General features: G+C 36.7%; 1 protein-coding gene across 2 annotated transcripts; it reads left to right on the top strand.

Annotated features, from left to right (window-relative positions):
• Positions 1-11842: 11842 nt before the first annotated feature.
• DCN (decorin) lies at positions 11843-54247 on the top strand. Of its 2 annotated transcripts, none has more exons than XM_049884032.1 (8): positions 11843-12207; positions 16624-16870; positions 28337-28449; positions 33158-33371; positions 34510-34623; positions 43336-43429; positions 46982-47120; positions 53636-54247. In XM_049884032.1, the coding sequence occupies exons 2-8, from the start codon at positions 16657-16659 to the stop codon at positions 53828-53830; spliced, it is 1083 nt and encodes a 360-aa protein (XP_049739989.1). In that variant the 5' UTR covers positions 11843-12207; positions 16624-16656; the 3' UTR covers positions 53831-54247. The 2 variants fall into 2 exon arrangements, with proteins under 2 accessions (XP_049739989.1, XP_049739990.1); XM_049884033.1 differs by lacking the exon at positions 11843-12207 and adding an exon at positions 15295-15460.
• Positions 54248-72089: the final 17842 nt, after the last annotated feature.

The following is a 72089-nucleotide window of genomic DNA, read 5'->3' as shown; positions in this document are numbered from 1 at the left end:
TTATCCTCCTTCCCTCTCTCCCTTGCAAGTGTTGATTCTAAGAGCTTTCCCCAATCTACCCTGTAAGAAATTTCTATCTCATTATATTTAAGTAAAAGTCTACAGTGTCAGGAAAATATTCAGAGGTCTGTCTGAGAATGAGATGAGGTATTAAATAAAGGAATCTATTAGGAAGATCTAAGGAGGGATTTATAGGGCATTAGAAAGCCCATGAGACATTGTCTGACACCATTGCTCCAGGTAACTTCAACAGTAAGAGCACTATAAGTAATCAGCCTGGGACCCATATAGAGTTGATATAACACATAGGACATAAAATTCGTGTAGCCTTTAGATTGCTGTTATTGGGAATCCTCTGTGACACCAAAAGTTTAGGTACTTGTGTCAAGCATCCTCACAAGCTCAGAAAACGAGAGATATATTTGTGGCATGACCCCTACAAACTAAAGGGGGCTTCAGATGAGAATATCCCGAGACAAATGTATGCTCATGACAGTCATTATGGGTTGTTGTTGTTTGGTGCCTTGAGTTTATTCTGACTCATAGCAACCCTACTTAAAACAGAATGAAACAAAGTCCTGATTCTGCACCATCCTCACAGTTTTTGCTATCCTTTAAGCCCATAGTTGCAGCTACTCTGTCCATTCATTTCATTGAGGGTCTTTCTCTTTTCCACTGACCCTTTACTTTACTGAGTTTGATGTCCTTCTCCAGGGACTAGTCCCTCCTGATAATATGTTTAAAGTCCTCACTTTTAAGAGACCTTTTGGCTGAACTTCTTCCAAGACAGATTTGTTTGTTCATCTGGCTGTCCGTGGTATATTCAATATTCTTCATGAACACCATAATTCAAAGGCATTAATTCTTCTTCGGACTTCCTTATTCATTGTTGAGCTTTCACATGCATATGATGTGATTGAAAATACCATGGCTTGATTCAGGTGCACCTTAGTTCTCAAAGTGACATGTGCTTTTTAACACTTTAAAGAGGTCTTTTGCAGCAGATTTGCCCAATGCAATACTTCATTTATTAAGTTAAAATCTTAATCATTATGGGTTAATCATTACCAAATTAAGTTAAAACATAAACTCTTGAAGTTCGGTTTTAAAAGCATTAGATTGCATCTTGGAGAGCCTCGGTATATGGAGACGGAAGTGGAGGTGCAATAAGAAGGTATAAAGAGAGCTTTGGAGATTACATGGGTGAATACTTGGGAATCATTTGTGGGCTTTTGAGGATGGCAGGACAGATGGAAAAGCCTGGACTCTAGAATATGAGCAGGCAAAGCTGGAAGAAGTGAGTTTTCTAAAAGTATCACTATGAAAGGACATTTAGTATGGGTTGAACCTGGACTTGATCTTAAGCCAAGCTAACGGGCCTTTTGTCAGTGAAGATAGGTTCTTCTGTGCATTGAAGTGGATGAAACATGGAAGAACTGAAGGTGTGTGCCTTTGTGTTGCAGAATGTAGGGCCTACAGAGCTCATGACCAAAAAATATTCACCAAGTTCCAGTATTTGTCATGCCTATTTTAGGAACGAGATGTACAACAGTGAACAATGGGGACAAATATCCCTGCGTTCATGGAGCTTACATTCTAGTAGCCACATATAGGATGCCATAGTATGAAGTAATCCATGGATGGCACAAACACATAACACACTCAGCTGCTTATTGAAAGCCTGGAGGTTTCAGTCCGCCTAGAGATACCTCAGAAGAAAGGCCTGATAACCTACTTTCGGAAAATCAGCCATGGAAACACTGTGAAGCACAGTTCTACTCCGACACACGTGGGGTCACCATGAGTCAGGGTCTACTGCACGGCAGCTGGTTTGATTTGAAAGTATGAATTAGGTTCAGAGTGAACTGAATTGGGATTTTTAAATTACAGATAAAAGTCACTTCTTCCAAGGCAGCTTTTGTTCTGGTATTGATTTAAATAAAGAATGTTAAGCAGTTCCAACTTACGCTTTTGACATAATCACAGCAACCTCCCAGGCCCAGTGGTTTTAGTACTAGATGAAAGGAGCCCTGGTGGTCCAGTGGTTAAGCACTCAGCTGCTAACTGAAAGGTCGATGGTTCAAACCCATCAGCTGCTCTGTGGGAGAAAAGATCTGGTGATCTCCTGTAAAGATTTCAGTCTAAGAAACCATGTGGAGCAGTTCTACTCTGTCTCCTATAGGGTCTCTACGAGTTAGAATCTACTCAATGTCACACAGCAGTCCTAGAAGAAGCTCTTCCCTTGCAACACAGAGCTGGCCTATTCATTGACTCTGAGAGTTTCTTCTCACTCCATTACCCTCCCATTTAAAGTCTGAAAGAAACTAGCTCACCAAAAGCTCCCAAAACTGTAGGATATGTAACAGCATCATTAAATACTTGCTAAAGTAATGTTGGTGCCTCCATGTTTTAGTTGCCAGCTGGCAACCATAAATGTTTGCAACTACATGGAATTAAAAACAAAAAATATTTGCAGTATTTCCTGTAATCTCTCAGCAGCTTTTACCACATGGGATCACTCTCCACAGACAGGCGCATAATGTTTTTATCATTCAGAAAGTTAACAAATCACCTATTTAGAGGGCTGTTTTAAAGCACAAATTTCCATGGTTGTTGGCCCCTGGGAAGAATTACATACTCTGTTTCTAGTTGGATTTTGTATTGTCTCAGTCCATGAGTAATGCTAGGGAAGTTATTGAAACTTTAGTTTTCAAAACGCCTGCAGGAATGAAGATGGTTCAGGAGAAGCCAACCTTTTGATGAAGAAAGTTCCAGAAATTTAAACCTGAAACCTCAAATGTGATCATGCCTCAATTTTCATTTGTTATCCTCATAAGCTCGTAATTATAAAGCAAGCCACATATTGATGATTTAATACTTTTATAAATGATATCCTTAGACAGCATTCTAGAAAGAATGGACACGTTGATTATTCCTAAACAGTAATGTTTCATCAGGTATTAGAAGTGGATTTATTCAAGATACAGATTTGCTTCCAAAAATAAAAAAAAGCTCATATGCTTCAAACATTAATACACGTTGCCATAAAAAAATCATCTCATGAATTATTAGAGAAATGACTCTTGTTAAAGATTAACAAGGCAAATTACAGGGGATGAATTATTGTCATTAAAGGGATAACTTGAATCAAATAATTCCCAAGGGGCTGTAACTATCTCAGAAAAAGTTCTGAAACTAACTCGTTATTTTACTGTGCAGTTTTGAAGACATTAGAATAAAATTTTTCATTCACTTGCCTAATTAAATTCTGGAGGGCTGTACTCTGCAATGGAACATTTATTTTTCCTAGGATACAGGGTATATTGAAAGGAGAGTATTTACAGACCAAATAGGTGTCATGCAGTAAATACACACTACACAGACATGATCAGCATTTAGAACTCCAAAATAAACAGGACATAACTTTCAGGCTAGAATATGAATAAAATGCAGGAAGAGAAAACAAATGCCTCAAAATCCTCAGCCCATTTGAAATTTTCTTTACCTGACATAAACTTATGTGGCATGTCCTAAGTTCTAAACCCGTTACAAAAATCAACTCATGTTATCCTCATATGAAGTAGGTACTATCATTAATGGGGAAACTGCCCAAGGCCACACAGACAGTCAGTGAAAGAGTCAAAAATCAGACTTGGGCAATCAGGCTCCAGGGTCTGTGTGCTCAACCAAAAAGCTATTGAAGAAAAATTATCTCTGTTGAAGGAAATTACAAACTCAAGGTCTTCTTTGCTTCCAACAATTCGGGCATTGTACATTATCCTATTCAATCGCATCTTATAGTTGGCCTGAACTTTCACCTTCACATGGATGTTTTTCTTTGTTTGAAGAGAAAGTATAGCATTGCCGAAGAAGTCTGCTTTGCAGGCTTATAGTACCAGGTCCTACTTCGTGCAGGACTAGTTAACTAACAGGCAAATCACCAGAAGCACTGGCCAAGAAGGTTGTCTTCCAGGTGGTGCCTGGCTTTTGTCTTTCTCTTTTGTAGTTTTCATTCACTTCCAATACGTACAGCTTCCAAGCTGGTCTTATCTGTAAACTGTCAACATTTCTGCAGTCAATCACTGTGGGAAGCCTTCATTCAACACATGTGAGAATTCAGCCAATCCGGGAAAGAGTCCATATTAAACCTTCTTTCTTTCATTCCTTAATTCAGATGGCGTGATTTCTCCATTATTCCTCACTCTAGGTTCACTATCAAGACTAAACGTTTTTTAATACCCTAGAACTTGAACTCACATAAAATGATAAGTTCTTACGATTTTTGCATGTATGAAAAGCTTCAGTTAATGTAATCATTTCTATAGGTTGCTCGTTCCCACGTAAAGAAGGTTCTCCTTGGAGATGAAGATGGAAACAAAACAGGAGCTCCAACAGTCAGGTCTTTCCCTGTCACTGCTCATGTGACAGAAGCAGCTGGTGGGAGTGGGGAAGAAAAGTGTCTGGAGACCATGGCTGCCTTGCTCATTAGCTCTGATTTTAAAGCAGTTTTTTCAATGTCCTTTCTGCTCAGTTTCTGCCTCAAAGAAGCGATTATGATAGTGTCCAACTGATAGAGTTATTATGAGCCTTAGCTGAGATAATGAATGCAAAGTACATACCACAATACCTAGCACGGAATAAGCGCTCCAAACATTTCCTACTGACATATCACAGCAGCTTCCCAAGTAGTAGCTCTATTTTTGCCTTGTTTACCTTCTTGTTGCTAAAATATTAGCACGCCAAGACTAGCAGTAACCTACTACTTGGTTTCCTTGACTCTAGTTTCACTGCCTTGCACATACTTGCCGGATTTGACTTACCAAAACAGAGTTTTAACCGTGTTATTCTCTCATCAAAGAGCTTCAATAACATCCAGCTTCTAGCACAGTGATTGGCACATTTTAAGTACTAAATACGCATTTGCTGAGAAAATGAAAGAATAAGAGCTTTTTGGAAGACTTTCACCCTTTTTCAGTCAGACTCTATCTCATTTCTCTCATCTCTCTTTAGTTATTTTCACAAACATTGAGTATTTATTGAATGACTTCAGTAGGTCACACGCCATTGCAGTCATTAGATACACAAGGATGATGAAGATACAGACTCACTTGAAGGATTTGGCAGCTTCTTTGAAACAAAGCCCTCCAGTGAAGCACATTAATTTAATTATTGTCTCCTGATATCCCACAGCTGAGTTTTTACTAGTGCCATTCTACCCGCCTAGATAGCCTCCTCTCTTCACACCATGCACGTTCCTTTTATCCCTTAGGATTCAGCTCAAATTCTACCTGTTCTCCATAAATGCTTACGTAATCACCCATGTGTAAAGTGATCTCTTCCCCATTGCTCCTCTAAATTGCTAAAACAATTATATTCTCTAGATCATACTTCCCTTTTTGGCCAGGGATTACATAATGCATTGTGTATTATAAGCTTTCTGGTATTTATTAAAACATATATACATAAATATTATAACATGTAATATAGTATTTTATATATATAATATTATATATGTGTATATGTGTGTACATTCTTAATTTGCTTATGCTTTATCTCCTTACTCTAGCGTAAGTACTTTGAGTTTATGTGCTTTGTACTTTGTGCTTTTTTGTATCTTCCACAAAACCTGACATTATGCTTTTCCCATAATAATTTCTCAGTCAATATTTACTAATTCATTTATTGATTACTGGCAATTTGCTTGTATTTAATAGAGAGGTTTGTGCCTTGCATACCCTAATAGATATTCAACAAAAGTTAGCTTATTGTCTAAGTATAAACTGACTGATCAATAGAATAGAAAGAATAATAAATCCTCTGACTGCCAATGACAAAGGAGATGCTGCTGAGGATGCTTGAGTCAGGGAATTAAGGCATTAAAAATCTTGCAGTGAAAGAGAGCTACAGCTCCCCGCACCTGTTCTCTCTCATTTCATTACTCATCCTGTCCCTGTCGTTATCTCACCTCTGCTTTCATCTTCAGAGCGGAGATTTTTATTTTGGGGTCACTGGATCCTTAAAAAGTCCATGAATAGATTTCAGGGTGACTTGGAATCCAGTTAAATTTTATGCATAAAAAAGAACAGACATTGTTTAATGAGTGCAATGTGAGATCTAAAACTCAAGCTTATCTCCCTGCAACATCTTGCTCTTCCACCTACACCGTGGTTTAGGTGATTTCCTGGACTGCTAGAAAACACCTTCGGCTAGAAAAAGAATGTAGTCTGGTTATTGAACTGCAGTATCCAAGGGGAGGTTTGGTAGCAACCACCACCACAGCAGCAGCAGAAGGCACAACGAGCACTTATCTACTGTTGGCGATGTGTCAGGCATGCTTCTACATATTAACGTTTGTTAAACCTCACACCTTAATACTATGGAGCAGGTAGTGCTGCTGTTGTGCTCATTCTATAAATTAAAAACAAACAAACAAACAAACAAACAAAACTGAGGGGAGGAGAGTTTAAATCACTTGTGCCAGGTCATGAAGCTCCCGAGTAGTAAGTCAGGTTTTGAAACCAGGCAGCCAGTCTCCAGAATCTGTATAAATTTGTGCTAATGGCATTTTCCTACTTGTTTATAGTAGATTCCAAGACAGATCCCCATTACAGTCAGATAGCTCTTTTTTTTTTTTTTTTTTTAAACTCTAAGGCCAATACTGAGCTTCCGTACTGTGCTGCTATTCCACAGATATTAGAAAGAAGGTGAAAGAAAATGTTACAGTCTTGAGGCTTGAGATGCCAAGGGAGAACTCTAATAATTTCTGTATCAAATGGTTGCAATGGAATAACAGAGACTCATTGACCCTGCCATTTTACCATACCTCCACCTTGCCCAACATATTTCGATGACATCTATATTTCCATTTAAAATCTTATTTAAAATTAAAAAAAAAAAAATTCTGAGTTCGGAAAAACTTGCGAGAGCACTGGTAGTTCCGTTTTTACATGGCCCTGCTTCTACCCTCTGTAAATATCCCTAGGAAGAGATTTCATTAGGTGACTGATGACTTTGGATGCTTTTAACTGCCATTGACAGCAAGCTCTTCCACAAACTGACTTAAACCAGAAGTTGGCAAACTACCATCCATTGGCTAAATAATTAAGCCTAACACAACTTTTCATAAATAAAATGTTATAGGAATACCACCATGCCCATTTATGTATGTTTTGTCTATGACTCTTTCCATGAGACAATGGCAGAGTTGAGTAATTGCTAAGAGACCTTATGACTTTCAGAGCCTAAAATATTTACTATTCAACTCTTTACAGGAAAAAAAAGAAAATTGTTGAACTCTAAACTTTTGAAAAATATCTCATCTCATGTAATGTGAAGCCCAGTAGGGGCTCTTTGTTGTCGTTGTTAGGTGCCGTTGAGTCAGTTCAAACTCATAGCAGCCTATGTACAACATAATAAAATACTGCCTGATCCTGCACCAACCTTACAATCATTGCTATGTTTGAGCCCATTGTTGCAGCCACTGTATCAATCCATGTTGTACTTTACCAAGCAGGATGTCCTTCTCCAAGGAATGGTCCTTCCTGATAACATGTCCAAAGTACATAAGTTGAAGTCTCCCCATCCTCACTCTAAGGAGCTTTCAGGTTGTACTTCAGCCTGACACTTTTTTTTTTTTTTTTGAGTTGCTAAATTGGCTCTGGAGTTCCAGGGCCAATTTAGCAACTAAAAAAATACCATCTCATTTTTCCTCTATTCTCAGTGGGTGAACCTTTCTCTCAGGTCTGTGACTCCTCATTATTACTCATTAGTTGCAGAAGTTCCAGACATCACATCGAGTTATAAAAATATCTAGAGGGAAAAAAAGGAGCCATCTCTTCTTTATATCACACCTTAATGAAGCATCATCAGCTGACTCCCTCTCATGACACCAGTGATCAGAATTGAGTGACATGCCCTTCCTAAAGTAATTCTTGAAAGGAAACAGGGTAAAGATAATTGGCTAGGCCAATTGTTCAAAGTGGAATGTATGTTGGGTGGTCAATCATCTTGACCAGTACTGTCTTCTATATTCTTCTCTCAGTCGACATATTCAGTCTCTTAAAGTATGATATTTCATCATATTTATTAAGACCTGAGTGATTAAAATTCAAAATAGTGCATTTTTACATTAAATTTGGAAGAGATTTTCAGTTGGACTGTACCCATCAGAGTGGTTGGGTAACAACAACAAAAACAACCACACTGTGTCAGGCGTGGTTTTGAGGTAGATGTGCAGAGCAGAGGGCCAATACAAGAACGCTGAACACAGTGGTGATGGCCTGGGGTAGGCAGAGGCATGTGGGAAGAAAGAATATTATTGCCAAGATAGAAAAAATTTTACTACCAAATTGTATTTCAGGCCATCCTGCAATCAAAGTTGCCCTGAATTCCACACTACTCTTCTTTTGTGGCTATGGAAGAAATCTGTTTATGGCAGCGAAATACAGAGCCAGACAATCCATTCCAGCCTCTGACCTGAATATGAAGAGTCAATCTAAGAATAAACCAGTCACATCAGGTTTGTAAAGATAACCAATGCATCCAGACCTCTTAGAAAATAAAAGGGTGTCAGAAGGAGACCTTTCTAAGCTCTGGCATTCTTCGTATCTTTAATATGCAGGTACAATTTAAATCACTTGTCTTTGATGATGATGAGAAAGAGTGAATACCCCTGAAATAAATTTTGACAAGATGTAGAATAGAGTTACCCCGTTAGCTAGTGGGTTGTCAGTAGAAATCACAGTTTAAGTGGTTTTAACAGCAGATGTGGTATGTGCTTTGAATCTGAATATTTCAAATATCTATATGGCTGCCAAGGTTTCAGTGAACCCTAACCAAACATTCCAGACCAGGATGAGCTTAGGCAATCTCTGCATAAGCACTGATTCTACCCTCAAAATTGCCCCATTTCATGTTAGATTGCAAGAGACCTAGAGTCTGTGATAGTGCCATGACCTCTTTGTGACTTATCTGAATATGACTTTGTTATGACTTAGTTTCTTCCATCTAAAAATAGGTGTGCCAATATATGTAACTTAACATCTGATTAAAGGTAAAAATTTTAAGATCATGTTTGTGAAGATGCTTGGAATTTTAGAAATGAGGTGAAACAAAAAGGAATCTCTAGAAATAAAAAGGAATATTTATTTTTGTTCCTGCACAAATGTAAAAATTCTAAAAAGGATTGTCACTTGGTCACAGTTTTTTAAAAAAGAAGGGTCTGTTGATCTATTATGAAAATCAGCCATCGAAAACCCTTTGGAATACAATTCTACTCTGATACACTTGGGGTCACCATGAGCCGAAGCGGATGAGACAGCAACAGGTTGGTTGGTTAAAAAGGATTGTCGCTTGGTCACAATTTTTAAAATAGTCTGCAAAGACATGTTACCCTAAATTTTTATGATTAATTCTCTTTATACTAAGACTTTGATCTTCCTTAAAACACAGTATAGTAATGGAAGGATCACTGAATTCGTTGTGAGACAACCTGAGTATTAGTTGCTGCTTTGCTTTTTACCAGCTCTGTGAACTTGGGCAGGTCATTGGGGTTAATTTTTCTCACCTGTGAAATGGAAAGAGTAAATAGTATTTCCCTTGCCCAACCTCAATTCCCTTGTCCAAATTTTAATTGCTACAAAATATGTCAGGGAAAAAATAAAAGCGTATAAAAAGCTTAATTTCGAAGGGCGGTGCTAGGAGTTAAGTGCTTCATATACTGTCTCTCTACCCCAGCACTAGAAAACCAAAAACTAAACCCATTGCCATCAAGCAGATTCCGAATCACACAACCATATAGGACAGAGTAGAACTGCCCCGTAGTGTTTCCCAGGAGTGACTGAGTGGATTTGAACTGTCAACCTTTCGGTTAGCAGCCATAGCTCTTAACCACTATGCCACCAGGGCTCAACAATATAAAGTAGGTACTAATTTTTACCCATTTTACAGATAAGAAAACTGAAACTCAGAGAGGTTAAGTAAGTTGCCTGAGTTATTGCATGTACTATGGGGGAGGAGGGAAATCAGGATGTAAACCTTAATCAAAATGATTCTTTTTTTTAAAAGTAAAATGATATCCGTATCAAAACTAACATGTCTTTTCTCCCCTTCTACGCCTTCTTTAATTCCCCTCTGCCTCCTGTCTTTTTTTCAGATAATAATCATTGCCTTAATTTATCATATATACTTTTAGAGCTGGATTTTAATAAGAAACAATTCAGGGGCTGAGCAAAACAATAATCATGATATGGTCCACAGCCAATGCTTTGACTACTTTTGTCTACTCATTCATTAGACGTTTATTGAGAATGGGCTATACACCATGCACTACGCTGAGTGAGGAGCTCTGGTGGCGCTGTGGGTAAGAGCTCAGCTGCCAACCCAAAGGTGGGCAGTTTGAATCCATCAGCCACTCCTTAGAAATCCTATGGAGCAGTTCTTCTCTGTTCTATAGGGTCACTGGTACGAGTCTGAACGGACTCGAGGGCAATGGGATGCGAGTGAAGGGATTCTACCAATATGAATACAATGTACTTCCTGCCTTGGCGTGAGGCATGTACATAAATAATTATAATATGAAGTAGGATTGCACGTCATAAAAGAAGAGATAAATGCTATGCAATGGGAGTTCAGAGGAGAACATTAATGAATTTCAGGTGAGAGGATCATGGACTTGCACCAATACCCAGGGAAAACAGTGTTTTCATTTTTGGAAACCACCGGAATAACTGGGTATCTGGTCATTAAATGTCAAGGAGAAGGGAAAAAAGGTGAGGTGTTAAAATTGGGAAGGATGGGCTTGGGAAATCAAGGGGACTAATTTGTTCAGCTCCTGAGTGCTGGGAAGTATGAGTTTACTCAGGAATAGAGAAAGAAGGCAAAATATAATTTGGTAACACCTCCCGCCCTCCTTTAAATACCCACTCAAGGATTTAATTCCTTCGAGTTTCATCAAGGCAGAAGATTTTTTACTGTAAAAGTGTAGACTTAGGTGGTGACAGGAGAGGAAGGAGAGAGGGTGAAGGATCAGAGAGAAGGTAACCTCTCATGTTTCACACATGTTGATTTCAAGTTTCCACCTGGTAACAGCCTAGGGGCCAGAGCATAAAAGATACAAGTCAAAACACAGAGACTTACACAGAGAGAACTAACAGCATCCAGCAAGGGAATTACAAAAACACAAAAAAGCTTTCCAGTGGCTAAATAAATATCTTTCCTTTTATTTGTACTGTTTTTTTTTTTTTTTTCTTTCCCCTTTACTGAAATTTGGAAACGGCCATAGAATCTACTGCTTTTTCAAAGTTCTAGATTACATAAAAGAATAGTCTATTAAAATCAAATGTTTCAAATACGGGCTAAATTTAATTGTGACCAATTTCTAGTTATCTGTGTGTTTTCTTAAAAAAAACAAAAACGAAAACAAACAAAAACTGGTGGCAACAAAAGAGATTTTAAACTATGAGTAATGAAAATAATATGTGAGGTGTGTTTTATATAAAACCATGGCTTTGTTCCAGAACTCTTTAGAAATATGTTAAAAATATATGGAAAAACTCGAATTTGCGCAAAAATGCCAAAGCAAGTGAGAATCCGAAAGAGTATTTTCACATAAGGCTACTCATTTATTTTTGCAGACCACATTTAAAATAACTACAAGATCAATTTCATTCCATTTGCTGGACGTCTACATGCTGGAAGAAAGATTATTTGTTATTTGGAAAGTATGATAAATGTGACTTAGGAACAAGGCTAGAAAGAGTGGAGAGTGGAGTGAATTGGGGGTGGGGAAACAAACCCTTTCCTGACAATATTTTTAGGGAAATGAATCAACAAAATAGGACAAATTTCAAGGCAAGTTGCTCTGCAGCACTACATAAGCTTTTTAGAATCTTAAACAGATGCAAAAGGAATAAAGCAAAAGGGAGAGGGAAAAAAGGCCGATAAAGTTTCTGGCTTCAATACAGGAGACATATCATTACCATATGATCTAATGTGGGTGTCAGCCGGATTGTGTTCATTGAGGGAAACCTTATTTTTTAACTGTGCTATGGAGTAGAAGCAGGAGGTTTTCAACCTAGTGACAGTCACAGAGCAGCACCTAACCCCCTCCTCCTTACCACACCTGCAAACTCTTTTCCTTGGGCTGAATATTTAGTGTAATTACATCTCAGCTTTGAGGGCTCCTGTGGCAAATCCCCGGATTAAAAGGTATGGTTTTCAATAATTGTCCTGAACTCTGCTACAGACTAATAAAACTGCGGTCAAGTTGAGAGCAAAAAGAATTATTTGGTGAGAAAAAAGAAAAAAAAATGTACTAAACTTTTGATAATCTTTAGGCAGCATTTCAAGAAAAAGTATTGCTTGAAAACTAGTTAATTACTTGGTAAAATGATTGAATGCGTTGTTTTAATTTTTTTTTCTTTTCTCTTCTTGCAAGGGTGTTTATTAAAAAACCTAACACCATAACTCTCTACATTGATATATTCTGTATTTGTACTAATGAAATGTTTAGCTATTGAGAAGGTGTTAACAGAATAGCCTTCTAGGCTAGCATGCTATTTGTAGTAAAATTATTTATCTACTGATATCTTTCCTTCCTGAGTTCTTGTATGCTTTGAGATCGTTTAAAACAGCCGAGAAGTGAATTCTGGTGATTAGCTATATAGGTCCAATGTGTATTTCTGCATCCCAAGAAAACAATAGAAATTATCATCAGGGAAGTAAAAATAAATACTGAAAATATGTATGCTGGATATTAAAGATCTACCTAAACTCTTCTCATGGTTAGCAGCATAATTCCTTAACCGTAAGGAAAAGCAACCATGTTGATATTTTCAATTCAAATGAAATTTTATTATAAGATACATTCACGATGAAATGAGGAAGTGGGTTATTTTTCTTTCTAATTTCAAGGCAGGGTTACAGGGTGACCAGTCAGTAAGTGGGCTCCCAGTGATGTAAATACCTGTGGCTTTTTCTTCCTCTTGCTGTTTTGATCAGAAAAAAGAGCCAAATGCCCCTATAGCAGTCCCTATGTATGGGTAAATGCTGCTTTTATTCCTAATATTTTCATTTTTTCTGTTATTTTTTAGATTTCTAATACATCCTGTGAAGGGGGATTGTAACTTTTCTTTGCAATTATAGCTTTATTTTGTCTCCTGAGGGTTAAATTTTGACTTTGAAATTCACACCAAAAGCATATGACATCGTATAAATAGTGAGCTCAATGATACAGTTAATTTAAAGGGCCGAAGTACTTTAAAAAAAAAAATTTTTTTTTGAAAGTACTTTAGGAGCTAGAAATTAATCTATTTGATAAAAATTATTAAACTGTGGCAACTAATTTTAGAAGTGTAGCAACATTATACTAGCAATTAGCATTTGGAAAGAGTCATACATTTTGAGAACGTTTAAAGCCATTTCAGTAAAACTTGGAAAAAGTATATATTTCAAAATTAGCTGCCTTGCTTTTTACATGAACAGCTGCTGTGGGCTGGTAATTTTTCTGACATATTAAGGAAAGAAAGAAAGGATTCAAGAAATTATTATTATGCGAAGCACACATTAATTGCTTTAAGATTCTGAGATTTCACGACACTAATTGCAAAGAAGTTATTTCATGAAGGAATTTATATAAAGTTTCTAGACAAGCTACTTTTCTTTTTCTTCCCCAGGGCATTAGAGTTAAAATGCACACACGCACACACACACACACACACAGAGTAAATGAAGGTGGTATATAATAAGTTAATTGAAGCTACTAACTCTTTGCATTCAGCGTCAATCAAAAAGCATATTGTGCAGAGAATCTGCAATATTTTAATAAGAGTAAACAAATATAAATGATAATATTCCTCTGAGCTAATACTTAAAGTTTCTTTTTTGAGGGGGGAGGGAGGTGGTGGGGGAGTTGTTACAGAGACAACCAGGCATTTCCTGCTCTGGAGAAAAGATCAAAAAGCGACATCTGTATTAATTCTTGTTGCTATTTATTAAATCTGCAACTGCTTGCTATTTATTAAATCTGCAATTGCTTTGCTTCATTTTTCTTCTAAAATTGTTTAGGACATTAAACATGCAAGGCCCGAAAACTTGTGGTAAACCATAAACATTGCATTTTAATATGAAACAGACAGAAAATCACTCCCTTAGATCCAACCTAAGTAAACCCTGCCAGGCCAAAACAATAGGCTCGCCTCTTAAAGGGCAATGTAATCACTGGGTGGGGGAAGGGGCTCCTACAGCAAACTTGATGCTGAATTTAAAATGCTAGTGTGAACCATGATCTGTATGGCGCTTTATAAATGAAAAGCCATCAATGCATATTACGTATGCGCTGCCTTAGACAGAGTTTGGTAATAAATATAAACTAAGAACAAAAATGTAAGAAAATTGAAAAATATTTATTCCATCTGTAGTGGATCTAGGCAAAACTTTCCAGAAGACACATTAAGGTTAGGGCATACAAGTTTGTTTGTTTGTTTGTTTTGGCATATATTTTGATTGGATGATGACCTGAAACAACGTATTTAATTATAGTTACAAATGTGCAGTTTTAGTGTAGATCATGCAAGTATACAGTCCAAAATAGAGAGAATCAGGCTAAAGGCAAGTCTTGTCTACAATATGCTTTGGGAACACTTGGAACAGTTTGAATAGAATTTAAAAATATATCGTCTTAAAAATAAGCCACCTCTTCTTTACATGACCAACTCAGTTTTGTTATTCAGATTTATTAAGAAAATAAAACGTTCGCTTCAGCTAATGAAATCAACTCAACAACAAAGAATTATAGATCATAAGTGCTTGTTGAATGAAGTAATACATATTATGTGGATCCATGGAAACTTAACTTTTAGTGATTTTGTTTTGTTTTTGTTTTCTTTATACAAAATAGCCCAGTTGGTAAAGCCTGATAAGTCATATAAAAGTCAATTAGGATTTCCCCATGTATGTTTATCTCTTTATTTCAAAAGATCAGTTTGGGAAACCAACCAATAGATTCACTTTAAAAAGTGACTTTTGCTTTATATCAGGTTGAGGTTTCCAATTCAATAACTTTCCTGTACCAGGAATTAGATTTTGAAAAAAGGACAATTTTATTTTGTTTTGGGGGGGAAAAAAAAAAAAGGAATTGGTTGGTTGCTTGGAACAAATTGAATAAATTGTATTGTTAATAATTTGATAGTCAATTGAGTTATGTGCAAAATATTATGTAAGGTCCGGATACAGAACAAAAAAATAATAAGACACGCCCTGGATGAGTACATTGCCTAGTGGGGGAATAGACCAAGCACGCAAAACAAATTACAATATAATGTGATAAGTTCTTTAAAAGAGGTAAGAGCAACGTGCTTTGGGAGCTCAGAAGAAGGAGAAAGCAACCTCTTCCCCTGGATATACGGGGAAATACAGAAGGGAAGCCCATTATCTTACTTGCTTTTTACAACACTGTTACAAGGTAGGTAATTTGATGGCTATTAGTTTTGAATGTCAGGATACAGGTGGAGACTGGGAGTGGTAAGAAAATGGAGGGAAACGTGGCTAGAAATATACATTGGCAACGAACTGTGAATGATCTTATAAGTAACACTATGGACTTACTAGCAAGCCATGGGAAGTCAACCAATGGTTTTCAGTAGAAGATTAAACAAAAAACCAAACCAAATCAAGTCGATTCCGACTGATAGTGGCCCTATAGGACAGAACAGGACTGCCCCATAGAATTTCCAAGGAGTGCCTGGTGGATTCGAACTGCCAACCTTTTGGTTAGCAGCCATAGCACTTAACCACTACACCACCAGAGTTTCCGGTAGAAGATCGGTAAGATGAAATTTATTTTTTGAAAGGCCATTCCTGCAACAGAGTGGAAGGTGGCATGGAAAAGAGGGAATGTTCAAGACAGAGATTAGTTGGAAGCTTTTGCAATAGCTCAGGGAGTGATGAGAAGGGCCTGCATCAAGATAATTATAGTGGGTTGGAGAGATGAGATAGGAGCCCTGGTGGTACAGTGGTTAGCACTTGGCTGCTAACCAAAAGGTCAGCCACTGGAACCCACCAGCCTCTCCTGGGAGAAAGATGTGGCAGTCTGCTTCTGTGAAGATTTATAGCCTTGGAAACCCTATGGGGCAGCTCTACTTCGTCCTATAGGGTCACTTGGAGTTACAATCAGCAGTGGGCTTGGTTTTTCATTTTTGGAGAGTTGAGATTGGCTTCCAGAGATATTTCTTGAAGCAGAAATTTGAGATCTCTCATGTGTATGAACAAAACATTATTTCACTGTGGCATGGCTCATGTTGAATGAGCATTGGAAAGTCCACCATGATATACTATCATGACAATTTTGCAAATGATGTAAAAATATAGTGTATCATTTTAATTCAGACCCACGATGAAAGCAAGTAGATCTGAATAACATATTTAAATAAATGTTGCTTCTTAAGTAAATAGCTGCCAATTAAGTCTATAATGTACCTTATCACCTTTCAAATATATTTTAAATGCTCTGTTTCCTAATAACAAATGAAAATGTGATTTTTGTTTTTTTTAAATATTTTTCTCTATGCTCACTCTACCATGGGGCAGGTAACACTACTCTTCCTAAACCTTTCATTTCTTTTCTAGGTTCCCTAGTTGTGAAAATAGATGAGATAAATCATGAAGGCAACTATCGTCTTTCTCCTGCTTGCACAAGTTTCCTGGGCAGGACCCTTTCAACAGAGAGGCTTATTTGACTTTATGCTAGAAGATGAAGCTTCTGGGATAGGCCCAGACGAGAGCTTTCCTGAGCTTCCTGAACTGGAGCCCCTGGGGCCAGTGTGCCCCTTCCGCTGCCAATGCCATCTTCGAGTTGTCCAGTGTTCTGATTTGGGTGAGTGGGCCAGAGGCTGTTTACCGACCTTGTTTGTTTCATTCTTGCAAAAGGGTACTCTTAAGAGTTTAGCCTTTTCAGTTTGAATCTCTGCAATTCAAATGCAAAAGACAGTGCCACCTAATGAGAAGTAATGGAAACAGAGAGGGTAGAAACTCAAGTAGCTTTGAAGTTAGGAGACTTTTTTTCTTTTTTGAGTCAGGGCTCCAACACTTCGCAATCTTGGACAAATCACTTTTTATTTTTCTGGGCTTCATAGCTCCCCGTCTATAAAATAAAATGTTGAATGACACAATGTATTATGTTCTATGATTCCAGGATGATAGCTTATTTTATTTCTATGATTTCCGTTCACGAAACAGTAGGTATTAACAAAACCTGAACAGTCTCTCTACTCTTGACTTAGCCTAGATAACAGAGCTTAGTCTGACCATGACTAAATTGTAAAGTATGCAGTTATCAGAAGCAAATGAGTAAAATTTTACAACAGAAACTTATCTCTGGAGTACCAAAATACGCCCTTAATCTCTGGGTCTTAGTTTCGCCTTTTACCATTGGCATTTTGTAATCCAGCTGTTTACATTTTTCAGGAAATTTCAAAGGAAATCTTTATAATAAGGCATCATTTAAATATTCATTACCATCACCGAGCATGTATCTATGTGTCCTGAGCTTAACATCCCAAATTCAGTTTGATTTATCACCGTTTAGAAGAATTTGGCCTGGGAATTCCAAGGGCAATACACTCAGAAGATAAATCTTCAGAAATTTGAAGCCCCAGTGGATGGGCCAAGAGGAGATGAACTTAGTTTACATGGCAGCTGATCCACATTCCTGTTTTTTTTTTTTCTTCCCCCCCCCCTTTTTTTTTTTTGGTTCATTTGTTTACTGGAAAGAAAGAAAGGAAAAACAAACCCTCACAGTGTGATTCTGCCACTATGTATCTCTTTAATGAAACAGTCTCGTAAGATAGTAGGGCACTTGTTCCCGAAGACCTAGGTTTACTCAGAACATGCTTTCTAGCAGTATTTTGCAGAAAAAAATTGCAAAAATTGCCAATAACTTCTGCAGTTGGAGTAATAAACACAGATGACTCAGAACAACTAACTTAAAAACATGTTAAGTAGCAAGAACTGAAAAACAAAAGCTTGAGATAGTTTCTTCAATGCCAGTGTATATCATAGAGACTTTGAAACCTAAATAAAATGTCATAAAGGTTTTCAAAAGGTGATGGAATCATTTCAATGGATTCATTCATTCATTCAGCAAATATTTTGAGAGCCCACAATGGGTTTGACTCTGTTCTATGCCATGGGGAGGAAAGGATGAGAGAGTCAAATATGGTCTCCATTCTTGTGGTGAAAATTTTGTCAGTGGTCACCACTTGGGAAGTATTGTGTTGCAGCTTGTTGCTTGCCTGTAGAAACTGGTTTTCCAGAAGCAAACTTTATACATGAGATAAATGAAACATTAGACTTCTTCCATGAAATCAGCCTAGCAGAAGAAGTCAGGGCTATTTTGTAGGGAAGCAGACAGAATGCTAGAAGCTCAGTTGCCTTCATTGTTTATGTCTGGCTCTGCAGCAGCAAGGGTGTGGGGTGATCCTCACTGGGAATTTCAGATATATCAAAAAACGTGTCTGCAAGACATGATACAGAAAGGAGGTTGGGCCTAGAGAAAGCCCCAGTGGGTTGCCTAAATTAGCATTTGTTAGGGGTAGGACATGGCAGGTCCTAAGATGAAGAGAGACTGACACTCAATGTGACCCATATATCCAAGGGCCTGACTCAAGGGGTTAAAGATGGGGAGAAGGAACAGAGGAGTCAGAGAAGGCCAAAGGAAGCATCTGTCTTCTTGACCTGACTGGGAATTGACATATCCCTGCTTTCCTTCTGGGTCCCAGGAGGGAGAGAGAGCCAGCTGTTTGGGATCAAGGCATTTTTTGTGTTAGGCTACAGCTGTGATGCATTTTCTTTTGGAAAATCATCCCTGGCTCCAGGGGACTGGATGGAAATAGGTTAGTTAGAATACCCACTCCCTGGGTAAGAGAGGAACAGGGACCTTCTAATCTTAATTTCTCTCCTTCGAAAGAGCAGCAAGGAGATTTTATGGTTTTTTGAAAATAAGGGTAAAGAAGAATTACACAAGTTTGCAAATCCAGGCTTAATGAAAGAAAAAAAAAAAAAAAGTCTTGTAGCAACTAAACTGTAACACTCAAGATTCAAAGAACCCTTGACTTAGTTTGCAGATCGCTTTCAGGAAAAATCTGCAGTTTGTCTACTTCTGTGCTTTCACTCTAATCTGCATTTGTCTTGATTATTCTGTTTATCGAACATCGTTTAATTACCTATTTATACACCTGCCTTTTCTTCTAAAAGGGAGAGGTGGGGATAATTTATCTTTGTAGATCCTCTGCCCAACACAGTGCCTTAGACTTGGTAGACTTTCAAGCGTCAATAGATGAATGAATGAATGAACATATGCATAGCTTGGTGCTCGGGTGAGTGAATAATTCTACAATATTCTTGATTCTACCAAGCTGGAAATGGGAGAGAACATGGCTGAGTGGGAATTAAAACTCATGGAGCTGTGTTACACCCTTCTTCTTCCCTTTCAAGGTGACTGTGGAACCAGGGAACTTAAACCTTCATTGAGTTTGTTTGTAAATGGGATGAAATTAAAGGCAGACTCTTTTATTTCTAAAGTCCAGCCTAACTGCCATTGCCAAGTTGCCACTTTTAAGAGGGAAAAAGAGAAACATGCCTCTTGAGCAGAAAGGTTTTTGGCAGGGTTGGGTCTCCCAAATATTTTTTTTACTCGTGTGCCAAAAACTGAAGTGGATCACCTTTGTCTTAATTGTTAAGCTGAAGACAGAATTATAGAAAATATTGTTAGACATTAACAATAATAAATCTTGGAGCTTGGACCCATGCCAGAGGGTAGATGAAGGGATGGTGTTTTAGGACACCCTGGCCTTTTACCGATGTGATATTTACCAGATTGCTGACATTTGCTAGTGGAATAATGCTATTCATCACTGGGACAACCAGAAGAAAAAGTACACTTCTTATTGGCCTTTAGTTCAGAAATAGTTTTTCTGGTAACATCTTAAATAAACTTTTATTTACTTTAATAAACAATCCTGTTTTAAAGAAAATAAAGCTCCTTTTACTGAATTTGGGAGAGCAAAGAAATAGTTCAGGCCAGCCTTAGGAATATTGCATTTTAATGGACTATTTAGAATATATATTAAAGGTTGCTCATTAAAAAGTAATTAAATTTAAGAAACCATTCTGTTCCTGTTACTACTGCTGCATCAATATCACCCCAAAACATGATGACTTAAAACAATTTTATTTTGCTCACAATTTAACTGTCAGAAAATTTGGAAGGACTGAGAAGAGCTGTTTTCACTTGAGGTCTCTCTCTCATGCATTTGGGACCGTAGTAATGAATAGGCTAGCCTGGACTAGACGTATTAGTTGCTTAGGATTGTCTTAACAAATGAACTACAGTACTAGAGGCTAGAAGTCCAAAATCAAGATGTCAGCAAGCCTTTGCTTGCCGTGAGAACTCTAGGGAAAAACATTTCCTTGCCTCCTTGTAACCCCTGGCTGTTGCCAGCAATCCTTGGCATTCCTTGGCTTGCAGCTGCATCACTCCAGTCTATGTCTCTGTCATTACCTGACCTTCTTCCCTGTGTCTCTGTGTCTAAATTCCCATTTTTTTTTTTATAAGGACACCAGTCATGTCGAATTTAGAGCCTACTTAATCTAGTATTAACTCATCTTAATTTGATTACGTTTTCCAAGAAATGACTTCCCAATAATGTCACGTTTATTTTTTATTTATTTTTTGCTACATAAATGTATAGCATTCTTATTTTTATTTTTAACACATGCATGTGGATCATAGCTACTTCTGAAGCTGGCCTACTTATAAATGAATTAGATGGCAGCAAATTAATAGAATTGGTCGTACCCTAGACCCTGAAAATATCTCAGTATTCCAGACTTAAAAGACAATTGATTCTTTTTTTGTAAAGCAGGATCTCATTGTGTTAAAAATAGTGTGCTTAAAAGCAATTTGGTTTAAAAAAAAAAAGTTTCACTATTTTTGTCTCATTGAAAGCCCTTCTCTAAATTTCATTTGTGAAATTATTGCCTGTTAATTGAACTCTTTTTTTTTTCTCAGTAAGTGTTTTTGTTTCTCTTAAAAAATAATAACCTTTACCCTCCCTGTTTGTCTGTTTAAACTTCTATTTTGGGGACTGGCCCACCCCTGTAAGCTGACATTTATAAATGCGCTTGTCTGGGCCCATTTCATACATGATGAACAGAGTCCATTTCCTCCACAATAAAGGTCGAAATCCTGTTGGTTCACAATGGTATTGTGTTTATCCTGTTCTAGTCAATCTTCCTGTGTAATTGTCATGGCAACCCAATGCAGTTTGTACTGCTGTTGTCCCCACTTTACAGATGAAAAAACTGAGTTATAGACAGATGAAGTGGCCTGCCCAGGCCATGCAGCCAGTAAATGGCAGAGTTGGGATTTGAATCCTGGCAGTCTGGTGCCAGAGTCTGTGCTTCCTCTTTGCCATCTAGCACTCTTGGAAAGCCATTTTGCCTTTCTCACCACTCTTAACCAACAATCATGAAGATGGCTCAGGAATAATGTCATACTTATAAGGTCCTAGTGGACATGAACTTTTTGGAGACCCTATTCAACCCAACACAACACCCAAGCCAGTTTACTCACATGGCTGGCGATTGGTGCTGCTGTTGCCTGCGAGCTAAGCTGTGCTGTCATCTGGAACATTGCATGTGACTTCTCTACTATGGTGGTCCCAGGGTAGAGAAATTTCTTACATGGCCCCTGGCTGCCCCTGGAGAATATGTCCCAAAATAACATGGAAGCAGATGAATAACCTTTTCTGATCTAGTCTCAAAAGACATCTGTGTCATTTTCACCACTTCTGTTGGTTTATTGAGGCATTGCAAGGCCAGTCCAGATTGGAGGGGAGGGAAATTAGATTCTACCTAGATGTACATTTTAGAAGAACATGTGGGGTGGGAAATATAATTAATGCCATCTATGAAAAATTTAATTATCTACATACTTATTTGTTGCTGTTGTTGTTAGACGCCATTGAGTCTGTTTTTCCTCATAGCAACCCCATGTGACAGAGTAGAACTGCCTCATAGTGTTGTCTAAGCTGTAATCTTTACAGAAGGAGATTGCCAGGCCTTTCTCCTGTGGAGCTGTGGGTGAGTTGGAACTGACAGTCTTTCATTTAGCAGCCACACACTTAACCATTTGTGCCGCCATAACACTCCTTACACACTTATATAAACATATGCATTTCTAATGAGAAGCGTATGCAGAATTTTTGAATTATATGTAGAAGCTCCACAGATATTACATGTCCCTAATAAGGTCATTTTTTAACAAACTACTTAAGCATTAAAATCAATTAATTTAAATTACCTTACAAATTAACTTCATATTTAATCAAACTTTCTATTGTTTGTAAAACCTAGTTTGATTGTAAGAAAGGCATTGAGTCATATATCTGTAACTTTGTTTCTACCATAACTTCTTTGAAGTAAATTTTACATGGCTAATTGATTCCTCCTTTAAAATACTTAATATGTTACTTCCTGTTTTATTTTATGAGTAGCCATAAAACTAAATCATCAATAAGAATGATTTAGTTATAAAATCATATATGTATAGTTAATAAAAGCATATGTCGTTAAAAAATAGAATTTAAGTGAGTTTACTTGAAAACTTTAGGTCAAAAATAAATAAATAAGGTTGACTGTTTCCATAGAATTATGCCTGCTTTGATACTCCTTGAAGATTACTTTTTGTCCAAACAAATAATTGTTAGTAGAAACAAAAGTTTTTTTTTTTTTTTTTAACCACAGAAAATCCTTAGCTCTAGTGTATATCTACCTTAGTTTGCTCCACATTCAGCATTTTCAGGTAACGAAAGAGAGGGTGAGGGATGCTAAGCTACAGGTCTGAGTCATCTCCAGTTAGTGGCTGAATTGGTTTTGACTTAGGCCATTCTCACTCTCAAGATAATAATGTTGATTAGAAAGAAAAAAAAAGAGAGAGAGTGAGGGAGAATAACACAATATAGACAAAGACTGATATTTTATAGATTTACAAAAGTGTGTCGCCTTTGTCACCATTAAGATAGGGTTAAATTTACCAGGAACAACTTTTGGAGAATGCAATTACTTGTCAAGGTGGTTACTAAACAGAATATCTACCATCCAAAGTGGAGCTTGGCAGGCAAAGCTCTCCAAAGGCCATGGACCTAATGGAAGCAATAAGGAATACAACAAGACCAGGAAATGACTGGCAAGAAAAATCAACTGAGGACCAAGAGCTTTACATGAAAAATCCATGTGTGAAATGCCTGCAGAACAGATTCACTCCCCAGCATAATGTGCACTATAAGTATATTGAACATACGCACATACAAAAACACAGTCGCTTCTCCCAGACTTATGGTCTAATAATAATCAGCTAGACAATTACAGCCAATCCTCTCTTTTCCTTATTGATAATAATTGTAGCTATTGGTGATTGAAGCCCTACTATGCACAATGCTAGGAGTTTATTACATTTTGGAGGTTATTGAATTCTTACACATCTGTGAAAGATATAAGGAAACTGAGGTGCAAAGAATTTAAGCAGCTTGCACAGTGAGCGCAAGGATCACGTAGAGGAACTAGGATTAAAACTGAAATTACACTTATAAAAAGAAGTTACTATGGAAAGAAAACTTGAAGTATACAAAATCTATAGAATAAGATAAGTGATCCTTGTGTACCTACCATCCAGCTTCAATGATTATCAACTAATTCCAATATATTATCTATTCTCCCCACCTACTTCCCCTTTCATATTATGTTTGAGCAAATTCCAGACATCATATCATTTCATCTAACAGTATGTCAGTATGTTTCTCTGAAAACTAATGACTCTTAAAAACATAATGATAATAACTATCATTACACTTAAGGACAACAATGTCAATATCATCAAATATTCACTCAATGTACATTTACAGTCATCTCATGAGTGTCTTTTTATATATATACATATATAGTTTATGTGAATTGGTATCAAAATGTATGCACATGGCAATTGGTTCAATATCTCCAAAGACTTATAAACTATCTTTTCACCTACCTTCTTCATTTATTTTTGTAATTTATTTGTTGAAAAAATGGAGATTTTCCTGATTGCATTTTCTTGATTGCATTTCTGTTCCTTTAACCTCTCTACGCGTTACCCGTTGCTGTCCAGTCAATTCCGACTCATAGCGACCCTATAGGCCAGAGTAGAACTGCCCCATAGAGTTTCCAAGGAGCGTCTGGTGGATGTGAACTGCTGACCTTTTGGTTAGCAGGTGTAGCACTTAACCACTACGTCACCAGGGTTTCCTTAACCTCTTTATAGCCCATAAATTGGAAGAGAGATCTAGTAAGTTAATCAGAATCAAAATAAATTCTTTATTTCTTTGTTTTCGAGAATGCTAATCCATGGTAGGGATTTATTTTGTTTTTCTACCCAGAGGCATATAATCGATTCTTCCCCAGGAGAAATATATGTCATGAAAAGGAATTGTTATCACTGGATGAGGTTCCATGTGGAACAGAAAAGACAGTCAGTCTTCTTCAGACAGAAATCAGACAACAGGTGCCTCACAAATATATCAAAGATATATGAGTGAGAACAATTTTCAGAATCAGATAAGACAGGTGACATATTTGATAGAAACATTCATTTCTAAAATGTTCCTGGTCAACCAAGAATCAGAAAATTGTGATCATTACATCCAGTTGCATCCCAATACTTCTGAGGAAAAATAAGAACATGAAACATGGTCAAAAGTTCTCAAAGCCATGTCATGAGCTTTTCACCATAGGATAGCAAGATAGAGCTGTGATTATAAAATTAATCAATTCATATGGAACCTCCTGTGTGCAAAGCACTAAGAGCAAAGCTCTGATTGAAAAAAAAAGGAAAAAAAAGGTAATTTGTTCCTGTCTACTCAGAAATTACATAAAATAACAAAAACTAAAATACAAGATAATATGGCATACGCATGTATAGCCCATAAGGAGCTTGGAGAGGTAGGAGGAGCTCACTGTTATCTGGGGTCATCAAGACCAGTATTACAGAGAAGGGGGGATTATGGATAAACTTTAAAGGGTGGTGAGAATGAAAGCAAAAGGATATGAGTGGATAGAGCATTCCAGAAAACATAAATTGTGTAAACAAAAATGACTAGCTAGACATGAGCACGGTATGTTCAAGGGACAATGCAGATCAGCATGATGTTTATTTAAATGCATAAATGGCACATCGGGTAGTTCTGGAGTGAAGTGTCAAACTGTTTTGATCCTTGGTCCAGTTTAACCATGCGGTACCTTGGATAAACCATTTAATTTCTTTGGTTTTCAGTTTATTTACCTATGAAAAGAGAGAATTTTACTAGCTTAGAAATTCATAGATTTTTGGGACAAGTAAAATTTTTTTGAATGTTGAGCATGTTCATTTTTTATTAAGGTAAAGCCTATACCTAATAAAATAGCAACAACTGTTATCCATTACCATAATCATCTTTTAAAGAAAGATATTTGTAATTGGAAGAGGAAATAGAAGCAGGGCATAGTCTCATAAATATGTATGCATGTGTGTGTGCTTTATAGTAAAACTAAATGCATTGCCCTAGTTGTTTCTTATTTTGATATGGACCAATTAAAACGTCATCATAGACCTACCTGATCAGTATCTGGGAGCCATATTTAAGGACTTCTTTTTTTTAAAGACTGATATTTAAGACTTCTCCCTTTCTGACATTCTAAAAGCTCATAACTGGGGCAATTTCCCCATTTTTCTTTGCCTGTGGGTCACTGAGTAAACTGGTTAACATCCCAATGCCTGTCTAGCCTTTAAATGGACAACATATTATTGTGTCTTATGTAGAAATAATTCTTGTTGAGGATGCAGATAGGGATGGCAGAAAAAGTGTTATGTTAGAAGCCATGTAAGTTGTCTTCTGGTCTCCATTTTGTCACTCCTAATGACATGACCTTGTTCATGATATTAAACCATTTCTAAAAATCATCTGAGAAATAATGAACTTACCATAATTCCTCATTTACCTCACTAGATTGATGTGAACTTTAAATAAGAAAAGATATTTTCAAAATTTTACAAATGCTAGAGCTCCATAAAGTGTTAATAATAAAATGCCAGTATGTGAAATCTCCCGAATGAATGTGAATTTCATAGAAAGTTACGTGGTTATGATTTTAATCATTAAAATGACCCTCCAAAAATTAACCTACAAAAGACACAAGCTGAAAATGGTATTCTTTTATTTGCCAAATCCTTGGAAACACAATACATGTAATTCATCTTGTCATTTTCTGTTGCTGTAAAATCCTGGGATAACACCATAATCAAAGTTATCAGGCATAGAGATACCTAATCTTTTCCCTCTACACAGAAATTTTATCTGCCTTTGATATTAATAAAATGTTAAGAGAGTTGCTAGAATTTAGGTTCAACAATGTATAAAAAGTAAGTGTTCTTGAAAATTGAGACTTTGAAAAAGAAGCCCAAGAATTAATGATGAAATGTAGGCAGTAACTATGTTTGAAATGAAAGGAAATGAGTCTTTTTTTGGTTGGAGAACACTAATTATGAACAATTTGGCAGAAATCTGCCACTCCTAATTGCATGCAATTAGCAAATTGACATTTCCAAAAATGGCAGTGATCACAACTGCGTGGTGCAGTTAAATATCCTCCTACATGATAGCTGTTCTGGTGGTTTGGTGTTCATCGCTGAAAACACATCACTCTATTTCTCCATAAATTGCTTCTCCAGTGAGTTCTTGGACTGTACTCAGGTGTGGTCAGAACCATCTGCATTTTGATATCTAAATTTATATAGTACTTGGATTCCTGAATTGGGAACAAGATGGCTTTCCACTATCAACAGAGCAGTGAGATCATGAACAAAACTCAGGAATAGGTGATTCTAGATATAATATGTTCTGTAATTTTCCTGGGAGAAATGAAGGTAGACAATGTGATTACTGTGATGGTTTACTAGCTTATGCTTGCAGAAGATTCAAAATCAGAAAGTTATCTTCCCAACATGACAGTTATTGTAACTGTTATAATATTCCATTTAATTGAAAACTGTACATTGGATTATATTTTCCATGAGCATGTGAGCAATTTCTCTGTTGTTCCTTGCTGTCTTCCCAGAACCTAATACGCTGATGGTGCCTAGAAGGCACACAGTAAAGCTTTGTTGAATGAATAAAAGACTTATCTTCAGTACTTTTGTTTTTCAGGTACGATGGAGAGGTTGCTTCTATCATAGGTTGAAAAACATTTCTTATTTATGCTATGCAATCTAAAACTATGGAAATAATAACATTACTTTGAGTTAACAGAATATCAAGTTTTTGCTTAATATCCTGAATCAACACAAAACAAAATCAATGGAAGAAAGGCAAAAGGCTATATCATTTAGTATTTCTTCCACTGACATTTATAATGATGATCTATTCAAAATGTCATACTTTTGAATAAAAAAGGTTGATTCTTATACACTAGTTGAATGACTATATTGAAATATTTTTATTACCATGAAGCAGTTGAAATATTTTTGTTACCATGTACATATTCAATATTTAATATGTTTATTTATAAAGTAAAAGCAAATCTGAACTCCAAAAATAGTGCTTCATTATGATTGATTTTAGAGAAGTCACAGGAACAAATTTAGTTTGTTTTATTCTAATTAGTCACATATCTATTGCTCCTAAAATTATCAACTAAAATTGATATTATTTTGGCATTCTGATTAAAACTGAAAGAACTAGCTGGATAAATTTTTGAGTTGTTGACAAACCAACTTGGCCATATTTTCATTAATTTTAATTGTAAAATTGTGACAGTGTCAGGTTTAATGAAAGGCTCTTTAACTGATGACTCAGCTAGAGCTTTTCTAAGTACAAGGTACTTAGAAGAGGAATATACAGATTTACCAATCACTCGTACTGAACATTTTTCAAAGGAAACACTTTTTCATATAAGAAAAACTGAGGAAAAAAAATACTGAGAGATTTTTTGAGCTACATCCTAAAGAAATACAAATTCTACCCTTATGGAGAAGAGTAATTACAAGGGAGAAGACATTGTGCTCAGTTTATGATTAAAGAAAAAAAAAATCCTTTGACTTGATTGGAAAAGATAAATATTTTAAACTACAACTGATGTAATTCTTAGGAGAGGAAAAATATGTTACTGGTAAAGTTATCATTGCAATATTAATTACTTTATGAACACATCATTTGTGATTCTGTAGATGTCTTTCTGTTTTTTCACTGCCTGTGCATTCCTGCTAATATATTGCTAGGCCTGGACAAAGTGCCAAAGGATCTTCCCCCTGACACAACGCTGCTGGACCTGCAAAACAACAAGATAACCGAAATCAAAGATGGTGACTTTAAGAACCTGAAGAACCTTCACGTAAGAACTTTTTCTTTTTTTTTTTTAAAGGTATAGTAAGGTATAACTCAAAGTATTTTCAAACGAAAAAGTATTTATATGGCAATAAATAAGCACAAAGGTACATATTAATTAAATTCTTTCCTGAGGGGTTATATGGAGAGCAAAGCAGCATGTGCATTGTTGCTAAAAACTCATCCACATATATGCCATATGTCTTTAGTATTTACTTCATAAAGATATTTTATATCTTCATTGTCATGTTTTTGTGAATATAAATCTTATTCTTCCCAATTTGATTGTACTTAATAGAGGAACAAAAAGCAAAATGGATTAATCTTAGTGTTACCTCATTTTACTCTCTTTTTTTTTTTTTTCTTTTCTTTCATTCATTTTCTAAGAGTGGTACAAATGACCTCCTAAATGCTCAAAGATTGCCATCAAGAGAAAAGGCATATTTTTTCCTTTTTTATTTGTTAAATATAATTCTACCTTCAAATATACGTATAACCCAGTCCCATATACGTATATGTATATACATATGTATATGTCGGAGCCAACTAGCTGGCAACTAACAATAATGTATTGTAAATGGAAAATGCTCAACTTGGTGAAATAGAGTAAAGCTTGTTAAGGCAGCCTACTGTATGAGTGAACACATTGTCTGTTCTTCTAGGGCATCAGAATCCACAACAAATGTGTTATTTAATCCAGCTTTTTACTTGTGGGATGAGTATGATGAGCCTGATCTCATCCCCCAAATATCAATGCATATTTAATAGAAATACTCTATACTTCAATGTCCAAAAGAAAGAATATAAAATTCTCTCTGTATTCCACCCTGGCTAGGCCATTCTTGAAATATGGTAAGACATTTTAAAAGTATATTAACCTTTTGAAAGGGCCACATGAACCAGAGACCTACATCACCCTGAGACCAGAAGAACTAGTTGGTGCGCGGCCACAATCGATGACTGCCCTGACAGGGAGCACAGCAGAGGACCCCTGAGGGAGCAGGAGATCAGTGGGATACAGACCCCAAATTCTCATAAAAAGACCAAACTTAATGGTCTGACTGAGACTAGAGGAATCCCGGCGGCCATGGTCCCCAGGCCTTCTGTTGGCACAGGACAGGAACCATCCCCGAAGACAACTCATCAGACATGAAAGGGACTGGTCAGCGGGTGGGAGAGAGACGCTGATGAAGAGTGAGCTAATTATATCAGGTGGACACTTGAGATTGTGTTGGCAACTCTTGTCTGGAGGGGGGATGGGAGGATAGAGAGAGAGAGAAGCCGGCAAAATTGTCACGAAAGGAGAGACTGAAAGGGCTGACTCAAGAAGGGGAGAGCAAGTGGGAGTAGGGAGTGAGATATATATAAACTTATATGTGACAGACTGATTGGATTTGTAAACGTTCACTTGAAGCTTAATAAAAGTTAATTAAAAAAATAAATAAATAAAATAAAAAAGTATATTAACCTTTGAGCATCCAGAGAAGGATGATCATGGGGAAAAAGGACCAGGAAACCATGTATTCTAGGCACAGTGGAGGGAGATGTGAGTATCTAAACTGAATGGGAAAGAGTCACTAGTGACATATTTGAATGGCTGTGATGGAGAAAAGGAATTATATTTATTTGCTTCAACTTCAAGATGCTAGAGTTGTCCTAGCAAATAGAACCTTAGGAATGCATATTTATGTTCAACATTAAAAAATAACTCTTAAAGAGTTAGAGCTTTCATAAAATGCAAAAGATTGGCTAGTAATGAGTGGCCTATCTGTGGCAATAAGCATTCACAGTTTCTTACAAGAATGTATGTCACAGAAATACATTCTTAATGTTAGGAGTCTAAACATGTTGTTTTTGTTAGGTGCCGTTGAGTCAGTTCCAACTCACAGCAATCCTATAGGACAGAGTAGAACTGCCCTGTAGAGTTTCCAAGGAGCAGCTAGTGGATTTGAACTGTTGACCTTTTGGTTAGCAGCCAAGCTCTTAACCACTATGCCACCAGGGTTCCCAAGTGTGAACATTATAAACTCTAAATTCATATCCATGTATTTCTTCTAGTCATTTTAGAAAATAAATGAGGGGATATACAGTAAGGTAGAGAATAAAATAGTAAAAAAGAAATATAAAAATATATCATCTACCTACTATATATTACAATAAGAAATATAATCATGAGGAGACTCAGTGTAGTAAAACATAAACTGGTCATAATATACTACAGAGTTAATATAATCAAGAAAAGATTTAGCTATGAGATTTTTCAAAGGCAAGATGAGAAAAGGAATAAACATATTTTAATTAGAAGAAAATATACCAGGTTTTTTCTAGGTTGCAAAGATTTTCCCAGATGATTTTAAGTTTCTACATGGAACAGCCAATAAAAATAATAACATATAATAAAATCCCAGAGTCAATTTATCAAGGTTCCCAACAATATATGTACAAAGTAGTATAAGTAGTGTTAAGAGCACCAAGTAAGGGAAAAATCAAATATTATTGTACATTAGATGAGGAAGACCCTCCACAAGATGGATCGACACAGTGGCTGGATCAAAGGGCTCAAGCATAACAAGGATTGTGAGGATAACGTGGGACCAGACAGTGTTTCGTTCTGTTGGACATAGGGTCCCTATGAGTCGGAGCTAACTCGTCGGTACCTAACAACAACGACAAGGTTACTAGTTAGTGTTTTGGGCAAATATAGGACCAAGGTTTCTTACAGGATTAGCCGAGTTTTCAAAGTCAGAGTGAATAAAAGAAGGATTTCTCTGAAAGAGAAAAGCAAAGGCAGAGTAAACAATAAACAGGCAAGTAAGAAAAAGCTGGCTAGATAAAGTTTCAGAAAGAGTAGAGGATAGCCTTAAGCTAGAGTTCCTGAAACTTGGACCAATGGATCCAATGATGGAATACTGAGCCTCGACATCAATTCACTTCCTCTCCACTTTCTTACTAAGGTTTCACTGTGAGTGAGCTGATGGTGATACCAACAAGGATTGTCAATAGGTATTTAAATTATCATTGGAGTTAAAGAAAGTAATGAATAACATTACTTTCAATAAAATATTTAAAGGGCTTCCTTTTATCTTCATAAACATACATTGAAGCAATTTTTTAAGGAAGGAAATTTCTCTTACTGTAATTCCAAATACCTTTATATTTAATTATAATCTGAATAATTTGTTTGGATGTTTTATGTCCTTAAATAAGAGATACCTAGTTTTCTGATGTTTTCATTAAATCTGTAATAATATGTTTGTTCTTTTTCCAAGTCTCCTTCTAAGTATGTTTTTAGGCAATCATCAGCTCAGTAATCTCTTTGTACTTCAAAGTGTATGTCAGAAGACGGAGAGAGTTTATTAGAGCTTCCAACTGTTGAGAGCATGTTAAACAGATATTTTTTTCTCTTACCCTTTCATTCATGATAATTTCTATCCTGATATTATGCAAACAAACATTATAATTTCAGCTTGGAAAACCGCATTTGAAAGAGAAGGAAAAGGAGAAATGAAAATTTTGCAAGGTTTAAAATAGAAAGAATTTGACATAAAAATGATCTTTTTCTCCAATAATTTTATCAATTTATAACTGTGCAGCTAATTATAAATGATACATTATATCTGTTGTGTATGTATGTATATACATATATGTGGCAAGAAAACTATACCTGTTGCTGTCGAGCCAATTATGATTCATAGCGACCCTACAGGACAGAGTAGCACTGCCCCAGGGGTTTCCAAGGAGTGGCTGGTGGATTCCAAAGGCCGACCATTTGGTTAGCGGCTGAGCTCAAAATAATGGAAAATAAAATGAGGTACTGTCAACATTCAATAACTTTCTGTTGAATAATAACTTCATAAACTAAGAAAGTTCTTTCAATTAAAATTTAAAAAAATGCCAAAGATTAAGTAATGGTAAACACTTATTTAGCAATTACTTTATATTAGGCACTGTTTTTAGTGCTTTATACCCGTGAACTTATTTAATCTTCATAACTTCTCTTATGAGGCAGATACTCTTAGTATCCCTTTGGTACAGATGAAAGTAAGGCATAGAGTGGTTAAATTACTTGCTCTTAGTCACATAGCAAATAAGAAGCAGAGCTGAGCTCAAACTCTGAACCAGAATGGTTTAAGACTGCTCCCTAATTATTACCTATAAAAGCAGTAGTAATTGTAAAAGCCATTAGAACAATATATGACACAGTATATGTCCTAAATAAATGGCTTCAGTAAAAAATGTACATAGTATAAAAATAGCTGCATTTCAACATTTAACATAAAGCAGATTTTTAGGTCATACTATATCAGCAAGCTTTTGAATTTTCCTTCATGAATGGCAGTTGAGGACATAATTTGCATTCATTATTAGGATCCACTATTTGGGATATTTTGTAATGATACAAGTAGTCCCACTCTTCTCTACTCTGGCTAAGGATTTTAATGATTTCCTTGACTTTTTGCTTGTTAATGTCAATTCCCTATGACCTTAATCCCCATAAGTTTTTGTACTTTCTTTAATATTCATTGGAATCTCTTCGGGTTTTGTGTTAATCAACCAACACATCTAGGATTAGCTAAAAGATTATGTTACTTGTAATAAGTTTTAATTAGTCATACAATGTGGACCACACGAGAATGTACATGGGTTAATTTGCCAACTGTTACCCTCAGAGAACATGTTTGCTTTTTTTTGATATTTTTATTCAACGTCTACAGGCATTGATCCTTGTCAACAACAATATTAACAAAATCAGCCCTGGAGCCTTTGCACCTTTAGTGAAATTGGAACGACTTTATCTGTCCAAGAACAAGCTCAAGGAATTGCCAGAAAAAATGCCTAAAACTCTTCAGGAGCTGCGTGCCCATGAGAATGAAATCACCAAAGTTCGAAAAACTGTGTTCAATGGATTGAACCAGATGATCGTCGTAGGTACAGATATTCTTATAACTCTAAGACCAGGATTCAATTTTCTCCTTAAGAAACTTCAAGTAAGCTTTAGCTCCAGAAAGGTAAACTAGCTATAGCCTACAGGCCTTAATGGAAAATCTGATGGCATAGTGGTTAAGTGCTATAGCGGCTAACCAAAAGGTCAGCAGTTCAGATTCACCAGGTGCTCCTTGGAAACCTCTGTGGGACAGTTCTACTCTATCCTATCGGGTCGCTGTGATTCAGAATTGACTCGATGGCAATGGGTTTTTGATTTTTACAGGCCTTAAGCCTATATGAATTGCAGCAGCAGGCCCAGGAGAAATGGGATTTTGATTCCATGACTTCCAGTAATATTTTTGTTCTTTCTCCTTGAGGATCAGAGAACATGGAGAAATATCTAGGGCTGAAGTCATTCCACAGCATGCTAAACGTCCAGAATGGAGTCATGCTTAGAGATATTGGGGATACCTATCCATTGTGGGAGTACCGGTGGCACAGTGGTTAAGAGTTCAGGCTGCTAACCAAAATGTTGGCAGTTTAAATCCACCAGCTGCTCCCTGGAAACCTTATGCAGCAGTTGTACCCTGTCTTATAGGGTGCTATGAGTTGGAATCAATTCAATGGCAATTGGTTTGGTTTTGGTTTTTATCCATTGTGGGTATTTGTTTTGTTCCGAACAGCTATAAATCATTTGTTTTTAAAATGCTATAATGTTTTGCTATATATGTACTAAAAAAAAAAAGTAATTTTATAACTGGCTTAAAAAATCCTAGACACAAATTCTTTAACAACATTTTAAAGCAACACAGGAAAATAATAGCCCCCCAAAAGTTACAATTTGGGAACTCTTGCTTTTGTTAATTCCTGGGAAAACCTATGTATGCACTTCACATTTTTTTGTTTTATTTATTTTTTTTTGTACTACTATTTTCATTTTCATTTCTTTGTTTTAACATGAGAAATTTTACCTTATTTTTCCATTTCTCTGAGGGCCATACCCCTTAATTTTTCTTTTGCTTTTCAGTCAAGTTGTTATTGACCCAAATTTTGTTTGGATTTGTTATTGAAACTGACATTATCCTGACTTGTATTATCCTAATATTATCTTCTAAAATCCTCACACTTATTGTATTTGTAGAACTGGGCACCAACCCACTGAAGAGCTCAGGAATTGAAAATGGAGCCTTCCAAGGAATGAAGAAGCTCTCCTATATCCGCATTGCTGACACCAATATAACCACCATCCCTCCAGGTGACCGAATATTCTCCAAAGCATTTTTTGAAAATCTAAATCCAAAGGCCTTGATGTTTGAAAAATTGTTTTGGGAATTTGAATTGTGGACCAAGCGTCAACTAAATTTTCAGTAAATTCTTTATGCCTGAAAGTTGTTCTATCAAGCTTGAGCGACCTCCAGAACACCCAGGCTCCCTGTAGAGGTGGCTGGATTTCTTTACTATAAAGTTCCTTCTAAGATGCAACTGGTGCTGCAGTGCTTAAGAGCTTAGCTGCTAACAAAACGGTCAGCAGTTCAAATCCACCAGCTGCTCCTTGGAAACCCTGTGGGGCATTTCTACGCTGTCCTGTAAGGTCGCTGTGAGTTAGAATTGAGTCAATGGCAATGGGTTTTTGTTTTTTTTTTTTTAAGATGCAACTTCATACACAATGATTTTTATGTTCTTGAATTGTGATATCACAAAGAAGAAAAGTATAATTGTTTAAAATATAAAGTGCCTTAGTGGAAATTAAAAAAAAAAAAAAAAGATACATGAAAGTGTCTGCAATTGAGCCAATTTTTACTTAAGGTCTCCCATACTTTAGTGAATTCTGTTCCATCTTAGGACATTTCAGTTATTACCACCTGAATAAGAGACTCCACAGTGGCTATCAGTCTTATTTGATGGTGGCGGTTATATAAGGTAGTTAGAGTGTGGATTTTGGAATCAGTTTTCTTGAGCTCAAATTAAAACTAATTGGCTCTAGGACATTGGGCAAGTTACTTAACTTCTATGCCTAAATTTCTTTATCTGTAGAGTGGAAATGATATTAATATCCATGTCATTGTTTTTTAATAAAATAATTAATAGAGAAGTATCTGTCATGTAGGTAGGTAGTAGATTAATTGATCTATTATTCATTAGGAAACCCTGGTGGCGTAGTGGTTAAGTGCTACAGCTGCTAACCAGAGGGTTGGCAGTTTGAATCTGCCAGGCGCTCCTTGGAAACTCTATGGGGCAGTTCTACTCTGTCCTATAGGGTCGCTATGAGTCGGAATTGACTTGAGGGCACTGGGTTTGGTTTGGTTTATTATTCATTAAAACTGTTTTGAACACTCTCTGCTTAGGCAATGAACCAAACACTATGGATAGGCCAGTGAATGGGATATAGGAGCTGCCTTTAAGGAGCTTATGCTCTACAGCAAAGCCAGACAGGTAAACAGCAGTCACCACACAGTGTAAGTGCTGTCATAGGGGCAAGATCACAGTGCTAAGGGATACCCAGAAGAGGCATATGAAACAGCCTTTGCGAATCAGAAAAAAAATCAAACCACCAATAAAAAATTCCTCTAATTTGCACGTTTTCTTTGCCCCTACGTTTTTCAGTCTCACAAAAGCCTTGTTAAATTGTCTAGTTTACTCCTCAATCAGTCTTTTTCCCAATTTAGACGGCTTGTTCTTGGTCTGTGTACAAAATGTAGGTAATTGGTACTTGCCCACAGAAAACATTAATTATCCTGCATTGTGTTTCCATGAAAACTTCCACTCCTGAGAGGCAGTCCCCAGATTACGAAGCAGTTCCATTCCTAAGTCTGTCTTTAAGCAGAATTTGTGTGTAAGTCAGAACAGTTAGGTATGTTTCATATCTAATGTCAGTTAGTCAAATGTTTGTCTTAGTATATAGTAGATAACAGCAACAATACACATGGACCTCACTGGGTGGAATCCACTGGAATTAAATTAACTACATATGTTGAGAGAGACAATGAAGAAGGTCAACATCAGTCGGAGCAAGGCCAGTGGCCGTTTGCAGAATAGACCATCAATTCCTCATATGCAAGTTCAAGTTGAAGATGAAGAAAATTAAAACAAGTCCATGAGAGCCAAAGTATAACTTTGAATACACCCCACCTGAATTTAGAGACAAACTCAAGAATAAATTTGATGCATTGAACACTAATGACCGAAAAACAGACGAATTGTGAGATGGCATCAAGGACATCATACATGAAAAAAGTAAAAGGTTACTGAAAAAACAGGAAAAAAAAAAAAGATGGAAATGGATGTCAGAAGAGACTCTGAAACTTGCTCTGGAAGTAGAGTAGCTAAAATGAGTGAAAGAAATCATGAAGTAAAAGGGTTGAACAGAAGATTTTAAAGGGTAGTTCAGGAAGACAAAGTAAAGTATTATAATGAAATGTGCAAAGATCTGGAGTTAGAAAACTAAAAAGGGAGAACACGCTCAGTATTTCTCTAGCTCCAAGAACTGAAAGGAATAGTCTAGCCTCGGGCTGCAATACTGAAGGATTCTATAAGGAAAATATTGAGCGACACAGGAAGCATCCAAAGAATATGGAAGGAATACACAGAGTGACTATACCAAAAAGAATTTATTGACATCTGACCATTTCAGTAGGTAGCATATGATCAAGAACTGATGGTGCTAAAGGAAGAAGTCCAAGGCTCCAGGAATTGACGGAATACCAATTGAGAAGCTTCAACAAACAGATGAAATGCTGGAATCGCTCAGTTGTCTATGCCAAGAAATTTGGAAGACAGCTACCTGGCCTACAGACTGGAAGAGATCCATGTTCTTGCCCATTCCAAAGACAGGTGATACAAGAGAATGTGGAAATTATCAAACAATATTATTAATAGCACACACAAGTAAAATTTTGCTGAAGATCATTCAAAAGTGGTTGCAGCAGTACATCTACAGGGAACTGCTAGAAATTCAAGCTGAATTCAGAAGAGGATATGGAATGAGGGATATCATTGCTGTTGTTAGACGGATCTTGGCTGAAGGCAGACAATACCAGGAACATGTTTACCTGTCTTTTATTGACTATGCAAAGACATTTGACTTTGTGAATCATAACAAACTATGGATAACATTTCAAAGAATGGGGATTTCAGAACACTTAATTATGCTCGTGAGGAACCTGTACATAGACCAAGAGGCAGAAGTTTGAACAGATCAAGGGATACAGAGTGGTTTAAAGTAAAGACAGGTATGTGTCAGCATTGTGTCCTTTCACCATACTTATTCAAACTGTATGCTGAGCAAATATTCCTAGAAGTGGACTGTATGAAGAAGAATGCAGCATCAGGATTGGAGGAAGACTCATTATCATGCAGATGACACAACATTGCTTGCTGAAAGTGAAGAGGACTTGAAGCATGTACTGATGAAGATCAAAGACCACAGCCTCAGTATGGATTAGACCTCAACAAAAAGAAAACAAAAATCCTCATAACTGAACCAAAAAGCAGTATCATGAAAAGTGGAAAAAAAGACTGAAGTTGTCAAGAATTTAATTTTACTTGAATCCACAACCCCCACCCATTGAAGCAGCAGTGAAGAAATCAAACTGGCCCATTGCATTGGGCAAGTCTGCTGCAAAAGACCCCTTTGAAGTGTTAAAAATTAAAGATATTACCTTGAGACTAATGTTTTTATGTCCAAAATCATAATAGCATCTATGAGTATACACAGAGATTAATTATAGTTTATAAAGCACTTTTATATACAGTTATTGCATATAACAAGTGATTTTTATTTATCCCTAGTGCAGTGATTTTACAAATAAATATGTGGTCCATCCTCGTTATTCACAGTTTCCATATTTGTGATTTTGCCTATTTGCTAAAAATTACCTGAGAACTTCGGCCGTTATTCACTGATACGCATTTCACAGAGTGGTAAAATATTTCCATCTGAGGTTGAAGAAGGCTGATTCGGTTTTCACTAATTCAGTATTTGCAGGAAATTTCCAGTGAATAATGATAATATACATTTCATATATATTTATCCATATATATGTACACTTTATATATATACATATGTATGAAATGGGTATATAAATATATGTGAAAAAATGAATAAAGGGCAAGAAGTACTTTCTGCATTTCACAGATGATGGTACATGATCAGGTATTAAATCTCTTGTCTAAAGACATATTGCTGTAGGAGGGAAGGACTGTGTCTTTTCCACTACTGTATACTGCAAGAAGACTTGCATTACGTACATCCTACAAAATACCCTTCAGTGATACATGTTATCAATTAATGATTTGTTTTCCTTTAGTTTCTTACAACAGTGCTCTGCTGCTATTCATAAGGTTTTCACTGGCTAATACTTTTCAGAAGTAGACTGCTGGGTCCTTCTTCCTAGTCTGTCTTAGTCTGGAAGCTCAGCTGAAACCTGTCCTCCATGGGTGACCCTGCTGGTATCTGAATACCAGTGGCATAGCTTCCAGCATCACAGCAACATGCAAGCCACCACAGTACGGCAAACTGACAGACAGTCCGGTTTCAGAAAGAGGACGTGGAACCAGGGATATCATTGCTGATATCAGATGGATCCTGGCTGAAAACAGAGAATACCAGAAAGATGTTTACCTGTGTTTTATTGACTATGAAAAGGCATTCGACTGTGTGGATCATAACAAACTATGGATAACACTGTGAAGAATGGGAATTCCAGAACACTTAATTGTGCTCATGAGGAACCTTTACATAGATCAAGAGGCAGTTTTTTGGACAGAACAAGGGGATACTCATTGGCTTAAAGTCAGGAAAGGTGTGTGTCAGGGTTGTATTCTTTCGCCATACCTATTCGATTTGTATGCTGAGCAAATAATCTGAGAAGCTGGACTGTATGAAGAAGAACGGGGCATCAGGATTGGAGGAAGACTCATTAACAACCTGCCTTATGCAGATGACACAACCTTGCTTGCTGAAAGTGAAGAGGATTTGAAGCACTTACTGATGAAGATCAAAGGTCACAGCCTTCAGTATGGATTTCACCTCAGCATAAGGAAAACAAAAATCCTCACAACTGGACCAATGTGCAGCATATCATGATAAATGGAGAAAAGATTGAAGTTGTCAAGGATTTCATTTTACTTGGATCCACAATCAACACCCATGAAAGCAGCAGTCAAGAAATCAAATGATGCATTGCATTGGGTAAATCTGCTGCAAAGGTCCTCTTTAAAGCGTTGAAGAGCAAAGATGTCACCCTGAAGACTAAGGTGCGCCTGACCCAAACTGTGGTATTTTCAATCGCATCACATGCATGTGAAAGCTGGACAATGAATAAGGGAGACCGAAGAAGAATTGACGCCTTTGAATTGTGGTGTTGGTGAAGAGTATTGAACATACCATGGACTGCCAAAAGAACGAACAAACCTGTCTTAGAAGAAGTACAACCAGAATGCTCCTTAGAAGCAAGGATGGCGAGACTGTGTCTTACATACTTTGGTCATGTTGCTAGGAGGGATCAGTCCCTGGAGAGGTACATCATGCATGGCAAAATACAGGGTCAGTGGAAAAGAGGAAGACCCTCAACGAGGTGGATTGACACAGTGGCTGCAACAATAAGCTCAAGCATAATAAGGATTGTAGGGATTGCACAGGACCGGGCTAGTGTTTCCTTCTGTTGTGCATAGGGTTACTGTGAGTCGGAGCTGACTCAATAGCATCTAACAACAACAACAACTACAACAACAACAGTTTCTTACATATCATCATCTCTAGTTCACTTACTAGTGTAAAATTATAATAAGTACAATTTATTACCCTTTAAAGAGGTCTTAGCACTGAACAGCAAAGATGTCACTTTGAAAAGTAAGGTGCACCTGACCCAAGCTGTGATATTATCAATCACCTCACATGCACGTGAAAGCTGGGCAATGAATAAGGAAGTCCAAAGAAGAACTGATGCCTTTGAATTATGGTGTTGGCGAAGAATATTGAATGGACTGCTAGAAGAAGAACAAATCTATCTGGGAAGTACAACCAGAGTGTTCCTTGGAAGCGAAGATGGTGAGACTTCATCTCACATACTTTGGACATGTTATCAGGAGGGACCAGTCACTGGAGAGGGACATCATAGTTGGTAGAGGATCAGCGAAAAAGAGGAAGACCCTCAATGAGATGGGTTGATACAGTGGCTGCAGCTCAAACATAGCAACAATTGTGAGGATGGTGCAGGACTGGGCAGTGTTTTGTTCTGTTATGCATAGGGTCGCTATGAGTCAGAACCGAGTGGAGTGAACCTAACGACAACAATAATTTATTAAGCACTTGCTGAGTACCAGGCATTGTGCCAAATGATATTCATGGATTCTTTTATATTATTCCTAATACATTCCTGAGTAATAAGTATTACCACCTTTGTTTTATGAATGAGGAAAATAAGGCTTGAAGACATTAAATAAATTATGCCCAAGGTTTAGGAGCCAGGAAGTGGTAGAGCTGGGATGGTGGCAGACTGATATCAAAGCTCATGTGTTAAACCATCTCACTTTGCTTCCTTTTATGTCTTCTCTCCTCTGCGTATTTATGCCTATTTAACTGACAAGCCTACCTTTCCTAGGATGGAAGCGTTATTGCCTGCACATTCCCTACCTCCTAGGGAGTTGATTTCTAAATACTCTCTTTCATCACTCATGAAAATAGAAAGAGCGTAGTGTAGGGATTGTAACATCACACTCTGGAGTTAAACCAGTCTGGATGCAAGGCCTGACTCAGCTGTCTAGTTGCCATGTGACTTTTGGCTAAATTATTTACTTCTGTGAAAGCTCAGTTTTGTTATCTGTAAATGGAGGTATTAATAAATATCTTTTAGAGATTATTATGATAAAAGAGAGATTATTAGAGATAAAAGTCTTGTAATGTACACATGCAGTACCTGGCCAAAAATAAGCTCTCCATATATTTTATCTTAAAAAGGAAAAAAAAAAGAAAAAGAACTGAAGTATAGGCTCTTTAACTAAATGCCTCACGGCAAAGGCTGATGGTGCTCTTTATAAATTTGCCTCTGTCTGTCCTATTTGAAAAGTTTTCTTTCATAGTCACACTTGGGCATTACTGCGACTTTTTTAGGGGAAAAGGGAGGAACTGACACCCCTAAAGGGGAGGCACAAAAACTAGGTAAGGCTGATTGATGTGATGCTAATTGCCATGTTATAGGCAGTATGTTTGTTTGTTTGTTTTGACCTTTCCTTGGTGATAGGGATGCAAAAATGCATATTCAGCTTACTTTGTTATATACTCAAGTGCGTTACTTGTGAGAATATTTAAAAATTTACTGTAAAGCGGGTCAAATGTTTGAAATCCCTTACTTCCAGAGTGATTGTGATTTCTTAATATTTATTCATAAGGGTAATGCAATTATTTTTTCATTTCCTCCAGTTAAGTGTATACTATTTCGACTTCCTTTGGCCATCTGGGAGCATATCACATTTCCTACTCAGCATCTGGATAATCTATAAAATTTGTGACTTCTTTGAGTCTTGCTTCCTCATCTACGAAACGGGCTTAAAAACAATTTATACATTGAGAAAATTAAATGAGCTAAGTTATGAAAGGTGCCAAGCTCAGTGTCTGGCACAAAACAGACGTATAATAAATAGAAGTTTCTATTTCTTAGCATCTCCTAAACAAAACATACAACCGTAGGGAAACTAATAATCATTTTCAAATAAAAAGTAAACTAAACTTTAAATTAAATTGACTGAATTCAGTGAGATTTAATGAAAATTTCAGACCAAACGTAACCTGTGATTTTGCAATTATGTATCCTTAGGGACAATAACCAAGATCTGGAGCCAATCAGAAGTCAGTTCTACATGTAACCAATTTGCTACATTGTTTATTGTTGTTGCTATTATTGTAAGTGGAACAATATGCTGTTTAAAATGTTGTAAAAAACATGATACATCCTCAGGTGGTAAAAGGAAATAAACAAAATATTTAAACTTGGAGCTCCTGGTGGATCCGAACTGCCGACCATTTGGTTAGCAGCTGTAGCGCTTAGCTACCCAGTATATGGAAAATAACCAAGATCTTGAACCAATCAGAAGTTGGTTCTACATGTAACCAATTTTCTATGCTATTTTTGTTGTTGTTGTTGCTATCTATTATTGTAAGTGGAACAATATGCTGTTTAAAATGTTGTATAAAAACATAGTACATCCTCAGGTGGGAAAAGAAAATAAATATTTAAACTTTCGTATTGACATTACAAAATCTTTGAAAATCACAATCATTCAGGAAGCACCATTCAGGGGTTTAGTGGGTACTTTGGATCTAAAATCATCTCCCCAGATGCTCTGCATATGGCAGGTCACGGCACTCTTCTTTCAGAAAAGAACAGTTTGATTTAAAAGTCATAAGTAAGCCAGCTCTTTTGACACATACATTGAAGAGACATTTATATTTTCATGGAAAGTTGATTAAGGCCAGCACAATGTAACAGTGTTAGTTATTAATGATGTTCATTAATTAATTTTCTTACTTTCCATACATATATAGAATGTACAAAGGCTTAACTTATAAGTAACCTCTTTATTATAGCTCAAGTGCTTATTTCCCCATTTCAGAGTTTGTGTATTTTACTCGTGCCAGTGTTAGTCATTAACAAATCTGGAGGAGAATAATGAAATTTAGTGTTTGAGCTTCACTTCTATCGAATCCTAACAATTGCCAGGACAATAATTTGCTTCACAATAAACATCCACAAAAACCCATATTTTTTGTTAGTCAATCTACGAGAAAAGTAGAAAAGGACTTTCACTACTTCAAAAAGCATATATTATCAAAGGAAAAAAAATAGAGGAAAAAGATGAAAGGCCAAACCAATTCTTTAAGAAAACTGATGATGTCCTCATTAAGTCTTTCTACATTCTGTAATTAAAATGTTTATCTGCTATCTTAGCATCTTGTATTTCCATTTTCCAGGTCTTCCTGCTTCTCTTACTGAATTACATCTCGATGGTAACAAAATCGCCAAAGTTGATGCAGCTAGCCTGAAAGGACTGGATAATTTGGCTAAGTAAATAATATTCTTTCATGACATTCTCTCAGTACAATGGCTGCGTGTATTATTATCTACATGCTCAGAATTCAAAACATGACAACTGATTTTTTTTTTTAATAATATTTTATTGTGCTTTCTGTGGAGGCTTACACAGCGTTTTAGGTTCTGTTCAACAATTGCTATACAAGTCGTCCGGTTATGTTGATTATATTCTTCACAATGCGTGAACATTCTTATCATTCCCATTCTAGTTGTTCCATTTATGACCGATGATATTTAACTGTATCATTTAATGTGTTGTTGTCTTTAACAACCTCTAACTGCAACCTTGTCCAATTATTTTTGAAAAAACTATGAAATAGGATAGCTATTTAAAGCCACTGAGATTAGCCTCCTATTTTATGAATACCACATTGTTTTTAGATTAATTGGAATATATTTTCTATACAAGGTATTTGAGTAAATCCATATGTTCATTCAATATATTCTAATTTTGTTCCATAAAATAGATGGCTAAATAAACAACATACAATGCAATGTCCAGAATTTGAAAATGCATTAAAATTAAAGCTACCAGGACATGGAATATTGGATATCCTACAGTATAGTTTTAGAATGGTTATGATGAAATACTCTAACTCCGTATTCTCTGTAGAGTTTAAAATAAAATGTCTCTGGACATTTAATGTAGACCAATAAAAGAAATAGTATATTTTTGGCCCTTCTTAACGTTTTTTTTTTTTTTTTTTAATTGATCACCAGTGCTTGTCTTGCTCTCTAACATATCTTTAGTCTTTCTATGGTTGCAATCTGGTTAAGTAATAAGAAGAGGAGAGTGCTGTCAAAACTTTTTCAGTTGTTTTAAAGGAACACCCTGTTCTTGATCCACGTATATTGCTGAATGTTCCTAAAGGGAAATCAAGTTTATACCAAATTGACTCACTCTTCTTTCAGTATATAAATTTCCTGGTGGATAAATAAATGCAAAGTATATGTATATATCTTTGAGACATAACTAAGCCCAGATTAATATATAACACAGCTTTTTCCTTTTGTGTGAATATTTCCCCATAACCCAATGGATGGTGAAAGTCGAAGGTGAGACTGAGCCTGTGACTATAGCTATAACGTACTACCCTGATGTCTCAAATAATAAGAAACCCTTCATCTCTAGCTGTTAATTATGTTTTCTAACATAGATAACATTTTCCAAGACCAGTAATGTGTATGACCTAACTTTCTTTCTTGATTAGGCCCTTTAAGCTATACAAAAACGTAGGCAGATAAGTTGTGCTGTGTCTTGCTTACAACTGTCTTTAAGGTAGTTGTTATTATTATTACTACTACTACTATGACTTTTTTTTTTTTTTTTTTACTATGACTAGTAGTAGTAGCAGCAATGGGATGAATAATGTTCTAAAATTCTGAGTAAATGGTTCCTGCCACATGTGCCTTTCTAGAAGAAATGTGCATTTTATTCTGAAAGTGGTATGGAGGTTTTGGACATTCTGTACTTTAGTACTGGTGCCATATGCTCTGGACCTAATAGAAGCATAAACAGCTATTAGACTTAAAAAAAAAAATCGGCTAGAAATTCAGATTTATCTACAAAGGGATGTTTAATCCCACTGATTACATTAGACTAGAATGCCTTATTGGCCAGACAAACTTTCCCTTCTTAAGAATTTATCTAGTATATTTCTTTTTGGAATCAAATCCGAAGAAATCTGTCTGTTAAATCATCAAATCCTTATGTTGTTTGCTCCTCATTACTGTTGGAACCTGGCAAGCATTTTGGTCCTGAAAATCAAAACTGTGAGAAGAAGACAGAAACTGCCTCTTATGTCAGAGCACTGTTGCAGGGCGGATATTCAATTGCTCATTAGGGACGATTGGGGAGAACATAGTGTATACGTCTCTACAGAAATATAAAATGGTTTTCAGGCAAATTTCCCTTATTCTTCTTAAGTATATAAACCCTCATTTCCCCAAGTAAAATGTTCTTCGGTGGAAATACCATCATTTTTGTTCCACATATCCACTACCTCTCAAAATGTCTACGGTAATACCATGCATACAGTAGACTCTCAAAAACATTCGTTTATTGAATATGTAAACAACTGGTTAAATAAATGAAGTGTTTCCTTGACTATGTTATTAGGACTATTCTATTTTAATAAGTACATTAGACCAAAACTAATGGCAAGACTTGGAGTATTATCAAAAAGAGGAGACACATTCTGAAATTGTAAAGGAAAAGATCAGAAATAAGAGATGAATGTTTAAGTCAAAGGGAAAAACAAAATGTTTCAGAGCCAAGGTGCTAGGCTGATAATCAATAGCTAAGAGAAACCAACTATGTTATTGACAGCTTAGAATCAGTAAACTGTAACCTCAATTATTTCAAATACCAAGCCATGGTTAAAAATGCGAACCAGATAAATTCCAAAACGGTGTGAAAGACTAGAACTGATTTAAGGTAGGTAGAAACCTTATCTTACAAAAAATGTCCAAGGCTCCTCCATTGCAGTTGAATGAACCCAAAACTTCCTCCTTCTTTTTCCTGTTGGAGCTTTCAGGCTCTCTTCCATTACCTTTTTGCCTCATGCCTGGAATCTCCTCTCTGTTATTTTGGATTTATGTCACCTTGCTTCTGATGCAGTTTCATTCCTATAGAGTTGAATAGATCAGTCTTGTCTCCAAGTCATTTTTTTTCTGGCCCTGAAATCTTACTGTTAATGCTATATTACAGCAGTAGAATTATCAAATGTTTTTGCATTTATTAAAAAAAATATGAACCAAAACTTTGAGTGAACTAAACTTGAAGCGAAGAAAATTATGAGACTATATGAGAAATGTCAAAGGAACCAAGAGGCAGAGTTCTAAGTAACCAGACTGGGTCGGAATCCAGGAATACTGGCATCCGGCAAATTCTGAAAATGATAGATGGTCACTGATGAATTGTTCCAAATGCATGCAAAATGCTGTTTCTGCTAACTTTTCTCACAGGGACATTTATTGACTTATTAGAATACTGGGCCTTTTATTTCCAATGAATAAACTTATATGATAACTACACTGTTGCTTGATTTACAAAGTGACCAAAGTGATAATTTCTTTTAGTCCTCTCTCAACTGAATTTATTAATTACCCATAGAAATAAATCCCACGATTATTCATTGAGTATGTTATGTCAAGCACTGAGATAGTACTGGATGTACCAGAAGACAGCCACTATTTTCAAGGAACTTACATTCACTATAGGGAGACATACAAGTCCACAGGCATTTAAAACATATTCCTTTAAGCTTTATTAGAGGTGATAACAAGATACTGTATGATCATTCAGGAGGGGTATCTCTCTAGTCTTGTAATGACAGGGGAGGAGAAGGTGACTCTGAGCTGAGATCTTAGGAACAAATGGCTCATAGAAGTTGGAAAAAGCAGAGGGAGTAGTACGTGCAAACACAAAAACCAGGCTTTCGTGTTGGCTTGGTTAATCACACAGCACTTGTAAGAAAGGAATCCAAGTGTGGTGTATGCATTCAATGCCATTTTCTGTTGCAGATTGGGACTGAGTTTCAACAGCATCTCTGCTGTGGACAATGGCTCTCTGGCCAACACACCTCATTTGAGGGAGCTTCACTTGGACAACAACAAGCTTATCAAAGTGCCTGGTGGGCTCGCAGAACATAAGTATATCCAGGTAATTCAATACCACTAAACTTGGAGTCCCTGGGTAGTACAAATGATTAATATGCTTGGCTGCTAACCAAAAGTTGGGAGGTTCAAATCCACACTGGGGCCTCAGGAGAAAGGCACGATGATCTACTTCTGAAAAATTAGCCACTGAAAGCCCTATGGAGCACAGTTCTACTCTGACACACATGGGGCTGTAGTGAGTCGTAATTGCCTCCTCAGTAACTGGGGAGAAACAGAAAACACACATTTAAACCTCCCTATTTTTTTTTTTTTTTTATTGGAGCGCTAGAGCCCTGGTGACACAGTGGTTAGAGCTCAGGCTGCTAACCAAAAGGTCAACAGTTTGAATCCACCAGGCGCTCCCTGGAAACCATATGGGCCAGTTCTACTCTGTCCTATAAGGTCACTACGAGTCTGAATCAACTCGGCGGCTATGGGTTTGTTTTTTCGGTTTATTGGAGCTCTGGGGGTGCAATGGTTAAGGCACAGCTGCAAAACTAAAGGTCTACTGTTCGAACTCACCGTCTTCTCTGAGGAAGAAAAGATCTGGCAATCTGCTCACATGAAAATTTCAGAGTAGGAAACCCTATGGTGCGTTTCTACTCTGTCCTATAGGGTCGAAGAATCAGAATCTACTCAAGGGCACACAACAACTAGGATGCTAGAAGACAGGAAGCTCTGCTTAAAAATCTTTTTTGAGAGAGCTATTTTTGATGTGTCTACATAAGTATTGGAGCCATGGTGGCGCAGTGTTAAGAGCTCAGGATGCTAACCAAAAGGCTGACAGTTCAAATCCACCAGCCGTTCCTTGGAAATTCTATGGGGCAGTTTTACTCTGTCCTATAGGGTCACTGGTATAGGGTCACTATGAGTCAGAATTGACTGGACGGCAGTGGGTTTGATCGGTTTGGGGTATGTAAGTATTAATTCCGATTTTGTGAAACAATGTGTTTAAATTATTAATTTTTTTTAAATGATAACTATTGGTTTGAAATTGCATGCTAAAATTCTTGCAGTCAAAATGCAATATCTTTTTGAATAGCAGGGTAGTTTCCAGTCACAGATCAGTGTACCAAGTACATAGTGATTGGGCAAGATGACTTCTACACTATATGACACACTGATACGGAATAACATAGTAGTTTAAGTTTTTAGCTTCAGCAGATGTCATCTAACTCAAAAGGGAAAGTTTAGCCTGGTAGTGTGGTTGAATCGACTACATAAATTGTCAACTTATAGTGCCTTAGTAAGAATAATAAGATATGGTTCAGCTTTGAAATTCATAAATCTATAAATGAAGGTATGTTTATTTAAATAGTTATAATAATTTTATTAATAACAATAAGAATTCCTTTGTTACTTTGAGGAAATAAAACAAATACGTTATTCGAATTATTCAATTTTTAAAATTGAACAAATATGATCTTCCATGGATTTTATGTATTTATTTTTATCTAATTTTTTTTAAGGTTATATTTAGATTTTATTTCTTTTGGGAATTTACACAGGCAATTGTCTCTATCATGATGACTCAGAATATCTTGACTTTCTCTTATAAGTAAAATCATTTTAAAAAGTTGCCTTTTGGGGAATCCAGTATCTAAGCTGCTCTGAATGGGTTTCAAACATCTTTTGCTCTACTATCAACAATGTTGATAAATTACTGGTAACTTTTCTGTGGAACTTTGATTAAAGCTCCAAAATTAACACATACATCAAAGTTTACATTAGCTAGATTTTTATTTTAAGTTTCTGAATTATATGAATGAAGGTGAAACTTAAGGGCATTTTATTTCCTGCTGATTCTTTTTTGGTGTTGGTAGTAGAGTGGTGAGTAGGCAGAATTCGAAGATGCAAGTAAAATCAAGATGCTTTAAAGACCTAATAACACTAGCTATTGTTGTTACTGGAGCCCTGGTGGCACAGTGGTTAAGAGCTCAGCTGCTAACCAAAAGGTCGGCAGTTTGAATCCACCAGCCACTCATTGGAAATCCTATGAGGCAGTTCTGCTATTAGGTGGTGGTGGTTGTAGGTTGTTGTTTCTGTCTTAGCATTAACTGTTCCGCTCACCTTGATAGATGATTTTCAAATGTCGGTCTGTACATATCATAAAAAAATAGGGTTCATAAAATCAGTTTAATTGATCCATTAGCAACATTTAAAAAATGAAATGAAAAAAAATAGAATGGAAGCAGAAAGAAAGGAAAAGGGAAAGGAAAGGAAAAGAAAGCAAAGCAGAAAAAAGAAAATATCAGAACAAAGGTGAATAGATCAAAAAGGAGGAGCCCTGGTGGTACAGTTGTTAAGTGCTCAGCTGCTCACCTAAAGGTCAGCGGTTTAAACTCACCAGCCGCTTCGTGGATAAAGTTGCGGTAGTCTGCTCCCATAAAAATTAAAAAAAAAAAAACTTGGAAACCCTATGGGGCAGTTCTACTCTGTCCTATAGGGTCGCTGTGAGTCGGAATCAGCTCCATGGCAACAGGTTATTTCGTAAAGATGTAGCTTCATATGCACAAATGCATGCCTCATTGTATAGTAAGTTTCTGACTGTAGTCACAGAGCAAAAAATATGAAACCTGATTTTCTGGAATCTATGCTGAATGTCAGCAAATCTCATGGGCTTTTGCATAGTGTCAAGTGTTCAAAAGGACCTCTCACTGGGCTTAATGCTCCGCAGTCATTGCTTTCAAATTCTTAGCTTTTGACCAAAAGGTCTCACATTTTCATTTTGCCCTGGGCCGCACAAATCCTGTAGCCAGTCCTGCTCCAAAGGTCACTTTTCCATCTGTAGTTGACTACACATGTATCCATTTTATCTTTCTTCCCCTAAGTTCCAAGATATTCTACCTACTCTTTTTTTTTTTTTAAGTATGCAATTCAATGGCTTTTAATAAAATGATATAGTTGTGAAAACTTCACTATAGTTTTGAACACTTCTGTTGGCCATCAAAAAATCCCTGTTGCCTATCTGAAGTAAATTCTCACTCATCCCCAGCCACAAAGGATCACTAATCTGTTCTCTCTGTATATTTGCCTTTCTGGATATTTCATATAAATGGAAGCATATAACATGAGACTAACTTCTTTTACTTAGTTTGAGGATTTTGAAGTTCATTCCTATCGTAGCATGCATCAGCTGTGTTCCTGTATATTGGTGGGTAGTCTTCCAGTGTGTGGATATACCACATTTTGGTTTATCTTTTAAGCAATTGATAGGCATTTGGTTGTTTCCACTTTTTGTCTATTATAAATAATGTTGTTATGAACATTCACATGAGTCTTTCTGTAAACATTTTCATTTGTCTTGGTTAGATAACCAGGAGTGGAATTGCAGAGTCATATGGCAAGTTTATGTTTAATTTTTAAGAAACTGCCAAATTAAATGTGTTGTTTTACGTTCTCACCTGCAGTTCATGAGAGTTCTGATTTCTTCACATCCTCACCAAAACTTGTTTCATGTTTTGTTTTTTAGCCATTCTTACAGGTGTAGAGTGATATCTCATCCTGGTTTTAATTTGCATTTCCTTAATGTACTGGTAGCACAGTGGTTAAGAGCTACAGCTACTAACCAAAAGGTTGGCAGTTTGAATCCACCAGGCGCTCCTTGGAAACTCTACGGGGCAGTTCCACTCTGTCCTATAGCGTCGCTCTGAATCGGAAACGACTTGACGGCAATGAGTAATGACTAACGATTCTGAATATTTATTCACGTGCTTATTATTCTACACCTTCCTGAGGAAGCATCTTCTCAAATATTCTGGTCGTTTTTAATCATTTTTTAATTGGGTTATTTGTCTTCATGATACTGATTTGTAAGGGTTCTTTCTATGCGCTAGATACAAATCTTTTATCAAATATATAAATTGCAAATATGTCTCTCCTAAGCAGTGATTTGTATTTTCACATTCTTAATGATATTGTTTAAGGCTCAAAATTTTTAATTTTGATGAAGTCTGAATTATTTTTTTAATCAATCATACATCGAGAGTTGTATATAAGAATTCTTTCCTTAATTTCTTCCAGAAATTTTGTACTTTTAGCTTCTACACTTAGGTCAATTATCCATATTTGAGTTAATCATAGTATATAGTGTAAGGTAAGAGTCTAATTCACCTTTTTGCCTGTGTATATCCAATTTTTCCACCACTATTTGTTGAAAAGACTATCTTTCTACAGTGAATTGCCTTACGATTTTGTTGAAAATCATTTGGCCATAAATATGAGGATATATATCTGTATTTTAAAATCTGCGTGTTTATCTAATCTGTCCTTATGCTGCACATTTGATTATTGTAGTTTTTTATTACAGGAATAAAATCATCAGGGAATTTTATTAACAGGAAATGTAGGTCCTCTAACTTTTTTTTTAAAAAAGTTTTTTTTCCAATTATGAGACCTTTGCATTTCCACATAAATTTAGGATCAACTTGTCCATTTCTGCAAAAAGAAATAGCCTGCTGGAATTTTTAAGGGGATTGTGTTGCATTTATAGATCACTATTGTTAATAATCTTGAATATTTCAATTAAAAAACATGGAATATTTCTCTATTTAGGTCTTTAAATTCTTTCCATAACACTTTGTAATGTTCAGTGTACAAGTCTTACAATTATTTTGAGTTTAGTTCTAATTATTTCATCCTTTTTGATGTTGTCATGAGTGAATTGATTTCTAAATTTCATTTTTGGATTGTTTGTTGCTAGTATATTTTTTTTAGTATATAGAAATGCAATGGACCTTTGTATATTGGTCATCTATTTTGAAACCTTATTGAACTTGGTTTAATCCCAGTAGTTTTTGTGAATTCTTTAGGATTGTCTATTTTCAGGATCATGTAAACTTCAAATAGAATTAGTTTTACTTGTTCTTTTCCAATCTTGACTCCTTTATTTTTCTTGCCTTATTGCACTGGCAAAAATCTCCAGCACGTTGCTGAACAAGATTGGTGAGATTGGGCATCCATTCCTTATTCTCTATTTTAGAAGCAGGGGGTGGTCAATCTTTTACCACCAAGTATGATGTTAGTTGAAGGTTTTTGTAGATGCCCTTTACTAAGTTGAGGAAATTCCCTTTGAGTTCTATTTATTGAGATTTTTAAAATCATGAATATATGTTGGAGTTTTTCCAAATACTTTTTCTGTGTATATAATTAAGATTGCATAATTTTGATCTTTTATTCTGTTAATGTGGTGTATTACATTGATTGATTTTCATGTGTTAAACTAACCTTTCATCCCTGGAAGAAATCCTGCTTAGTCATGGTGCATAATCCTTTTATATGTTGTGGAATTCTGTTTGCTAATATATTGCTGAGGATTGTGTGTGTGTGTGTGTGTGTGTGTGTGTGTTCATGAGAGATATTGGTCTATAGTTTTGTGTTTTTTTTGCTCGCGATGATTATTATCGGGCTTTGGTATTAGGGCAATATTGACCTTGCAGATGAAGTTGGAAATCTACTTTCCTTTTTCACACCTATGAATACTTGCTTTATATCTTGAAATTTTCTTCTATCATCTTCAATATTGGTCATAAACTCTCACCAATCTCTACACACTTTATTAGTAATCTTTGTTGGGAAATACCAAACAAGAAATGTTCAATGTTTAAGAATCATAAAAAAATATGCATAGGTATTTTCTTGACTCTATTACCCCTCATGTCTGATTGTAAGTGACGTCTATTGTTCTCCTTCTATACACTTTCTTCAAAAAATGCACTTTTCACCAACATGTATTTATGAATGTTCTGTTAGATGGAGAGCATTTAAAGTCAGTTAACTTAAGGAAGTGCCTCATAAGTTTTACTAACTCACTTAAGAAAATGCTGCCTCAGCATTATATTCTGGCCTTGGCTGTACGATTTTGGACAAGTCATTTCTTGGTATATTATAATTTATACAAATAGCAAGTAGGCCAGGATGGGAGATTAGATCAGAACAGAAGGATATCAGGTCATGTTGGATTTGAAAACCTTGGATTTTATTCTGAGTGACATGGGAAGAAGCTGGAGTGCTGATGCAAAAAAAAAGTAACTTGACTTACTTTATAAAAGAATGGCTCTGGTGGTTAAAACAGGAGTAGACTTCAAGAAAGCAAAGGAGGAAACAGGAAGAACAATTAGTTCTTGCACTAATCTAAGCAAGAAACTATAGCAACATGGACAAGCTTGTAGAAGTGGACCTGGGGAGAAGAGACTGAATTCTGTAAGCATTTTGAAGGTTTAGCCAGCAGAATTTGTTGATGGTTAGATATGGAGTGTGAAAGAAGGGTGGAGGGAAATGATAATTATCAGGTTTTTAGCCTGAGCAGCTGGAATGATTTTGATGCCTCTTATTGAGATGGGGAAGACTAATGAAGGGAAAGGCAAGTTTGGAAAGGAAAAGAGAAGTCGAGAGTTTTGCTTGAGAAGTGTTCAGTTATTCAAACTGTGGAATACATAAATACATATATGTATATATTTACATGAAAAGTTTCAATGTATTGAGAGGAAAATACTCATTCTCCATTATTCCACGTTGCAGGTTGTCTACCTTCATAACAACAATATCACTGCAATTGGATCTAATGACTTCTGCCCACCTGGATACAACACCAAAAAGGCTTCTTACACAGGTGTGAGTCTTTTTAGCAACCCGGTCCAGTACTGGGAGATCCAGCCATCCACTTTCCGATGTGTCTATGTGCGCTCTGCCATTCAGCTCGGAAACTACAAGTAACTCCTAAGAAAGCCCTCATTTTAATAACCTGGCAAAATCCAGTTAATGGTATTGCTGAAAAAAAATTAAAGCTAGATACTGGAAACCTAACTGCAATGTGGATGTTTTTCCCACATGACTTATTATGCATAAAGCCAAGTATGCAGTTTAAATAATTGCCTACAATAAAAAAAAAAAAAAAAAATGCCTGCCATTTTCAGAATTCTTTTTTGAAGTTTTTTTTGTTAACTGAGCTACTATAAACATACTTGTTTCACTAAATGTAAAAATTTGGAGTAAATAAATATGTCAACAATTTGATAAAGCTTTTTCTTTTTTCAGAAGGAATCAAATAAAAAAGAATATCAATCTTCTGTAATTCATAGGGTAGTTAGTTCCTTTGACATGAAGTCAAAGTTCAGGTGTATTAATCCCCATTATTGCTGGTAAAGCCTCATTTGAATGTGTGAATTCAATACAGGCTATGTAAACTTTTTGCTAATATCATTATTTTGGAAAAAAATAAACTCAAAAATACATTCAAAATTACTATTGTATGAAAGCTTAATTATAAGTCTTCTCTATACTCACTACTCAGTTTTTTGAAGAGTAGGCATTACTTTGTTCACCAAAAAAGAAAAAAACATTTTTAAAGTTCTTGGCCATTTCTTCTACCTGTGTCCTTTGACATTTAACTATGGAAAATCACATTATCTACATTCAGTGTTAAGCTTATAAGGCACAAAGCAGACCGTTAAAATTTTTTTTTTTCCTGATTGGTCTAGATAACTGATGTTTTTAGTTACTAAATTACTAAATCAATTTTAAAACTGCCATGTATATGCCTGATATTTATTGCCTTTAATTAAATCAACAATACCAGAATTATTTTTCTGTAGGATTTAGAAACGTCTATATAAAAAACAAACCATTCAACAAGCCTAGGGATAGGCTGACATAGGGAGACTAAATATCAAATAGTACATTTATCCTATCAGTATCTGGTAAGAAAATATGTTAAAATAGTTTGTTTCTTCAATAAATTTGGGTATTTTATATGTTTACTAATTCCTTTTTTTTTTTTTTTTAATACAAAAGGAATTCAAAACAGTGAAAACTATAAAAGGAATACAATATTATATGAGACTTCAGGTACAGTTGGATCAGACCTCTAACTTTGTGGCTTTTTCAGTTTTGCCTTCCCTACTTTCATTTTCAGGCTAGCTTTTCTTGTGGTTACAAAATATGAATCTCATTTTTTATTCACTCTACTCAGAACATAAAAGCACATTACCTCAGAATTTCCAGGAAGAACTGTGTTGATCTTTAATTATCACACACCAACTTCATAAATCTATAGAGTAAATATTATTATTATTCCCATTTTGCAGGAAAAAAAAAAAAAACTGACGTTAGGAAAATTTAAGTAACTTTCTCATAGTAAGATACCTGGTAAGTATCTGGCACCAGCACTTTCTCCTTTAATGTTTGTACAAGTTAGAGTCTGGAAGAAAACAACTTACCACAGGGGTTCGGATGAAGATAATTTAAGGAAGGTACTATCACAGAGTGTGGGTTAAAATGAGGGAAGATGAGACACTCAGCAATGGGCACTGGTGGGAAGCCATTCCCACCCACAGGGCTGGATGGACAGAGGAAGAAACTGAGTTTCTGGAACTTAGTGTGAGAGGCCAATTATGGAGGCTGTCCACCCTCAGGTGTCTTGTTCTTGTAGTAATATGTCTTCTAGAGGTGAGGTACTGAAGTAGAGAATCCACCTTAGTCTCCTTTTACTTCAGATCACCTGCTGGTGACTCCTGCCAATCAAACACAATTGGAAGACAATTAGCAATGAAGCCGTGGAGATGAGGCCTCTCCTGGCACAGGGTAAAGAAGGGAGGAACATGGATCTGGACAGGGTAAATAGGGAATAGCTAGCGCAGCCTCTGTAGGATCACCGAAGAAATTCACCAGCCACAGACAAGACCTGTGCTTACATCGTATGTGTTCCCATACACTCCATTTCTGAACTCTAACTACAGGTTGTTTTAGACTTTTTTTTTTTTTTGCATTGATCAGAGGTGCTAATAAATAAAACTATTTGATGAAACTTTGTTAAGTGGTTAGCTGAATCTGGTTTTCCTTTCTGTAATATCCCATTTATTTTTATAATGGCTATGACTAAAGGAGTGGTTAGTATTAAATATCAGAGTGTAAATAAATATATATATATATATGATGTGAATATTAACAGGAAGTCAATTATGTATCATATATAAACTTGACAGAGAACAAAATAATATCTGGATAATCATGATAATCACAAGAACCATGCAAATTAGAACATAGGACACTCTAAGCTATTGCAGTCAAAGTCATACTTTCTTACACCAGTTACTTCCTGAAATGTACAAAGCCTTCATATGAGCTATTTACTTCATGCTAGACTTTCATAAAGAGACCATTTTAGTGATATTTACTCATAGTCTAGTGTCAGGTAATAAGTAGGCAAAGATATTGATTTAGGATACTCCATTCATTCATTCATTTATTCAATTAATGTGTAGATATGAGATAATACATAGTAGAAATTTAGAAATAACAGCAACAACAGAAACTTATTTTAGATTTTATTAAGTCCTTTAAATTTTCAGTCCTGTGCTAGGCTGGTAGTGCAGTGGTTAAGAACTCAGCTGCTAACTGAAAGGTTGGTGGTTTGAACCCACCAGTTCTATGTGGGAGAAAGATGTGGCAGTCTGCTTCTGTAAAGATTTACAGCCTTGGGACCCCAAAAGAAAGTCATGAAGGCATAGCATAATCACGCTCACCAAAGACAAAGAATCCTGAGAGCAGCTCAAAAAACAAAAAACAAAAAGACAAGTCACATACAAAGGGGAAATAATAAGACTAAGCTCTGGTTACTGAGTAGAAACCAGGCAGGCAAGAAGGCAATGGGGCGACATATAAGACATTGAAAGAAAAAACAAAAATTGCCAACCAAGAATAATATTTTCTACAAAACTCTCACTTAAATATGATGGTGAAATTAGGACATTTCCAGATAAACACAAATTAGAGAATATGTAAAAACCAAACTAAACTTACAAGAATTATTAAAGGGAGTTCTTCAGTTAGAGAACAAACAACATCAGACAACAACCTGAATCTAGAACCCAGGACAGGATCAGCCAGACACCAACCTTAGTAACGAACTCTCATGGATAAAATAAAACTAAAAGATTTATAACAGGGAACATAACGTTGTAAATAACAACGTCAGAACTACAAGAGGGAACAAACTGTATAGGTGTAGAACTTTCAAATGGAAAGGAAGTCAAGGTGATATCAAGTAATAAAAGACTAATTTAAACCTAGGAAGATAGGGTTAAATTCCAAAGTAACCACAAAGAAACTTAACAAACCTACTCATCAAAATAAAGAAGAAAAACATAAAGTCTCAGTAAACACAAAATCTACGAAAAAGAAACAAACAAAAAAGAAGTTCATAATCAAAAGGAATTCAATACAGGAGAGTAAAAGGAACAACGAAAATGTCAGCACCACAACAAAAAGCACTCCAAAATGAAAGCAACAAACATACCTATCGATAATCTCACTGAATGTAAATAGCCTAAATGTACCCATAAAGAGACCGAGAGTAAAAGGATGGATAAAAAATCGGAACCCTTCAATATGCTGTCTACAAGAGACAAAGCTTAGAAACAAAGACATAAATATATCAAAAATCAAAGGGTGGAAAAAAATATATCAAGCAAACAGCTACCGAAAAAGAACAGGAGTAGCAATACTAATCTCAGATAAAATAGACTTTAAAACAAAATCCACCATAAAAGACAAATAGGACATTATATAATGATTAAAAAGACAATTCACCATTAGGACATAACCATAATAAACACGCAATGAAAGGGCTCAAAAATACATAAACTCTAAAAGCATTGAAAAAATAGTTCCACAATAATGGTAGGAGACTTCAACACACCACTCTTGGTAAAAGACAGAACATCTATAAAGAAACTCAACAAAGATACAGAAGATCGAAAGACCACAATCAACCAACTTGACCTCATAGACATATATAGAACACTCCCCAATAGGAGCAAAGTATATATTCTTTACCAATGCACATGGAATGTTCTCCAGAATAGACCACGTCTTAGACCAAAAAGTAACCCTCAACAAAATCCTAAACATAGAGGTAATACAAAGCATCTTCTCTTATCACAATGCCATCAAAGTAGAAATTAACAACAGGAATAGCAAGGAAAAAAAAAAATCAAATACACGGAAACTGAATAACACCTAGGTTAAAAACCACTGGGAAATAGAAGAAATCAAAGAGGTAATCAATGTAATCAAAAAATTCTTAGAATAAAATGAGAATGAAAACACATCATACCAAAACCCTAGGGACACAGCAAAGGCAGTGCTGAGGTCCACTTATAGCAATAGATGCACACGTCAAAAAAGAAGAAAGGGACAAAAGCAAAACATTAGCTATACAACTAAAACAGGAAAAAATGGGCACACCAGCCCAGAGGCAAGGATGAGAAGGCAGGAGGGGACAAGAAAGCTGGAAGAATGGAAATGGAAACCCAAAGTCGAAAAGAGGAAAGTGTTACCACACCATGGGGTTGGCTATCAAGACCACAAAATAATATGTGTATTAATTTTTTAATGAGAAACTCATTTGATCTGTAAAGCTTCATCTAAAACACAATTTAAAAGAAAGAAAAAAATGGATTTACAGCTTTGGAAACCCTATGTGGCTGTTCTACTCTGTCCCATAGGGTCACTATGAGTCAGAATTAACTCGAAGGCAATAGGTGCTAGGCTGTTTCGAAGTGTGTCTTTACTTTCCCCCAAAATCCCATAAAAATGTGTTTTTAATCCTGTTCCGCCTAAGAGGAAATTGAGATACAGAAAATGCAGAATTGGAATTATAATCCTTATGTGTGCTGATCCAGTTAGGGACAGCCTTTGTTCTCTCAGTAGTTGATATAATTCATGCTATGTAGAGATTAAAAAAGGTAGTAGTCTTAAAAAAACTAAAGCAATCTATTTATCATTCCTAGCAGTTTCTCTGAATTGCTTTAATACATGAGATCTTAAAGTGCATAAAGATAGTAACTATCATTTATTAAGTTTTTTTTTTTATATCTCATGTGGAACTCTGATGGTGCAGTGGTAAGAGCTTGGCTGCTAACCAAAAAGAGATCAGCAGTTTGTAACCCCCAGCCGCTCTTTGGAAACCCTACTGGGCAGTTCTACTCTGTCCTATAGGGTCGCTACGTGTCAGGATCGAGTTGATGGCAACGGGTTTGGTTTCAGGTATGTCTCAAGCAGTTTGTGATTGATTGGTTACTAACCAAAAGGTTGACGGTTCAAACCCACCCAGAGTCTCCTCAGAAGAAAAGACTTGGCTATCTGCTTCGGGGAAGATTATAGCCAAGAAAGCTCTCTATGAAGTGTTTCTACTCTGTAACACTTGGACTCACCATCAGTTGGGCGAGCGATTCAACAGCAGTTAACAACTGTGTCTTGACTTCTTATATACAATGTCTCTTGTAATATTTAATGATAGCCTTGGGGGTGAGGTATGGCTGTTTAATATCCTTTTTACACATGAAGGAATGGAGCTACACAGAGGTTAAGAAACTTGCCCGTGGACACATAGCGTGTAAGGAAGGAAAGTGAACTTTTCATTATTTCATTGTGTTGCTTTCTGCTACTTCTGAAGGGAATGTGTTCATGTTCACAAATGAAGTATTACTGGATGTCCACAGCATCTTGCAGAATGTCTTATCAGCAATAGTGTACAGGGCTATAAAGTAATGGCTAATATCAAGGAAGGATTTGTTCATAAAAAATACAAAAATATTCTACAACAACCCTGTTCAATCAGGAAAATATTCTATTTATATCTGCACTGCTCAATAATGTATTCACTAGCCCCATGTGGCTATTAAGCAATTGAAATATGTCTAACACAACTGAGTCTCCAAATTTATAATTTTATTTAATTTTAATTAATTTAAATTTAAGTGACCACATGTACTCAGTTCTATACATTCTTGATGAGTTTAAATATGACTGTCATGGTACAGAGGAGATTTTCATCCATGCAAGGACAATTACTAGGTCTGTACTAAGGATATTTATTGTACAATATCACTAATATCACACACAAGTAAAATTTTGCTGAAGATCCTTCAAAAATGGCTGCAGCAGTATATTCAGAGGGAACTGTCAGGGATTCAAACCAGATTCAGAAGAGGACGTGGAACCAGGGCTATCATTGCTAATGTCAACAGCAGACGGATCCTGGCTGAAAGCAGAGAATACCAGAAAGACGCTTACTTCTGTTTTATTGACTATGCAAAGATATTTGACTGCATGAATCATAACAAACTATGGATAATATTTCAAAGAATAGGAACTCCAGAACACTTAATTGTGCTCATGAGGAACCTGTACATAGATCAAGAGGCAATTGTTTGAACAGAACAAGGGGATATTGCTTGGGTTAAAGTCAGGAAAGGTGTGCGTCAGGGTTGTATCATTTCACCATACTTATTCAATCCATATACTGAGCAAATAACCTGAGAAGCTGGACTATATGAAGAAGAATGGGGCATCTAGATGGTGGAAGACTCAATAACAGTCTGTCTTATTCAAATGACACAACTTTGCTTGCTGAAAGTGAAGAGGACTTGAAGCACCTACGGATGTAGATCAAAGACCACAGCCTTCAATATGGATTACGCCTCAACATAAAGAACACAAAAATCCTCACAATTGGGCCAATAAATAACATCATGATAAAAGGAGAAAAGATTGAAGTTGTCGAGGATTTCATTTTTCTTGAATTCACAATCAGCACCCATGGACCCAGCAGCCAGGAAATCAAAAGATGCATTACATTAGGCAAATCTGCTACAAAAGACCTCTTTAAAGTGTTAAAAAGCAAAGATGTCACCTTGAAGGGTAAGGTGTGCCAGACCCAAGCCATGGTGTTTCCAATAGCCTCATAGGCATGTGAAAGCTGGACAACGAATAAGGAAGTTCAAAGAAGAACTGACGCCTTTGAATTGTGGTGCTGGTGAAGAATATTGAATATACCATGGATTGCCAAAAGAAAGAACTGGCTTGTCCTGGAAAAAGTAAAACCAGAATGCTTCTTAGAAGCAAGGATGACTAGATTATGTCTCACATACTTTGGGCATGTTATCAGGAGGGATCAGTCCCTGAAGAAGGACATCATGCTTGGTAAAGTAGAGGACCAGTGAAAAGAGGACGATCCTCAACAAGATGGATTGACACAGTGGCTGCAACAATGGGCTCAAGCATATCAAAGATTATGAGGATGGCTCCGGACTGGGCATTGTTTCATTCGGTTATACATAGGGTCAATATGACTGGGAACCAACTCGACAGCACCTAACAACAACAACAACATTTAGGGATATAAAGATAAATAACATGTCTTTCTTGTCTTTAAGGTGATCAGAGTTTAACAGACAGCACAGTCATATAACCAAATAATAGAAATAAAGCAGGAAAAATTTTTAACATAGAAATGACCAAGTTATAGCAGTAACTCAGAAGAGGGAATAATCAGGTCTTCTAAGAGTAAAAGAATGAGAGCAGAGGAATATGAAAGACTTCACTGAGGAGGTCATGGTTGAGCTGGCTTTTGATGGATATGTAAGAATTCAACAAGGAGGTAGGTGGTCAAGTGGGGGCTAGTCAAGTCAGAGAGTAAGCTCAAAGGCCCGGAGGTGTGCCTGAACACACGTTCTCCAGAGACTGGAATAAAGGTGGGCTTAGCGAGTTCTTAGCTTTCTGCTGAAGCAAGACAGAGCAGAACTGCCCACAGAGTTTTCTAGGCTGTAATCTTCACTGGAGCAGATCATCTGGTCTTTTCTCCTTTGGAAGAGCTGGTGAGTTCCAACTACTGATCTTTCGATTAGCAGCCAAGGGCTTAACCATTGCACCACCAATGCTCCAAAACAAAGGTAGCAGTTTGCATTTGATACAGGCAGAGCTAATGATAACATTAGATAAGTCACCCTTTTACCTCTTTCCACAGTTTTTTTGTCTTTGCTGCCATTAAAAACCCACTGCCGTCAAGTCAATTCTGACTCATAGCGACCCTATAGCTGCCGTCAAGTCAGCCCCTGACTCATGAAGGACCCATACACAAGAGAATAGGACCTTTGTGATCCATAGGGTTTTCTTCGGCTGATTTTAGGAAATAAATCACCAGAACATTCTTCCTGGTCCATCCTGGTCTGGAAGCTCAGCTGAAACCTGTTCGGCATTATAGCAACACGCAAGTCTCTGGCGACAGTTGGGTGGTGGCTGCACATGAGATGTATTGGCCAGGAATCAAACCCAGGTCTTGTGCATGGAAGGCAAGAATTCTACCACTGAACCTACACTGCCCTCTCCGCAGTCTTACTGGTCCATAAAATATGAATTTCCCAGTATGTTCAACAGGAAGGAGGAAACTTGTTTTCTCCTTTTTTCCTTTCTTATACCTCCCAACAGATTCTACTCTCATAACAACAAGTGAAAAGAGACTTCCATTGAAAGGCATTTATGTATTCAAGGTCCATGTACATTGGTGGCAAGTTTTTTTTTTTTTCATTTATTTAAGAGCTTGACCTTTGATGATACTCCTTCCTCTCTTCTGACTTCTCCATGTTATAGCTTTCCTCTGCTGCTTAACCTACAACCTGAGTAGATGATGGGAGGAGATGAGGAGAGGGAAGACCATTTTGAGCTTTTGCCCACAAGGCAGATCTTCCAAAACAGTTTTTCTAGAAGTACAGCTATTACTAATTTTGTTCAAGATCAGAAGGGGTGAGGGACCTAATTCTTTGGCACCTCCTCCCTAAATATCACACAACCTCCCTTTCTCATATATTTGTCTTTGAAATAAAGATAAATGTGTCTAATTTCCTTGATTCCAGAACTGATCAGTTGTATGGTTTAGGGAAGTTACTTAACCTTTCGGTGCCTAATTTTCTCATCTGAAAAATAGGAATAATAATAATAGTACATGCATTATAAATTGTTGTATGAATTACATGAGTTAACATAAGGGGCACATCTTACACCAGAGTTTAGCACATGGAAAGGGCTTAAACATGCTGGTTGCTGTTCTGTTGTTATTCCTCAGGCCTCAGATTGGGCAGCAGTCATGTCAAAGGGATTTTTTTTCTTTGTTTTTATATTGTATTTAGATGGTTTACAGAACAAACTGGTTTCTCATCAAACAGTTAGTATGCACATCGTTCTATGACATTAGTAAACAACCTCAAAACATGTCAACACTCTTCAAGGGGAATTCTTATGCCAGGGACCTGGGTTGGGTCTTATATTCCCTAATAATGCCACTGGTCCCTGGTCCACACTTTAAGTAGCAAGGCAACAGAGTCCTTTCATTTCCCATTGGATGATGTCTGTCTCTTGTTTCCTACTGGTTGATGCCTGTGAGATACCTTCATTTTCATTTTTTTTTTTAAAGTGTTCATTTTTTGTTTTTTTATCTTTGTTAACTTTTTTTCTTTTAATTACATGTGGTTTACATAAGAGGTTAGAAAGCATAAATTTGCCTCAAGCCCCGTTCACACATTTTGCTAAACTACGCTGCATTACTTTCTATTTTAAGGGCCGTCATCTTACCATATGCAAGGAACTCAAAATTTCCAGAACACAATATTTATCTTCTCTTAATGCATTCCTCTTTAATGAGCTTGATCTGGCAATGAGAATTACTGAGTCATCCTCCACATACATCAGACATCCCTAGGGTCTCTGCCTTTTTTCTGGCTCTCTCATTTTGCTGAGTCATCACCATCGTCTTTTTTTTTTTTTTTTTTTTTCCTTCCCCTTCTCCATAATGCTATTCCAAGGAACACTTCATGCTACAGTTTTATTGCCATTGAAGATGCAGGATATCACCACCTTATCTTCTGTGCAAATGAGGAAATGCCTAATCCTTCAAGTAAACTAAAAACAATATAACCAACAGTCTCATTCATTGAAAGTTCCAGCAAAGCCTGGTCAAAGACTGTTCCGTATTATACAGAGAACTTTTTAAAAGACAGCAATGCTGGTAGGCACGGTTCTTCTGAAACCTTGGTGTTTTAGGTTATTGAATCAATTTTACAGTCATTTTACTCTCGATTTTTTTGCTTATTTTTGAACTCCCACGCTTATCGCCAAGGCATGTTTTCTAGTGGATCTGTTTATGTATACTATCAAGGGCCAGTAACCCAACTAGTAAGGTATGTACGGGCTTAGTTGTGTTTACTTACTAATCTGTAGTGCACAATTTCAACTGTTTTTCACCAAATCTTAGTTACCACTGAGTTGATTCCAACTTGTGTGACCTAATGCATGCAGAGTAAAACTGCTTCACAGGGTTTTTAAGAATATGACCTGTCAGAAGCAGATCACCAGGCTTTACTTCCACAGTGCCTTTTTGGTGGGTTTGAACTGTCAACTTTTCAGTTAGTAGTTCAGCGCTTAACCATTTGTGCAGCCCTGGGACCCCGACACTGTTCTAGTGGCTGGGATACAGCAGTTAGCAATGCCTCGCCCTCCTGCAGTGGACATCACAGAGGTAGGATGCAATCCAGGGGATGGCAAATGAAATGGAGAAAAGTAAAGCAAGATTGGGAAGTAGGGAATGTGGAGGGTGGGACTTGCTCTTTTACATAGTATGGTCAAAGTAAGACCTTTTGATAAAGTGACATTTGAGCAGCGATATAAGCGAAGAGGGGGCACCAGCCAAGAAAACCAACCAACAAATAAAAACAAAACAAACCCATTGCGGTAGAGTCTATTCCAACTCATAACAACCCTACAGGACAGAGGAGAACTGCCCCATAGTGTTGCCAAGGAATGGCTAGTAGATTAGAATTGCCAACCTTTTGGTTAGCAGTTGAGTTCTCAACCACTATGCCACCAGAGCTCTGCAAGCCAAGAAAAGAGCCCTAAATTGGGAAAAGGCATGGAAGGTTCCAGTAAAAACAGAGAGGGTAAATGTGAGTAAAATGGGGTGAGCAAGGAGAAACAAGAGAAGGCATGAAGTCATAGAAGGAATGGGAGCCAAGGACTCCCACGTAGGGAGTTCTTAAGCAATTTAAAAGACTAACCTTACTCTCAGTAAGATGGGAAGGCTTCTCACCAGAAGAAGAACTCAAATCAACTGTCTCTGAAAGAATGCTCTGGCTCTTTGACTGTAGAAGGACAGAAATGGGCCCAGGAAAGATATTTAGGAAACCACTGCAATAATCAGGCAAGAGAAATTGGTGGTTGTGTCAAGGATAGTAGCAGAGAGGGTGGTGAGCAGGGATCAGTATTTGGATGTTTTCTGAAGGTAGAGAGGACAGGGAAGATTGAGGGATCAGACATTTCCTGTGAGGGAAAGAACAGAGACAGAAGGTTCCAAGGATTTTGGCCTGAGTCACTGGGAGGACAGAGTTGCCACTGACGGAGATGGGAAAGATTGTAAGGGGGGGTGAGTGAGTTGGAGGGGGTGGAAATCAAAATTTGGTTTAGGATCTGCTCATTTTGAGATGCCTGTTGACCTCCATGTGGGGAAATCAAGGAGACGTTTGGAACTAGAATCTGGAACTCAGGGGAGAAGGCTGGCTTGGAGACACAAATTTGGGAGATGTCAGGATATAGATTTTACTCTTTATCAATGCAGATATAACATTATCCAAACTAAACAATCATACCGTACATGTTAGCAACACTTTTTACAGGGCCAGTTCTGGCCTTCTGCAATGTTCTTGTGGTTTCCAAGATAAATAAACATGTTATATGTTTCCCTCTGGATGCCTTTGCTAAGATCCTGTCAGCATTTCCAAAACAGCTCTTGCTTGAACAACACCAAGTAAGAGGAACCTCTTGAGAAAGGATTTTATTGTTTTAAAAAATCCTCATGTTTTTCCTTGCTAGTTTAAAATTATACAAGAAAAAAAAAAAAAGAGTTTAGTTTCTGTTTTCCCACAAGCGCTCATATCAACAAAAGCTTAGCGTGGTGCCTGCCTTGAATGTGGGTTGATAACTCACTGATGGCTTCACAATTATAAATAAACAGTTCTGTACCATAAAGAAAATGTAGTCCTGAAACTGCATGGGGTTTTCAATGGGCCTCAGGCAGTGTACCAGCACATTTAACTAGAAAACTGTGGGAACATATGTCATTTCCACAACTGAGACCATTTTTTTAATGATACCCTAGCACAGCATGGCCCCAGATGATTCTGTAATGACTTACATTGATCAATAGTTTGTAAAGAATCCATATTGTCACTTAAGCAGGAACTGATACTATGTGAAAGTTATAAATATTTCTCATAAAATGAATCATTTATTTCATTAAGTAAAATTTTCTTCTCTTGTCAAACAACCAGTATGGGGGGAGAGTATATCCTTTTATAATCTGACCATGATCACCACCCTGAGAAAATAGAATTTTAATTGTTTTGACCATTCAACCATTTATTTCCTCAAATTGCACGCATGCTGAGGACTTAGAACATGATAGGAACTATGCTACATCTTGAAAAAATAAAAACAAAAAAGATATCCCCCCCGGGTAGATAACTTCGGGGTGTGAAAAAGAGATATTATTTCAGTAACCTTTAAAAAATGAATAAAAGACAATATCTGAGAAGGTTCTGAGAGGAAATGAAAGTCAAAAGTATTATGTATGAGGTCACGATTAAAAATTATAATGTTAAACAAATTTCCTGTGGCTGTCCCTGGCTGCAGGAAAAACATCTGGGACACTGTAAGAAACACCAGGCCACCTACAAATCATCAGACAAAGCTTTTACTGAGGACCAGGAAATGATCAACAAAGCTTATGGGACCAGATGTTTCTGGATGCTTTTATTTTGAATGATATCCTTCTCACATCATCTGGATTGATGAGTTTGTTTTTCTTTTTTTTTTTTAGGGTTCTTCTCCCTAACTTCAGAAACTCTCACTAACAAATAAAGTGTTTACCTAATATAAGTATAAAAATAGACTTAACAGATTTCTGAAAGAGAATGTCAGCGCAGGAAACTCCAGTTAGCCACATACAATTTAGCTCAGGTTTACGAGTCATTGTCATATTCACAAAGTCCAGAGTTTTCTCCAAATAGCTTGTGTTTACTTTTAAATTTCTTTCTTTAGACCCTAGTTGGCAGAAGTTGGAAATCTGGTAACAATGTAAAAAAAAAAAAAAAACATCCATTGGAGGCTGCTAGAGCTCCTTAACTTTGTCCTTTTTGAGTCTTGGCAGATAGGAAACTGATTTGAGGTTTGTATCTATTTTCTGAGTGTCCCTTTGTTGATGTTGTTAAATATTCTTTGTTTGATACTATACATAAATCACACTGAGATGCCTTCCATTAATTAAAAAGAAGCATTTTTGATACAGGAAATTTTAATTAAATTGACACAGTTAAAAACAAAAAGAGAAACTGGACATTGCTGCCTTATATCCAGCCTTTTTGCCTTTAACCAGGCTGATGAAAACAAATCAAAACACTGGTGAGTTGTGTTTTGTTCTATGAGATGGTGAAGGGATTTCCCCAGTATTTAAATCTATTGATACAATGATACATACACACACACGTATATATGAAATCGATCTCCCATAGATTGTGAGATGGTATTCACTATATTTGTGACAACTTGAACATTACTGATCCAATCTAGTCTCAAGTTGAATCATATTTTGAGAAAGGAAAATCAGTGATAGCACTTGCTGAACTGGAATTACTATCAAAATTCAAAAAGTTTGATCATATTCATTTAATCTCAAGCCAATCTTATTTAAATCAGAACTGTTCAACAAAGTATTCTCTCATCCACTCACGATCTGAATTCTGGAGTATGAAATCAACTGTAATATGGTACACGTAAAAAAACTCACTAGACATTCCTGTTTTGCCATAATAAGGCAACAACCAACTATTATTGATTAGTAGTAGCTTTTTTGCATAGAATATCTGAACTTTCTGTCTTCTTAATGCCAACAAAGATCACTTTTTGTTCCAGGGATGTATTTCTTGGTATTTTTTGAATACTCCAGTAGCATCTCCTCTCCCAGGTGGTGCCTTTGCTCTGGTGGGCATCCATGCAAGAGAATTCATGGACCTGATGTGTCTGCTACCCAAACATACCATGCAGATTTGGTCCAGTCTTGTGCTGTCCTCTCTTTTCCATGGTGTGGCATTGGGCATACTTCTAAACAAAAATGTTGTTGTCCTTCTCAACACCATCCTTTTTTCTTTTAATTTTTTTTTTTTTTTGTGCTTTAAGTGAAAGGTCACAAATCAAGTCAGGCTCTCATATAAAAATTTATATACACCATGCAATGTTCTCCTAGTTGTTCTCCCCCACAATGAGACAGCCTACTCCTTCTCTCCACTCTCTATTCCCCATGTCCATTCAGCCAGCTTCTGTTTCCCCCTGCCTTCTCATCTCTCCTCCAAACAGGAGCTGCCCACATAGTCTCATGTGTCTACTTGAGCCAAGCTCACTCCTAACCAGTATCATTTTCTGTCCTATAGTCCAGTCCAATCCCCGTCTGAAGAGTTGGCTTTGGGAATGGAACACCAACCATTTTTAATTTGCTCTCTTTTCCAGAGCTCTGTGAAGATACCCACTTGGAAGTCTGACATCCAAGTCTGTTCTAGGTTTTCTTTTAGTGACTATATGAACAATAGTAATCCCATCTTGCCTTTTTATGGTTTACAAGTATATTTACTGATATAGCCTCTTCGCAGTTTCACAACTAGTAGTGCAATCAGGTTATATTCTGGGAGGAAAAAGAGACAAGAAATAAGTAATTTAAAAAGATTTTGATAGACAAGTTCATCGTTTTATGGGATTAGAACAGATCTAATCTGGTAAACTAGAGGGAAAGTTGTTCAGGATCTAAATCAGCAAGGGAAGAAACGGGTTTCTTTTTCTGACTCCAGGTCAGGGGCAGAAATAGAAAAGGTAAGCATGGTGCTTACCTTGCTTACCAGATCATTTGTAGTGAACAATTTCACATTTTTTCACCACATCAAAGATTCTACTTCTAGGTATTGCTGGTGTCTATCTGTCTCCCACTCCCACAGCACCTTCCTACTGAACCAAAGCCTCTTTTCAAGTTTACACTCCCTCACGGGGATGGATAATCCAGTAAAAACGGGTTTATTTGTGCTTACTTACTAACCATAGTAAGTAAGTAAGCACAAGTAAGTCTGTGCTTGCCTTGTTTGTTGGGTCACCAGCCCCTGCTCCAGGTTCTTAGTGGTGTCTCCCCTCCACCTCTTTTCCCTCATTCTCACACATGTACGTAAGTCAACACCCTTACTACAAAAAAAAAAAACCCAAACCCCTTGTAGTTGGGTTCCAAATTACAGGGACCCTATAGACAGAGCAGAACTGCCCCATAGAGTTCTCAAGGAACAGTTGGTGAATTCGAACTGCCAACCTTTTGGTTAGCAGCTGAGCTCTTAACCACTGCACCACTGGGGCTCTCCTTACTACAAAGATGGGTCATAACAGGCAGCCCTGGCCCAGGTTGGGAGTGAATATCCTCAGAATGGGCTGTGTGTCTAGGGCAGGCGCAGATCTTGGAGCTGAAGGAGCACAACCCTGGGACTCCACACACAGGAAGCCTGTGTTGAGGCTTGAGCTGGAACCACAGAATCTGATTCGGATTCTACTGAGGAGAGTGGCCATTAAGAGTAAAAGCCTTCCGGTCAAATGACAAGGGATAGTTTTGGTGTTCATCAGCTGTATGACATTAAGATCAAATCAGGTCACCATTGTAAGCCCCTTTTCTCAAGCTCTAAAACAGGAAATAATAATAAACATACCTGAGGAAAAAAAATAAGCCAATGAAAACCCTGTGGATCACAATGGTCCTGTCGTGTTATGCGTGGGATCACTATGAGTCAGTGGCTGACTCAAGGAAAGCTAAAAACAACAATTTCGTAAGTTACTTAGGACAGTTAACTGAGGTACGGTATGTAAATAATGAAAGACAGAACGTTTTTCCTCTAAGGTCAGAAAAAGCAGAAACGACTGATCTTACCACTGCTATTAAACATTGTGCTGAAGGATCCAGATAGACAGTAGGCAATGGAAAACATGAAGATTTGAATGGGAGAAATAACACTGACTTCATTTGCAAATGACATGAATGTGTCCATAGAAAATTCTAACAAACAAAAAATAACCTATACCTGCTGGAACTAATAAGTGAAATTTAGCAAGTTGTTAGGATGCAATGTTAATGTATAGGGATCGGATTTAGTTTTTTTTTTCTTTCTAGAAGCAAACAATTGGAAAACAAAAATAATTCATTTTCCTTAGAATGACAATACTTAAAAAAAACATGAATAACTTTAACAAAAGACAGTCAAGATCTATAATGGGAAACTATAAAATATTCCTAATAGAAATTAAAGAAGACCACAAAAATGGAGACATACCATGTCCATCACTTGAATATTCAGTATTGTTAACAAAACAACTCTTCCCCAGCTGATGCATAGACTCAATGCGATTGCAATCAAAATGCAAATAAGCCATTATCTAGACATCAATAAGATAATTCTAAAGTTATATGAAAGGGGAAACGATTTGATCAATTCAAAACATTAAAAAAAGTGAGGACTTACACTTTTAAAAACATTTTATAAAGCTACAGTGTAAGGCTGACAAAAGGATAGATACGAAATTTGGCAGGAATGAACAAAAAAGGATACCAGGTAGAATATGAAGATTTTGTTTATGGGCAAAAATGAGAACCTGGATAGAGATCATTCAATAATGCGAAAATATTTTAAGAATAGCCAGAATCTTATGAAAAGATCCTGTAACATAAAGTAAAAAGGAAAACTGAAATCACGTCTTCCTCAGACTTTTCCTAACAGGACTAGACTTAGAAATAAAATGGATCAAAATTGTCAACATTTTGATTTAAAAATTAATGACTATTTCTGTGTGCTTCTTTATGCCATTTCCCCAGGTCCTACAAGAGAGTAGGCAGCCAATAAATATTTGCTAATTGAATTAAAGAAAGAATAAATAAAAAATGTGGGTACCCAAAACCCAGTGCCGTCGAGTCGATTCTGACTTATAGCGACCCCATAGGACAGAGTAGAGCAAGCTTTTTAGTAGTACTAGAGAACCAAGTAATGTGCTGGTAACAAACCCCATGTAGTCCTTGGGTCAAGAGCTTACTTCTAACTGAAAGCTTGATGGTTCAAATATACCCAAAGGTGCCTTGAAGGAAAGGTCTATTGATCTACTTCCAAAAATCACAGCCACTGAAAAGCCTATAGAGCATAGCGCTACTCTGATGCACACGTGGGGTCATCAGGAGTCGGATTTGACTTAATGGCAATTTTTTTTTTAATCAAATTCCTGAAACATTAAACAAGAGTTATAGGTTTTCCTTGTTATTTTTTAAGTACTAATTGTTTCTGTTAGTTGCCATGAAGTTGGTTCTGACTCTAGGTAACCTTATGTATAACAGAACGAAATATTGCCTGGTCCAGCACCATCTTCATGATTTTTGAGTCCATTGTTGTGGCCATTGTGTAGTGCCTTCCTCATCGTCCAGCACTACATTGGGCAATATTCTGTTGTCATTCATAGATTTTCACTGGCTAATTTTCAGAAGAAGATCGCCTAGTCTGTCTCAGTCTGGAAATTCCATTGAAACCTGTTTACTATGGGTGACCTTGCTGGTAATTGAAATACCAGTGGCTGAGCTTCCAGCATCATAGCGACATGCAAACCACTCCCAGTATGACAAACTAACAAATACATGGTTGAAGTCCTAACTAGTGTATCTTTTTTTCAACTCTACATGCTGCTACTCGTTATTAATATTCTTTGCCTTTTTTGCCTAAGAGAACATGATATGAACTATCTAGCTTTAGGATTGAAGAAATGAACATAAGTTCTCAGTTGTCAATATAATACAGTGTTATTTATTTGTCCACCCAAAAATCTAGGAAGGTTTTTGGGTGGCGCAAAAGGTTAAGTGCTTGGCTACTAACTGAAAGAGTAGTGGTTTGAACCCACCCAGAGGTATCTTGGAAGTAAGACCTGACAATCTGCTTCCAAAAAGGTCACAGTCTTGAAAATCTTATGGCGCAGTTCTACTCTGCACATATGGGGTCACCATGAGTCAGAATCAACTCAATGGCAACCAACACAGCACTGG

The sequence above is a fragment of the Elephas maximus genome, chromosome 4 (assembly GCF_024166365.1).
Source record: "Elephas maximus indicus isolate mEleMax1 chromosome 4, mEleMax1 primary haplotype, whole genome shotgun sequence".
Classification (NCBI taxonomy): Eukaryota; Metazoa; Chordata; class Mammalia; order Proboscidea; family Elephantidae; genus Elephas; species Elephas maximus.
This window is presented reverse-complemented; position numbering and strand designations above follow the sequence as displayed.

What these genes read in the sequence shown, in the direction of transcription:
- DCN (XM_049884032.1), top strand. Translation starts at nt 16,657, where the DNA reads ATGAAGGCAACTATCGTCTTTCTCCTGCTTGCACAAGTTTCCTGGGCA. An exon ending in TATAACCACCATCCCTCCAG is followed by an intron (nt 34,624 to 43,335) that starts GTGACCGAATAT and finishes TCCATTTTCCAG; the next exon opens with GTCTTCCTGCTTCTCTTACT. An exon ending in CAGAACATAAGTATATCCAG is followed by an intron (nt 47,121 to 53,635) that starts GTAATTCAATAC and finishes TCCACGTTGCAG; the next exon opens with GTTGTCTACCTTCATAACAA.